Source organism: Argiope bruennichi, chromosome 10 (genome assembly GCF_947563725.1).
Source record: "Argiope bruennichi chromosome 10, qqArgBrue1.1, whole genome shotgun sequence".
NCBI classification, from domain to species: domain Eukaryota; kingdom Metazoa; phylum Arthropoda; class Arachnida; order Araneae; family Araneidae; genus Argiope; species Argiope bruennichi.
The window spans coordinates 72,092,761-72,164,849 of NC_079160.1; the positions used below are offsets into that span (position 1 = coordinate 72,092,761).

Sequence of the window (72,089 nt, forward strand, 5' to 3'; positions counted from 1 at the left end):
CATCTGCCAATCTGTAATTTCGCATTTGTGTAAACGCAAATACTCTGGATGAATGAAATTTGCCCAAAATTTTTAGCATCCAAAGCGTACGTTTGAATAAAATTCGACAAAAGTTTGGCCATTTGTTAATATCTAATGATTTTAAAAATCATTATTTAAAAGGTAAATTATTGCGTCTGTATGTTAAAATTTGTGTATGCAACGAAAAAAAAAAAGCGGAAGTAAAAATCTTGCTTTGGAATCAATATTATGCTACTTATATAATAATATTATCCTACTCTGGATATTTTCATTTCTGGTTTTTAAGATGTGACAGGACAAAGAATTTTGTTGGCATAGTTCCCAAAGTAGAATCATTTTGAATCTTCCCACTTCGTTTTTACGAGAGAATACGAGATACACAAAGAGAAAATATTGTAATCAACAAAAAATTCGAGATTTTGACAAATCAGTACATTTTAGACCAAATTTGTTAGTCCCAAAAAACATATTTTTGGAATTATGCCTATCTGTCAACACTATAACTGAAAAATACTTTGAGCTAAATGCATGAAGTTTGACATGTAGTCTTTATACTAAATATGTATAGATCTGTTAAATTCTAAATGAAATTCATTCTGAGGATGCCTGCTTGTCCAGCAATCTGAATACAAGAGAACCTGATAATTACAAAACATAAAATGCTGGTTAGATAAAATTTGGTACAGAGGTTTAATATTCAAGATGATTCTTCTGAAATTTGGAACCAAATCCATCAAGAGGTTAACTTTCTGTCGGTCATTACTTTCACAAGCCTATTAACTCGTTAAGTTAAAAACAGTCATTTAAATATATGTAAATTGATATGACACTTTTTGACAACAATTGTAATTCTGTGACAAATTTTTGTTCAAATAGTTCGCAAAAAAGGTACCCGACATACACATTCAATCTTCTGGTGTTTGTGTATTAACAAACCCCAGCAATTAATAGTAAAAAAGGGGGGGGGGCAAAAATTGCATCTTTCTAAATTATTGTTCGTCAATGACATGGGATTAATAATACACAAGCACATCCATTAAAGAATATGCTGGAAAGTTTTGGGGAGACCTTTTTAGCCGGTTTATGAATTGAAAGTAATAATGTAACGAAAGAATGAGTCGGAACACTGAATGCGTTAACAATTGAAAATATGGCAAAAATGTATAGGAATGTTATAACGGAAACAAATGTGCAAATATTTATAATGAAGAAATAATTCAAAATCATCTTAGATCAGCATGTAAATCCGAAGAAGAATCAAAAGCTAGGAACTTAGTCAAACTCGCAGAATTAACAAAGGAAAGAGTTTTGTAAGTGTTAAAATACAAAAAGTTTGAAGTAAATGAAATATTAATATAAAACTCATGATATTGACGTGGAAGAAAATCTTCTGAATAGGGCCAATGGAATTTTAAAATTAATATGGTAATATTATAAAAGAAATTGAAACTTATTTTATTTTATTCAATGTTAATAAATATTGATTAGCTTTAGTTATTGTAGTATTTTTATAACAAAGTCCTATTATATAAATGACGCATTATCAGGATATTCGAATGTCCAGAGTACCAATCTCACTGGTTAAATTCAAAAATGATGTAAGGGTGAAAAATAATACCATGTTCCGCCTGCTATTTACTTTCAATAAAGACACCATTTACTTTACCTACCTAATGGCGAATGTGCGACTTAAATACTTCGAGCTCCGCTTAACTTGCCACTCTGTTAGTATTTTACTGATCGCTTTCTTGCTCATGACACATTTTCTTATTAGATATATAGTCAGTTAGTTTTCCCTCTTTTATTTTATAACTACAATAAGAAATCAACTAATGATTTTTTTTCTGAAATAATTTATCAAAGAATGAATCATGAGCTTTTAAAACCAGTTTGACATTTAAAAATAATTTATATTCTCATCATATACGAACCAGCACATCCGGACTGTCTCGTGAAAAGGCTGGCAAAACCTTGGAAGAAATTCCGTTCAACAAAAGCTGTTTTTTTTTTTATTATTTTCTGAATCACACATACTGGCAGAAAAAGGTCTGCTTGTTTTATTTGTCTACAATGTTTTATAGTAAAATTGTTCATATCATCATATTTTATTTAATTTTTTTAAATTCGGATCAGATGGATAAGATGTGCAAAGAAGATCACGGAAATTGTTTAATTCTAATTCTCAAATAATTTATTTATTTTCAGTCTTGCAGATGCAATGGTAATTCTTAAGATCAATATAATTTTCAGTTCAAAGCTTAGATATAATTAATATAAATTATTTTTAAATAAATATGTAAAAAGTGTTATCATTTCAGGTATCATTTCAAATTTTGGATTTCATTAAATGAATCAATACGTTCAATATTGTCCTTGAAACTTTTTAAAGTCATTATTTACAGTCACTCTGCGAATATATTTCGAATTGCATTAAAAAAACATTATAGTTTCTCAAATTCATGTCGAATTTCGAATCTTTTCTTGAAAATATATAATGGCACTTTCCTTTATGACTAGATCCGTACCTTATCTCATCTTTCCTTACGACTATATCTGTATGGTAGGTATTATCAAATGTATTTAAACTCAAAGCATCCAACCTTCTTGGAGTGCTGGATGTGAAATGTACATACGCGAATCATGTGATAATATTCAAAAATTTGTATATTCGGATTAAGGTATTCGACTGTATAGGGAGACATTCTTTTAAATAAATTATATATATTTTTTAATGTTATTTTTTACTGCATATGTTTCAAAACTGCGAAAATATTGTAAAATTAAATTTTTAAATTATTATTTAAAACAATTCTGAGATTTGAAGAAAAATAACTAAAAAAATTAGTCTTTTTTTGTTAACAGCCATGGACAAAATTATATTTTAAATATACGTAAATTCTTAGAGGAGTACATTTTTATGACAGCTGTCTGTGTTATGCCCTAAAATATTTCATATAATTCAAAATAATTTTGAGATATGGTTGGGCAAAATTACTAAACTGGTAATTGTTCAAAAAAATTTGACCTTGTTAAAAAAGCATACATTGCATTACAACTTGCTTCTTCAAAAATATCTTTTCTCAGAAAATGCACTTTAAGTTTTAATACATAAAAAATAATGCTAATGACTTCGTAATAAAACAGCTGTCACTACATTTGTAATTCACATATAGTAAAAAGTAAAACAGTTTTACAAATATTATAAAATGAAATTAAATCACAAAAAAAAACACATTTCGATAATTTTATCAAAAACAACGATTTTAAACCAATCAGATACCTTAAAACAAAGAAAAGAAAATGAACACATTTTTCTTTTGCCGAATGAGCAATTATCAGGTCTTCAGAGACTGGTCGTTCGCACTTCCATATGTAAATGGTCTTATAATGCATATTGCCTTTTACATTTTGTGCTATTATTACTGCAAGATAATTCATGAATTTCATTTGAAAATGTAATTCTTTTTTTTAAAAATATGTGTATAAATCTGACAAAGTATTTTAGTTTTGGGTAATTCATTCTTAAGAAGAAAGTGTAATTTTTTTTAACGTGTTTGGAATGTAATAAATTTATGTGATATTTTTTCAAGCAATTCAAAATAAGAAATTATATATGTTATATATGCTTAATGCTTACAACATTCTTTTAAAGATACCTAATATTCCCTTTCCTATGCATGTCAAAGAAATCCCTATTAAAATCGCATAGTAAAATCATGAAAGGAAAAATTTCGGTCTCTTTTGCTTTTGTGTCGTGATGCAGAGAGAAGTCTTTTGATCATCGCTTCTTTCTTGTACTTAAATTATGCCTCCCCAGATGAAATAATCAAAGTTTCGATTTCCCAAAGTTTCTTCTTTTGGCCACGCAATTTCTATAATGTGTCCCCCTGCCAAACACACATATAAAACCAAAAAAGAAAAAAAAAATGTATATTTCGTCAAAAAAAATCTATAGTTTAAGAAACGTTGTGGGAAATAAATCATAAATCAATAGTAAAAATGGAAACAAAATGTAAAACAGCGCAGGCGCATTAATCGCTCATAAGAAGAAATAATTGCCGACAGAGAAATGAATTATAGCATTTTCTACAAGCAGTACCAACCAATTAAATGAAATTACTATAATTCCCTTTGCAATTCACATTAATTTCATCCCCTATTATACATTTACATTTTATTTTCACTTTTATTATTGATTTGTATATATAACATAATTTTACAGTTGCGTGGCAAAAGAGAAGGCACTTTTTGAATAAACTGCCATTTATTTTTTCACAGGAAAGCATAATTTGCACAAGGGGAGAAACAATGAAACGTGTCTATTTACATCGCGACACTAGAGGAAAGTGTGTGAAGTTTTGCTTTTAGCGATTTGACTAAGATATTCTGGAACGGATTTCTTTGATACGTGTCGATTTAGGAAAGGTAATCTTAGACATTTTTAAAAGGAATGTCTGGGGGACAGAAATTTTTATTCCTTCGTTCGGAGCTTGAGAAATTGCAATTTTTAAAACTGGGTGTTAGAAATAATTAAATAAAAATGTGGGATTTGGATACTAAAATAAGAGAACATTTTAGAATAAAGCAACATGGGCTAATTTAAGATAAAAATAAAAATGAATTACGGTATAAATTAAACTAAGATATATCATTACACATTATTACACACTCACTTATAATTTTTATTTATTCTCGCTTAAAAAAATAAATATTTTCTAATTATACGATCTCAAGCATCATTTTAACTTCTGAATTCTGCGCTCTGTTATTTCTGTATGCTGTCTCTGTGCTGAAACTAAAGTGATGCCTTAGCTAAATTCCGTTTTCCATTCTAAAGCCGAATAAGTTCACAATCTCTTTTGTATTGCTTTTTGACTGCCTTTTTTTTTTTTTTTTTTTTTTTTGCCTGGCTCTGACGAAAATTTTTTTAATAAATCCTAAAAGTTGACATTTTTAGATCATCTCGAAAGATAATTGTTTAAGCAACCCCACGTCTTTTTGTCTTCTAAGAAAATGCATTTCCTATATATTATGGTAAGGAGACTTTTTTTTTTTTTCATTTCGTCCTTTAAAAGGAAATCTTACCATTTAAAAAATAGAAAAATTTATATTTTCTCCAGGATCCATCTATATTTGTAAGTTCATGATTTTATATATATATATATATATATATATATATATATACATAAAGCCCAGAAATATTGTTTCAAATGTTAAAAAAAATTTAAAAATTTAAAACCATATCAATGGAATTTCGATGAAATTTTTCCAGAAGATACCTAAGATTTGCTACGAATTCCTTCAGAGTATTCCAACCTATGTTCTTGCAATTCACAGCTTAAAGAAGACCTAGTACTTTTTCGATTGCAAATCTACAAATTTTCCGCGAATTAGAAAATGCATTGACTCTTGATTAATAGACAAATTACATATCCATCTCAAGGAAGGTCCACCAATCAACATACAGCTCTTCTCTAAAACGGCTATATATATTATGGTTAAAATAAAATAATGAAATTTAAAACTTCATAACTCTGTCCGTTTTTAATTGCAAAAGAGTTAAATTTTTTTCCTCTTCTTTTGCAATTTATTATTTCATCCCCGTTCTGTTAAATAATTCTGAAAAAAAAAAAATGTTTCTGAGATTTAGAAGATCACAGAATGACTGTTAGGATATATATCTTCTAGGTCTTATTGTACACAATAAGATAAGCATTTAGAATTTTTCTGACTTAATTTATTCGGTGACTAAAATTATAACTGTGTGGTACTGTACTACTACTATATGATGCATTTAAGCAAAAAAGCAATTAAAAATTTCTTACTTTAAAAAAAAAAAAAAAAAAAAAATTAAAGATTCGAACTTCTAATCTGAAACACCGTAATATTATAAATTCTTTACGTTTGATTCTTTTATCTTTAATTTATTTTTAAAAATATCTTAATTATATTGCAGCGATCACAAATATTTGTAACAATTTATTAAACTTAGTGTAAAATTCTTCCAGAAATAAAACTGGTATAACTGTAAAGTTTATTTTTTGAATTGGAAAGTGGTATACAGATGGTTTTTGTTCAAAAATATGTTCTGAAGGAAGCACTGGAATTTTCGATTAATTGTTATTAAAAATCCTATTAAAGTTTTGAAAAATCATTCTTAGTGAGCACCTCCTATTAAAGAAGTAACTACGTGCTGACTTTGAAAGCTGTTGGTCTAATGGTTTCTCCCGAAGAACGTTTGGAACAATTTTTCTATCATGAATGAAACTGTTTTGTACATGACTGAAACTATCACTAAGCAATTTACAGATAGTTCTAACCTATAAATCTTATGACGATGAAAACATTCTAGTGAATTTATTTTGTCTGAATTTTTATTTCTGCTATCACAATATTTAAAAGTCTGAAGAAAAAAACGATAACTATTTGCTAATAATAATAATTTGGAGATCTTAAATGTTTTCGTGTTGCCTTCTGTTTACGTATTTAATAATATTAATAAACAAAAAAATTGATTAATAGTTATTGATAAAATCGGTAATTACCGTGACGAAATATTTACCACATATATTCTTGTAAAAGTTGAATAATTAAAAAAAAAAAATTTGTTGTGTGAAAAGTTAGTTGAACTTGTGTATGGTGGCTCGATTTATGAGTCATAAAACAGTATTTTACCTAATACTTAGATTTATTAAAGGTAATAAAAAAATTGTCTCTAAAGAATTCACACACCTAAAATGGTTAATTATTTATATTTGATGAGTAATGATCGGCATTTATGCATCTAAATTTTCAAACAGTTTCAGAAATTATTCACTTTTAGTATGAGAATTAATAAAATTATTAAGAATAATGTGCGATATTAAATTTTTAATAAATATTATTATTAAATTTAAATTACTTTCTTCTACAATTTCGCTTTTTCGTTTCTATTTGATGGAGAGTTATATACGACAGTAATTAAAATTCATTGAACAATTGTTTTAAATTGAAAATTATCTTAATAATAATTAATCAGTGCTTCATGTTTTTACTTTTTCTAGAAAGGGGTTTCACGAATTTTTCTTCTTCTTTTTCTCTATTAAAACAATTGCCAATTTTTTTCGAAAAAAAAAGGTTAATATTTGAAAAAAGTTTCACAAATTTTGCGCTGGAAAATATAATTTTAATTACATAAAAACGATTAATTTTTTGAAATTGATCAATGATTAAATTGACAACACTTTATCATATATTTGCACACATTCAAATTCGTTATTTACTATATTTTTAATTTTTTAACTGTTCATCTGTGAATATACAGACCCACTTCGAAACTGAAGAGTCGAGGTTTCAGTATCGCCTCGCAACAGAACAGCTTCCGGTCCGTAAACCGGAAGTAGGTGTCATCTCGGTATTCTAAGAGAAAAAAATGCGAAGTGATTAAACCAGTAAAAGTTTCGTAACAGCGCATGCCTTGGCTCTTCAAATTTACCGGCGAGAAAACGAAAAGAGATTAAATTAATTTGAATTAACTATTAATTATTGTAATTTTGATTTTATATGTTTCATCTTTTTCATAGAATGTACTTGGAAACATTTTGTGTAAATTAAAATAATGCAGAAGTTTATAATTTCAGTTAATTTAATTGTTTAAGTTTTAATGATAATATTCTTTGTGCTTTCAATAATGTACTAAACCATATTTACTCTATTAAATGCAATTATATTTGAAATCTTGTTTAACAAAATTTTTGTTTATTAAAAAAGTGATATTTACATTTTGTGTTGTAAAGTTGTGTATTAAAATAGTGCTAAATCGAATGTTAAATTGGTTCTGTTTTCACTTGAGAGTGCGCATGCGCAGCTTTTACTCGTCTAAATGACATGTATAAAGGCGGTCAATAAAAGGGTTAACGCAAATGATATCGATCTGCAGAAAAGCGCTGCGTCTGTGCATGGTCTGTGACATCATGCGCCATGCAACCCATGTGATCATATTTACAATCATGGCAGCCATGAGGTGAAGACACCAGTCATTAGGTAAACATGTCACTTTTCACTTCAATTTTCTATTTATAGCGCTATCAGCCAGTGGTTTCCACCATCGTTTTTCATCCCTACCTTCACCAAGAAGATACCCAATATAGTATTTCGATCCAAGGAAAATCAAAACGATTGTTGCTAACCGTGATGTAAGATGCATTGTAGACATGTCTGATTTTTCTTTTTTTTATTTTATGGGGGAAACCACTTCTAAATTATCGCGGACGCTTGTACTTGAATCGTTCATGTTTTGGTATGCGCGGATTATCTTTGGAATTCCTCCAATGTGAAGTGTGCAGAGAAAATATCAAAACGAGTTACTTTCAGTTATAAATTTTTATGAATCATTGTTGCTCCGATCTCACAAGTATAAATTGTTTACATTCCGATGGGTTAAGCATTTTAAAATGAATGTTTTTTTGCATTAATTTTTGCTTTTCTGGATGGATTGGTAAGTAAATTTGGCTGAAATAAAGTAATTTTTAATCATTTAATTTTCTAATTATAGCATTTGTTTATTTTCAATATCATATTAAACTGGTAAATATATTATTATTAGGTGTTGGTTTTTAAAATAGGTAAGGATCAGAAATCGAATTTTTAAAATCATGGTGGGCTTAAAAGTAATTTTTTATCATAAAATTCATAAAAAAGGTCTCTTATTTATATATTTTAAAAAATATTGTATATTAATTTGTTATGTTATCGTTCAATCTGATCTGTTTTCCACTTTTTTTTTTTGATTTTCCCCCCTTTTCGTAACAACCTTTTCAGGTTTAAAGTGTACATAGTTAAATTAAAATTGTTCCAACACAGTTATACAAATCCAGTCTGTAATATTTTAGTGAATTTTCAATTTTTAAAAGATCTATTATTGTTATTGCTAAAAGCTTCAATTCTGTAAAGAGCCAGCCTGATTTTAAGATTCAAAAAGCAGCATATCTAAATTCATACCTATGATAGAAATTTGTTCTTAAAAAAAATTTTAAGAAAATTTGTGCATGTTTATTTCTATGAATACAAATTATATCCAAAGTGCATGCAATGTTAAAATATGAGCATCAAATGGAAATCATCAGTTTTTCTTGTTGAGGAATATTAAACTTGTTATTTGATGTTCTTGCTTAATAGTTTGTTAAAAAAAAAAAAAAAAAAGCTCCTGATTTTTTTAAAAAAAAATTATCATATTATTATGGGAAGATCCAGATATTTGAAATATTTTATTTCTAATTCAAAAGAATTTATTAAATTCTCAACTATCCTTATTATCCTACTCTAAATTATCAACTTCTCATTTATCCTTTTAAAAATTTTATCATTTGTCTATATACAAATATACATTATATGACTGTAATATTCAATATCATATTTATAAATTGATTTATCAACTTACTATTTTTATACTTTATTAAAATATTTTATCTATACTAAGGCATATTATATAATCTAATTATAAATCTTAAGTTATCAGATTGGATATTGTAATTAAATATTGTTGATTCAGCAAATTATAAATTTGGAAAGATGAATTTATGGATAATTCATTTAAATAAATATAATGATTGTAGTAAATTTATAGTCATTAAATTGTGGAAATTTTCTTAAAATTTTGTTTTGGAAATATTTTAAAAGGCATTGTGATTAAACTCGTAACTGTTTTGTAATAAAACAATTGATCATTATTAAGAAATTAATATAAAATAATTAGTCAAATAGTTAATTAAACAAGTAAAAGCTAATTTGAAACTTTGTTCAAAGAAACAAATTTAAAGCTCGTAGAGACAAAAAGCTAATCATAAATAATTCAAGAATGAACGAATGTATTATAAATTTAACATTTAAATGTATGATAAATATTGCAATTGATATATATTGAGAGAGTGAAACTATAATTTGTTTGATTTTCTTCTTGTAGGAAGTATAAATATGGCATGTATAGGAATTAGCAAGATTCCACCTGTTTTCTTTTGAGTAATGTAAGTAATCATCTATTTTTTTCCCTTCCTTTTTATTAAAATTTTTATTTAATGAACTGTAAAAATAGAAATGTGAATTGCTAGAAATCTTTTTGTTTTGTAATAATACTTTTGTGAAAACAACTTTGACAATTTATCCAAATTTCTTCATACTTGCAAAAATGATTTAAATGTCACAGTTTTGAAAGGAAATAAAATATTTTCATTTAATATACAAAATGTAAATGATATGAAATTGTAATGTTTTTGAATAATTAATGCCTAGAATAAACGTATAAAAGATTGATAAATTTGAATATGTATTTGATAAGCCTATGTATAAAAATTTGATAAGTTTGTTGACCTTTATACAAATTTTGGTGTTCCGTGCCGAGTCTTTTGATTTATTTTTTATACATTTTATGTATATGACTATACTTATATGGCAAGAATAAGTGTATGTATCGAAAAAAAATTATTAATATTAACCTGTATATAAACTATTGATTTATAAATATACCTAATTACTCTGTATCATTGAAATAATTCCATTCCATAAAGTTATTTTTTTACTTTACTTTATTTTTTACTTTTTTTACTTTAAATTCTCCAAAACCATGTGCAAGTTATAGATGTATAATTATCAAGAATATCTGAAGTTACCTGAAATGCTATTTATAATTTAGATGTAAATAGAAAAAAATTCAATAAACTAATTGCATTTTATATTGGAGTTAAATTTTCTGTTTATTATCTTGGAAAGTAAGGAAATAATTAAAAAAGTGTTTAATGAAATGTTATATGTGCTGAAAAAACTGTTGTATTCCATATTCAATTTGTGGATTGCATGGAATTGTGTCATTTGCTTTTGTAATTTACTTTTTTTTTTTTTTTTTAAATTTCCATGCTGCTTAACTACATACATTAATAATTGTATTCTTATTACTAATGTTCTTATTTAGACTTATAGTTTATTGAAATTCCTTGTGAATACTTCAAAATATTTTATTATTCTCGGTGAACTTTAGTATTGATTTGAGAATACTTGAGGGAATTTCTGCTTTCAGACAAAGTGCTTAGTTTCAAATCTATATAGCTGTTTTCAGGGGTGTTTGTGCTCCGGGGAAACCCCGGAATTCCGGGGATTTTGAACTTCGATACCCGGAAATTCCGGGGATCGTCGTTCAAAAGGAAGTAGGAATAATAATGAATTATTTATTTTGATCTGGCTAATTTTGTTTGCTTTGAAAGCAGAAAACGCAAGGTCAGTGTGTGTGGTGAAAACTTTTCCTTTCTTTCTCCAAAGGCAGTGATAATGCGTGAAAAGGGGAAAAAAAACTTCTTTTTTGTTCTTTCCTTATTGCGAGTTATGACTCATTCCCCCGGTTCTTGGACATTCTCTTCTGGACATTCTTTTCGGCAAGTAGGCGCTGCAGAAAAAAAAGGGAGAGAATTCGTTCGACCAGATGTGCGATCACGTGACCTGTGTTCAAAGGTCTTAATTTTGCAAAATTAATGGTTATTAATTTTGCAAAAAAAGTAATTCATTGAACTTTTATAATTAGGTCATTCAATACTTCATAATCGTAATTTTTCATTTCTTCCCCCCCCCTTCTCGAAACTCCAAAGTGTCGGTAGTAAGTCCGTAAAAGTTTCAGGGGATTTTTTGGGGTCCCACAAACACCCCTGTGTTTTATTTTGCTACATCAGCCAAAAATGTACATGGAATGTTACAGATGTGTTGATATGGCATTGCATTATATGCATTATTTTCTATTCTTCAAATTGTAAGTTTATTATATTTGGTTTCTTGAGCACATTTGCCCATCGGTTATATTAACAGAATGATGATTTTGCATTCTATATGTACTGCTATGAAATATCATCGTAATTTTCAAAAAATTGATTTCATGAGAACTATTTCATTCATTGTATCTACAATGACTATTCATGTATTATAAATAGGAAAGTTTCTATTTTATATTCTATATAGTAGATGGTTTGTTTTCATATATTATTTGCAGTATTTTATCAGCTTTTGTTAATTTTTTAACTCATTATTTTGGGATAGGTAATATATATTGTTTAAAAAGACAAGTTGTACTGTCAAGGAAATGAAATATGTTTATTTTAACTATAGTTATTAATTTTACTTGTAACTATGCAGTTGTGATAAAGTAATTAAATGTTATTTTTGATTAAAAATTTATCTGATGTACTAATTTATTAAAATTATATCTGTATATTTATATCTAATACATTTTGGCAGGGTAATGCATTTCTTTAATTACTTGATCTTTGATATTCGAACCAAGCCCAAGAATGCTTCAAAAAGAAAAATAGATGGATGGAAAAAGCTTAGGTTTGTATTAAATATGCATTTAACTTTTTATTTGTTTCCACATTTTTCAGTTTTCTTGATTTTAAAAATTTAAATTGTAATTAATTTTAGTATAAATATACTAATATTTAAACTATCAAATTTTTGCATTTTTATGGTTTTTTTTCAAGAAACCATAAAAATACAAAATTTGTTTAATTTTTTGGTTTTGTATATTTTTAGAAAAATTTTGAGATCTGGTCTATAATATTATTATCAGTATAATTACATACATATATATGAACGAAAATAAAACAAGTTATTCTTCTGTTAAATTTTTTTTATTTCTAAAGAATTTTTCTTAAACACTTTGTTGTAGTATGGAATATGATTTGTTATATAATCTTTGAAATTCTCTTGAATGTATTTATTTTGGCTTAAGGCTAATTTCTTTCTGTATTTGTTGCAAATGCCAAGGCGATTTATTTAGTATTTTCTGTTCATGTTATTGATATCATATTATTTGAAATTATTAAATTTACTAATGCATATTGTGCTTGATTTTCAGCTGCTAACAATCTATAGGGTGATTTTTTTTAAAAAATCCTAAATTATAAGATTTTTGCAATGATTCAGGTTGTCTTGGCCTAGATTATATATAGTCGTATATTCTGTTGTATGTGATTTTTTAAGATTGTGAATTCCCAAGTTATTACACTAATTTCCCAAAATTTTATCAGTTAGAAAGTAGAAATTGTGACAAGATATATGGATTTAAGAAGAATTGAACATCTTTTTGGTCACATTTTTAAGTTGATTTGTTTACTAAAAAATGTTACCAACTTGATGATTATAAACTTTAAAATTAATGTGTTTTTTAGCAATTATTTGGTTTTTTTTTCTTTTTTTTTTCTAATTTTTATGGTGAATTGCAAATAATTTTTACGTGTGTTTGAATTTTAAAGAAAAATTACTTTTTTGTTTGGCCTTGAACATTTAAAAACAGATATCCACCTTTGGCAATCAATTCACCATATTAATTGTAATAATTTGATCATATCAGCTAACTAATGAATTATATCTTACCATATTAAAAGAAAGTAATATTTTTAATTCTTCTTCCAAAATAAACATGGAACATTCTGATTTATTAACTATGCTGGCAGTTGGTCCAACTTTTGAGGTTGAGATTCTATCAAAAGATTTATTTTGTGATATCTGTTAAAGATGAAAGGTAATGAGATGGATGATTATTGGTATTATTACAGGTATATATAGGGTGATAAACTTTCTTATGAAATAAAAATTGGTGAAATGAGTATTGTGATTGGAAAGACTGGTTATTTGGTTTTGCATATATAGATGATAATTCTTCTATACAATTTTTTACAATTGTGCATTACAAATTTACACCTATTGTTGCTAAAGTTTACAAATTAAAAAAAAAAGTTAAAAATTAAGGAAGTTTTTTTATAAATAAGAAAAAGCAATGAACTGTCACAATTTTTTTTGTTTATTTTAAGTTAAAACGATTATTTTATTTATTATTTTCTGTTCATGATTTTATTGTTTTTGTTACTTTTTGTGATTTTTTGATAGTTTATCATTGCACTTAATCATGTATAACATTCTTTAGAAAACGGCACATTACGGACAAGAGAAGGATTGTGCTGAGAATTATATAACCCAAATATAAAGATGTAAGTTTTTGCCAACACACTAGTTGCAGTAATAGCTTAGTACTTTTCTTTTTTTTCTCTTATGCATTTTCTTCTATTTTTCCTTTCTTTTCATTATTTTTATTTATAAATTATTTGGCTAAATACACTAATACATTAATAGCACATGGCTGATCAGACACTTTAATAAATATTCTGACATTTAAAACTGATGATGATTTATTTTGAGAAGTTAAGAATTGATTCCTATGAGCTCTTTTTTAATTATAGGCCTTTTAAGAGCCCAATTGATTTTTTTTTTATATTCCCCATGTTCAGTTTAGAAACAGATAATTCATGTTTATGTATGTATATTTTCTTAAAATTATTGGGATAAAGTTATCTGAAGAATTCAGTGATTTGCTTTTAAAAAAATGGTTATTTATTTTAAAATTTCAGATTTTGAATTTGAATTCTAAGATTAAAATAATGACAGAGGCTTAAAAATAAAAGCCAAAATGCATAATTTGTTTTATGATAAAAAAAATGCATATTATTGAATTTCATTGCAAAAAAAGACTGTCATTGTGAATCATTTAAATATTGCAATTGTATTTCAGTCTTTCCTTCCAGCATAGTCACTATTTTGCAATATATTTATTTTACGTTGAAGTTCAAAGAAAACAGGAAACATGCAACATTTGAAGTATAATTCTTGAAACAGAAATTAACAATTTGTTTCAGCGTTTCGGTATATTCATTATAAAGATGATTTTTGAAGTTTTTGAGTACAGATTGATGAACTGGTTTGTTATTATTTGTAGAGAATTGAAAAGTTTTCTTTATATGCATATAGTTTTTGAGTCAGAACTTTTTATACAAACTTTAGTTCCAAGACTAATGTTTTGTCATGTTGAAAGCATATAAAATGTAAAGAAATAAGGCAAATACAAGTACCTTTTTACTCCATTATTTGCTTGAAATTTGTGATAGATTTTTCTTCTGGCACATTCTCATTTTCTAGGGCCATCAAAAAAATTAAATTTTGTATTACATTGTGTAGTTAAATGATTATTCTTTTTAAGTTTGGGAGGAGCAATATCCATATAACATATCTGGTAGTTTATAGTTTTGATGCAATTTTTTTCCTTCTTTTCAAGATGGTGTAACTTTTTATTTTTTACTTCAGAGAGATGAAGAACTGGAAATAATTATTTCTTGATTAGTAATTAAAAAAACTTCTAAAAAGCATATTGTTAAATATCAATCATTTATCAAACTGATACAAAGTTTTGGCTGTTGAATAAAAAAAAAAATCCTATTTCATTATAGATGCATTGTATAATAAATGAATGACCATTGTAATTTTTGCCTTCAGTAATATTTGATGTTTTTAGTGTAAGCCTATATCTACAGAATTCTTATTTTATAATTGAAATTGTTTAAATGAATATAAAGATTAGCTCATTAATAGTTCAATTTTTTTTATGAATATTAAGATTAACTTACTTAATAGTCCAATTTTTTTATATCTCATTTTTTCTAAATAGCAACAATAAAATATAAGAAAGTAAAAAAATATTTGGAACATAATTAAAAAATAATTTGAATTAAAAATTTATTTTAAATTATTAATTTATTAAAAAAAACTAGTACAAAATTTATAGTTTTATTTATAATGTTTTATTAAAAAAATTTCCTAATTTATCTCAAGAATACAATAATTAAATGAAGTATTTTATATTAACTGAAAATTCTTCTTTTATATTAAGAATGTAGGGTTAATTATTAACATCATCCAAATTGTTTAAAACTCTTCTCTTAAATTCTTCATGATGGAAATCTGTGTATAGAAATTTAAATAATAATTTGAAATTGTTAGATATTGCATCTTGAGTACTTCTAGTTGAATTAGAAAAAATTATGCCAGGGAAATTGAATAGAATGCTCATATCACGAGTAGACAACCTCATAAATGAAATTAAATTCCTCAAAAATTCAATTGTGAATCATCAATTTGTCAGCATATTATCTAATGTTGAAAAATGTATGAAAATATTTTCATTTTTAGAATGATCCTATGAAAACATTTTGTAGGATAAACATTTTTAGGAATCAGTGACCAGTTTAAAGTTTACTAGTATTGATAAAGTATTTTTGGCTTCTATCTTCCATTCTTGCATGCAAGCCTTGAATTTTCTGTAAGATAAACTCTCTCAGTACTAACCTAGTTCAACCCAGCCATATAAGTACTATACCAATGGGGCAATTTTTAATTGTTTTTTTTATTGCAAATAAATGAATGTATTGTGAAACATCAGCAAAGATAGTTTTGTTTTAAATCCTGCACTTCTTGCTGGAAAAAATATCAGCCCACCAGTATAGAACTTACATGGAAAGATCAGTACCAAGAAGGTTAAAATATTTTATTTTTCAGTTTATGATGTTGAATAACATTTTGTTTTCGTAGATTTGCATTTTTCGAATTGTACAATCGCTAACATTTATTTCTTCTTTTTTAATTTATTTATATTCTTCAAATAATATATGCATATATCGCTTTTTTTTTTAATCTTCCTACAATTTTTTTTTTTTTTTTACTTTCTTGAATTAGCTTTATAAATTTATGTAATGCATTTTCCTATCAATGTAAAAATCATAATTATTAATTGAAGTTTACATTCTTATCAACTGCTAATCATATAGATACTGTTATTCTCTATTACTTTTTACTGTACTTTGTATAATGTATTATTTTAAGCTTTCATTACTTGATTTAGTAATATTTTCAGTATGAGCATCATGAGCTTTGAAAAATGAAATTTTCAACTTAGATTTGTGAATTTTATTAACTCTTCTAAAGTTTAAAGCTGTCATTATTTCTTCAGTGCATTGTTTATTAAAAAAAAAAATTAAGAATATTCAGTTGAACTGTAGAACAAGGAATATAAAATGCCATCACTTGTTTGTTATGGTATTTTTATAAATATTTTTCACACTATTTCATATTTAAATGCATTTTTATTTCAAATTTTAATGCTCTTTATAGTTTGGAAATGGGAAAATATTTTGATGAATGATTATTCTTATCCATAGCTCAAGTCTCTTTCTTTTGTTGTTAAATTTCACTAATTTGTAATGTTCTTGGATAATGTTGGGTTGGTAGTACTTAAAGTTTGTCAATAATGTCACTTATTTACCTGACTACATTAAGATAATTGAATTATAGATAAAAATGCGATTTTAAAATACTTGATACTTAACTGTTTACATAGCATTTTTTTAAAAATCCAGTTGTTCAAGAATTTTAAAATTTGTTCAATAACATTATGACAATTCCAGTCAGTGGACTTGTTAATGGGACTCGTGGCAGAGCTTAACTTAATGGGACTCATTGAATCAGATTTCCATTCTATCTTGCTTTGATTTTTTTAAATATTCATTATAATGAATGCAAATTTTCATCAGAATAAATTCATTTTGAAATATAATTTAAAAGTGCTGCCATTATCTTATTGATTCTGATTTTCTTTTTGTCAAAGGAATATCTTCCCATGGATGTATTTTTTATTTTTCTGTTTTATATTATGGTGGCTAAAATACCTGAAAAAGAAAGGGATGATGAAAAAGAGGAATAAAATAATTCATTAACAACTTTAAACAATTTATGTTTAGGGTCAAAACGGGGTACAATGCAGTTTCACGCCTGGCATCCGTGCTCGGTTTCTGTTGCAAGGATGCAAGGAACAGTATGAGTGAGAGCATCGAAGTGACTGTTCTGCCCGTCCCTGTTGAATCCATGCTGTATTACTACGGCAGCATCTCTCGTGAGACAGCTGAGTGGATCTTATGGGATAGAGGCTGTAAAGATGGCATGTATCTGTTGAGGGAGAGCAACTCTGACTATGTGCTATCACTTTGTTACCAAAAGAGGTAAGTGTTCTCGCAGGAATAGAAAAGAAAATTAAATGTATATAGGTAATGATGAATAAAAATTGATATGAAGCAACATGTGTTTCTAAATTGTGTTGTAAAACCTCTCGTTATGATAAAAAAGAAATATATAGAAAATAAAATATAATTTTTTCCCCTCTGCTATAAATAAACACAAATGTGTATTTATTGCTGCTATACTTTTCAAATTATTAGGCCTAAATTAGCTGACAAATTTGACACATATATAATTTGATGGATGAGAATATAGTTTTTAAAACAAATTATAGGTATTATTTTAAGTAACTAATTTAAAATAAAACTTTAGAAATTTTCATCCACAAAATTCTAGAATTGCTTATAAAAATAATTTTTGCACCATCTTAAAATTTAAAAAAAAAAAAAAAAATCCTTTTAACAATATCACTTTTGTTATTCAATTTTTCTCCCTAATTTCAATAAATTTTTTAACTTTTTTATGTATGTTTATATCCAAACTTTCATTGACTGTAATGAAATTTAAATTGTTTTCTTTATTTAAGTGAATATTTAATTATGTGTAATGTTGAAACCAAGCTCATATCGTGATGAATTTTTATTTAAAATTTCATTATTGTTTTTATAAAATCTTTAAACAAAACCCTTTAAGTAAAAATATTGGGAAATTTATCCAGTAAGCTTCAAGATTATGATTATTAACTTTTAATTTTTCTTATTACAAACTTTTTAGTTCAACTAATATGCTGCTAGATTTGAAACATGATTCTTCATTGTAGTGTAATGCTTTCCTCTAGAATGTTCATAGAGTTAAAGAACAGAATAGAAGGTTGTTAAAGAAATTGGATTTAAGTGGTTATAGCATTTGAAGTTTAAAATTGTTAAGAGAACTATGATTATCACATTATGCAAAATATATTGTACAAAATCAGTTTACTAACAAATAAACTAATCACTAAACATGGCTAATTTGTTTAATAAACTAGCAAATATGGGATGTGTTTATGTGATTTTTACCATTGGAATGTAATCATGGACAGTTATTTTAAAAAAAGATATTAAAAAATGTAATATATCTGAGATATTAAAAAAAAATCACTAGAAAATGTTTGAATTATTTTGGTCTTAATTTTTTTTTTTAATGCTAGGTATAAAGGTTTACTGACAAAGCTTACTGATATGTTTTGTAAAAAAAAATTGAAATGGAGAAATTTTTTTAAATAGGATTTGTATCTTATATTTAAATGCCTGCTGAAAACAAACAAAGAAAGAATATAAATATTAGCCAATAAGTTTCTGGTGGAGGATCATTTAAATTTGTATTAATTGTCTTTTTTAACACATATTTAAGATTGGTAGAAATGTATTAGTTTAAAACCTGCATAATACATTTAAAATGCAATTCATTGAGAGCAAATACTGTCTTTTCTTTTATTATGGTTATGTATATTTCTATATAAATTGCAGTTTGAAATTCCTTTTCATATTATTCATCCAATACATTTTTCAGATATATTGGTCAGTTAATGTTATATTATTTTCCTTGTAAGAAATAGCTAAGGTAAAAATTCTAAGATATCTTAAAAAGAAAAATCCAAATCAATTTGGCTGTTAACTTTCCATTTTCTGTTACTCAGTGTTCTTCACTACCGCATCAAGAAACTGAGCTCTGGAGAAGTGGGGTTATGTGGAGTACCTCGCCAAAAATTTGCTGGCCCCGTGGAGCTAGTTCAGGGTGTTGAGGGGCTGGCTTGCAAGCCTACATTACCCTGCAATAAATCATTAGACTCTGTCCTGCCTCTTACACATTGGGGAGTAACAGAAGAGACTATTAGGAAGGCCATTTTAAAAAAAGCAAAGGAATGGGGCATAGATGTGAGTATTGAACTTACTTTAAACAGAATTTAGTGATAAACTGACGATGGTAATATATTATTATTTATGATGTTCTGATAAAAGAATTCACCTATGTAAGAAATAAAATGTTTACAATCATAAAATAGAAATTAGAATTTTTTCTTGTTCCTTTAAGTTAGGTTAAGCATAATAAGATAATCAAAACATTAAGATCATATGAATTCATTACATTTTAATGAATTATTTTCTGATAGAATTAAAATTTTATTTTTGTTCACTTATGGTTTTAGATATAAATATGTATGAAATATAACTACTGTTTGTTTTTGGATTTGAAAAACCTTTGCACTTTTGTGCATATGTCGGGAAGCAGTTTAGTCCAAAAAGAAGTAAAAGAAAAGTTGAAAGGAGGAGATATTTACATTTAGCAATAAGGTGGATTTGGATTATTTGCAGAATTGGGAGACACAATAACTGCTCATCTTTCAATGCACTATCCCACCTTTAGTAAAGTACTATTGTTGAAAATTGTTAGTCTCAGGATCCTGAAATGAACAGTAAACAATTAAAATTGTAATTTTATTATCTGGTTGAATTATATGGGTCTTGATAATAACTACTATTTATCCATTTAATTTTATGTCATATAATTCTAGTGTAAGTTAAAGTTTTTAGGACTTTTTTTTTTTTTTGTCTTCTATATGATATAAATTAAAGATTGCATGACTTTCAAATTATTTACAAATATTAAATATCATAACTTGCAATTTCAGTTTCAGTATCAAGTTAGAATTGTTGATAAATAGTGAAAATATTCATTAAGACTATCATTTATAATTAACCGTATAGCCCATTGTAAACTTCACAAACTTTTTTAATAATTTTCTTTTGCCATTAATATCAAAACATTATTTTCTAATTTAAATTAATTATATTTACTTAAGAAAAAGTAATATGATTTGCAAATAATTTATATATTTTTTTTACACTTTTAATGTATGTAGGAAGATAAATTGGACACTAGCCTAACTGAAAATTATAGTGACATCAAATTACTTATTACCAAGACATTGCATGAGATTCAGCCGTGGTTTCATGGTCCATTGTCTCGAATTGAAGCAGAAAGGAGCATTGAAGAGAGTGGCCATAAAGATGGAAAGTTTTTGTAAGCCATATTCATCATTTCAAAAATCTAATAAATTGTTTTAATTTGAATTATTTTGTGTACTTTTGCAAATGTTTAATTTTTTTATTTGTATTTTTTTTATTGCAACTTGCAATTACAGTTACAAATATATATTTTTTAAAAAATTGATATTTTCTTAAAATATAGAGATAGAATAATTTTTTCTTTGAGAAAAAAATATTCTGTTATATTATTTCTTTATTATTAAAGTAACTTAACTTGATTAATGTTGCATTTGAAAAGTTGCATATGACTTCTAGGGGTGGGGAGGACTTTTTAAACCAAATGTAATCTGTTGTTTCTCTTTCATTTTGTCTAAGAAGTTATATATTACCTAACTTGTAAATACCTTTCAACTGGCATACACCACCCTTTATTTTAATTTTGCAGTGTTGTCATTTTGATTTTTTTTAAAAATTTTTTTTGAAACAATTTCAAAATTTATTGAAAGGAATTTGAAAGTAATATTTGTTTTTTTATAGTTTTTTTAAAGTTTTTAAAATGATTTTTTATTAGTTTCTCATTAATTAAAAATAATTTGTAATTTAATGTTATTTCTCAATTATCTTAATCTTGGTGTTCTTAACATATTAAAAAAAATATGAAATAATTTCATTTAATTAAGCTGAATATTAACACGTTACAGGTGTGCATGTGGGCTTTTTTTCAGTCCTTTTTTAACTCTGAATATCTTTTCATTTTGTTATTTTAAAGTTCATTGAAGAATAGTTAATGTAACAATTTTTTCATTCATAATGTGATGAAATAAAAATAATAAAAATGCAAATAAAATTTTATTTTTAATTACTGAATTACTAAATTAAAAAATTAAAATTGATTAATAACTGAATCATTGAATTTTACTACTAAATTAAAAAATTTAAAGATTTTTAAGTCATTCAATTTATTTTTAATTGAATAAAGATTATAGTAATTGATTATGCTTCAATTTGTTTAATGTCATGAGTTGTCACTTCATTTATATTGGCTTAAAAAAATAACACTATCAGGAATTATAATGCAAAATTAAGTAAACTTTCTGATTATTATAGTGTATATTCATTTATACTTCAGCATGACTTATACATGTGCATAAAAATTAATCTTTATGGCATTTAAATTCAATTTAAAGTTTTTTTCCCTTCATTTTCAGAGTTCGGGAGAGGGATGATAGCAGCTATGCTTTATGTTTAAGCCATTCTGGACGCATTAAACATTATAAGATTGATGTTCTGCCTTCTGGAGAGTTTGCCATTCAAGATGGACAACGCTTTCCTAGCATCATGGCTGTAATTAGATTCATTTTATTTCTGAGCTGCAAAATGTTTTTGTTTAAAATTTTTTACTTATATAACAGTTTTTAGATAATGGTAATTTTTTTAAAACATCGGAACGTGATCTGCAGAACTGAGAAAAATAATGTATTTCCTTGAGAGGCATTGTGAATCAGAATAACTTATTTACATTTAGTTATTTAAATTAATAAAACTTTTTTTCAATAGTTATATGGACATTAAATAAAAAAAAAAGGTCATTTTTGATGAAAATGAATCAAGCAAGATACGTTTAATTTTAAATGATTTTAAACATGCTGATTAATAATATAATTAAGTTTTATGTTTATTTTTGATTAATTTTATCTCAACTATTTTGCAGAATTTTTCTTGTTACTAAATAGGAAAATAATATTCATTACTGAATGCATTTCAACCCAGCATTGTAAAATATTAATGTCCTGCTGAAAATATGTAAATCTTTATAAATGAGAAATAGGAATGTAGGAAGAATTCTTTTACTTTAATTTCAATGTTACTTTAATTAAATGTTACTTTTTATGTTAAATATTCTTTTACTTTAATTGAATGTTATATAATTTTAATAAAATAATGCACATCTAAATTATTTATTTTTGTTTTTTGATATGTCAGAAATTAATATTGATTGATATTTAATTTTCTAATCAAAATGTAGAAAAGAGCTTGGCGATTTGATTCCTATTAATTTTTCATTTTTTTTAGCTTGTGAGTCATTATACATTATTCAGTGATGGCTTATGGTGTTCCTTACAAGATCCTTGTGTAGTCCCTCCTCGCCGATCGAGTGAAACCAGTGCTTCTCGATCTAGAACCTCTGATAGTTCATCCAATAACAGGACTAGTAGTTCTAATCACCATCAGAGCTCTAGTAGTGGAACTCTGGAACGTAACAAATCCTCTTCTTTGCGGCAAGGTTCTGCAAATGCGGATTCTGGCTCGCCTCCTTCAAAGGCTAGCCGTTTCCTCAACAGTCTCAACCAGAGAAAATTGTTCTCCAAAATATTTTCCACTGTTGCACCTCAGTTCTCACAAACTCTCCCACAGAACTCAAGTCTCTCGAATCCATCCACTTCCAATAGACGGACTAGCCTGTACCCGTCGCTGAGCGACGATAACCTTGAGGGTGGTGATCTTACTCGATCTGTGCGTTCTCGATTGTCACCTGAGTTGATTGGCAATCATCCCTCAACCCCTCCCACTTGTTCTCGAAAGAGTTCCTTAGTGAATAATGTTCCATTTAAGGAGGGGAAGAAGGGGAACATTCAGAAAGCGTCAAGCTTTGACTTCTTACCAGCATTCTTATCCCTTTTTATATATGGGGATGGAACAGCTACTTCTGAACGTAAAAGTAAGAAAGGTACACCAGAGACTTGTCATCGCAAGACAAAAATAGAGAGAGATAAACATAGTGACTGTCAGACCAACTGTAATGGTCACAGCCTCTCAAGGACTATTTTGGAAGATAGTAATGGCTCTCGAAAGTCGGTACCTGTTCCAGCACCACGTCTATCATTGGCTAAAAAACCTTGTAAGTGGAATGGACCTGTTTATGCAAACAGAGAAGCTTTGGCGACAACTGGTCGATCCATCAGTCTAGGTGAGGATGCCTCAATGGAGGAGGCTGTTTCTGACAGACCTGCTATGAATGGTCTACCTATTCCTCAGCCATTCATTCGAAGTGCCTCTTCGCCATCTGTTGTATCCCATGCGAGGATACGGAATCAACTTTCTTCTATACCAATGCGATTGTCCTCATCGGAAGGAGGTAGTTGTGAGCCAGTTCTCACAGTGGTTAGAACTTCCTCATTGAATGAACAGCTGGATGCTCATCCTGTTCCAAAGCCCAGGAAAAAATTGCCAGTTGCAGAAAACCGAACAGAGACCAGCTGTGATTCGTGTGCCTCGGTAGACAGTAGCACTTCTCCTACACTGACAGAAATTTCAGAAGTAAGTTTTCATTTGTTTTAAAGAAATATACATCATAGAATATAAAAATTTCAACTTCATTTCAATTCATTGCAGATTCTGGATCGTTGTACAAATAATGAATGATGCTTTTATAATTGTGGACATACTGCATTTTATATATATTTATATCTGAAAATTCAAATTCTTTTTGCTTTTTTATATGGATTTTGAAAAATTCTTAGTGAATTGTTGTTATTAAATGAAAGTTAGTAAAGTGGGTAGAGGAGGGGATTTAATTCATATCTTTTTCTCTCCATATTGTGCAATATGCTCCAATAAAATAAATGTATGTATTTTTAGAGCTCTTAACAGAAATATATATTAAATGGGTTTTCAACTTTATGGTTGAAATATCATTCCTAAAATGCACATTAATTTTTTTTTTTGTCTGCATATAGTTTAAAAATATTTTGAATCATGTTGTTAATTTAGTGTTGTTTTGTAATAATGTTCTTAAAAAAAAGTATTGATTCTTCTAAATTAAACACCATTTTATATTGGAAGTAGTTCAAGTAGTCTAGTTATTGTTCATTCTTGTGTTCTGCTGTGTTACTACTTTACCTTTTTACAATTGCAATGAAGGGGGAATGAGAAATATAAAATTTTAATGTTGGACCCCAATTGAAAACTGGAGTGAGGCAAGCAGAACAAATGCTCTGGATATCATTGCCAGTGTGTGGAAAGTCGAGAAACTTTTGTTGTTTTACATTTAAGAGAAAAATACTTTTTTTAAATCCCTACTCTTGTTCTTCAGATACTTACTAAAGTGATTCCAGTTAAATGAGGGAGAACATAAACAATGCATTGCTTTTTGTAACCTTAGAATGAGCTGAAGTGAAGTTTTTCAAAGTAAAATGAAGGATAGGAATTTTTAAGAAACCTGTTAACCAGAACACTGTCTTTCAAGTGCCAAGTTCAAAGATATAGGTTTCAGTGTGAGAATGTATACTTGACCATCATAAGATTTTTTTAGAAAAGGTAGTCCCCAGGGTTTCTTACCGTGTATATAGCAATAAAGTATTATAGCGTCCAAATTCATCAATGGGCAGATTGATGACAAATTATTCTTACTTTCAAAGATTAAGGGGAAAAAAAATCTATTGGTTATTTGGTAAAGTGTAAAAGAAGTCAATCTCAAGTTATCAATACTTAAAATCTATATGGATAATGAAAATAATGTAAGATTTTTTTTTCTTTATTATCATTATATTTGTTGTTTTTTAAAACTTTATTAAATATATTATGTGCATTATATCTAAGTTTTTTATATATGAGAACAATGAAATTATATTTGTTTTACATTTCTCTTTTCGAGTATGAAAAATATTGAATTGTCTGAATAAAATTTTTTTAAAAATAGGTCCAAATCTTTGCTTATAATAAAGATGATTCCATGTCTTTATTAGACCTCAATAAGTTAGACTGTTTGACCTAGAACTACTAAACTTGATACATACATAATTTAGAGTGTGGCTATGTGCTTCTCAGAGCATTTTTGTTATTGAAATTTTAATTAGAATTTAAATTTAAAAAATAAGCAAAACTTTATTGTTTTTCTTCGATTTTTGAAAATATTACAGTACAAAAATGATTTTTACACCATCTTTAAATTCTAAATTTTCAGTGATATACATTGTTTGCTATAGGATTTTTTTTTCTCTATATTTAGTCAATTTTTAAAAATATTTGAAGCACATTTTTACAACAAGATTTATTAGAATTTTAAATGAATATTAAGTATATCATGAATAATGGTATAGAAAAATAAATATTCAACAAGTACACAGTTTTTGATAAATGTCAATATTAAAGTTTCAGATTTTTTTCTTGTTTTTGTTTTATAATTTGCAGTCTTTAGCATAAATCATTATTGACAAAGCAGATTTCAGGAAAGAAAGTGATATATTTATTTAATTCTGGGAAGAAAGTATAAAAGATTTAAATTTATATTTAAAATACCGTTAACATGAAGAAAAAAAGCCAGATTTTACATTGTTTTAGGTTAGAAATTTAAGCTGTTAAGGGACTAGAAATAGAAATGAGTATTATTATTATTATTATTTAACTTTAGAGAAGTTTACAAAAAATAAAGAAAATGCATTGAATGGTGTAAGGTTTATGAAATAGCATGGATTATATATTTATCAAAATTTAAAGATTAAAAAATATTTTGCATCAATATTTATTAATATAAAATATTTTACTGAAAATTTATTTTGCATTATTAGGTGCCTTTGGTGACCAGCTGGTCACCAAAAGCAGCTAATAATTCAAAATAAATTAAATGAAATTTTGTGCTTTAGCAATAAATATTGTTCCAAGTTCATTTTTACATTAAGAAATCATAAGGATACACTAAATCTATTTTTTATATGAAGTAACTCATAAATATCTGATTTTATGAAACAAAATTAAACAGCTTATTCTAACTCATTTATACATTGTATTAACGTGAATTTCTGTATTTTTTAGTTTGGAATGGAGTCTTTTAGTGAAGATATATTCCCAAGTGATATTGCTGCAGATGAGAAAGACTTATTGCAAGATAGTGGTTCTATATTGAAATCTGAAACTAGCACTTCAATCTCTGCTTCTGTGAATAATGATGAGATGCCTGTCACTGTCATCTCTGATTTGTACAAAGACTTTGTTCACAGTGATCTCAGTAGCAGTGATTCTAACAATAGAACAGACTCTCAACAGATTGTGAATGGGACAATAGATGATGCATCTTCGGTATATGCCACTTTGAGTGGCAGCAGTGATGTTATATGTTTGCTTAGCAATGATGTTCCGTCTCCACCGTCTTCCACATCTGCAAATCAAGGGACAAATTGTCCTGAGGGAATTTTAGTTGACATAGGTAAGACATTTAAAACTAGCCTTTTTGTTAAAACCTTATTAATTTTGAATATATTTAAATTCACTTCCATTCTTCAGATTTGTTAGAATCAAGTAATTAAGGAATCCATGAAGGGATTTTAAAACATGTTCACGAGTTTAAAGGAATTTTTTAAGAATTTTGGGAGGAGGTGGGTGAATGAAAGCAAGTATTTTAAAATGAGATACATAGAAGATACATAAAAGCAAATATTTTATTATATTGTATGATTATAGAACTAATTTGTATTGCATGCCACTTTTTTGTCACCAATGAAATATGAAACCAACATAAAGAATGATGAACTTTTAATCCTCTACGTTATTATTTTTTTGTATTCTTTTCTAAAGCAGATTTATTTTTATTTCATTTTATATGTTTGTTAAATTCTATGGTTAAAATATTTTTGAAATATTTCTTCAGTTGCTTGTAAAGGTGGGTTTGGGGGGGGGGCCTTAAAAGTTAATTTCTAAAAGCATAAAGCAATTCAATATATATCTTTAATGCTAAAAGTCTAAATACATTTTAGCTTATCTTTTACTAATTTGATTATGAAAATGGTTTATTCTGTTAGTTATTTTTAATATTTCAGAAAAGTCTTTTTTTTTTTTTTTTTAAATAAATGTATTTTGTGTTAATGGAATTTTTATTATTAGGATAAAGTATCATAAATCATTTGTTTTCAGATATTAGTGATACAACCACTTTGTCCAGGGAGGAATCTGATTTGGCTTATCTCACCTTGAGGCAATGCCGAAGAGGCCCTCTGAACTTGGACCAAAAGGCAATAGATTTGAAGGAGAAGATAGGTAAGACTTTTTTTTTTTGTTTATTTTAGGAATATTTATGTTTTTGGTGGTAACTTGTGAATAACTCGAAAAGGCAATTTAAATGAAATGCTTTACACAGTTGTTGCTAAACTTCTGAATGGAATTCTCTCAAAGTACTTATACCGTTTTTATAATGGAAATAATTTAAAATTTTTATTCTTTTGGTATCAAGGTAGGAGAGGCAGAATCTTTCTGTTACTGAAAATAATTCAAGGATAACTTTTACTTTGATAAATATTGCTTTATTTATTTTACTTGCTTTTTTTTTTAATTCATGTAAGTTACAATTAGAGTTTGAGGATTTTGATAGTCATATAATTCGCTTATAATATTATAAATACCTTCAGTCATAACATAATATGTATCTCTCTAATTTTCTGTTAGTTCCCGTAGAATTTATACTATAAATTAAAGTGGAAAGGATTAATCTGCAATTAATATAATAATATTTTTTACTGAAACAAAGTATTTTTTTGTAATATGATTACTGAAAACAGTCACTGAGCGTTTAAACTTTATGGGCACTAAAGAATATCTTTCCTAATTTATGTAATATTTCAAGAATTTGTCAACAAAATATTCTCAGATTCATTATGACCAGAACGATTAATTAACAATGTTTAATTTTAAATGCATCAAACACTAAGAAAATAAAACGAATCGTTTAAAATAATCGGTTGAAAACAGGTTAAAAAAAAACTAAAAAAACGATGTACTTAAAACTATAAGCATATACAAAAAATATATAACTAACATAAATACAATTTAATTACAAAAACATGCAACTGACCTGAAAATAATTTAAATCATCCGTTGATAATGGTTGTCATGTCAACAATCAGAACACAATGCACATGCGTGAATTTTCAATGCCAGTTACGGTAACGCAAATGCGCGAGTTTTTCTACGCCAGTTGGGGTAACGCTATGCAGATTAGAAATTTTTAATTTCCTTTATTCTGTTTTACTTTAATTCAAAAGTACTTAAGAATGATCTGAAAGATCGATTAATTAACAATGTTCAATTTTAAATGCATCAAACATTAAGAAACTAAATAGAATCGTTTCAAATAATCAGCCGAAAAATCTTAAGCCTAGCCTCATGACTGTTGGGGAAAAAAACTGAAGCCGTACTCATTTGGCGGTGGGGAAAATGAAAAGATTTTTTTGGCGGGAAAGTTAGTTTTTTAATTAATAATTAAAATTCTAATTAAAAATACAAAAAAAGGGCTATCCTATCTTTTAAGTTAGATCAAACTGCACACGGTGTGCAAATTTGATTTAAAATCGTTTAAGTAGTTTAGGAGTCCATCGCGGACAAACAACGTGACACATAATTTATATATATGAAAATTTTCATTTAGAGTAAAATTTTAATTTTTTAAAATTTTATTTTAAATGTTTCTATAAAAAAGTAATTTAAAAAAAAAGAAGTTATTCAATTCAAATGTTGCTCAAAAAATGAATACATGAGGAAACCTATATTTTAGATGACATATTATTACTTTGGTCTCTAACTTGGGATACTCCAATTTAATATTTTGATATCAAACTTTGCTGTCAGCTGAAGTTTTTCATATTTTTTAAATAATATTTTCTTTAAAGCTTGAAAAACTTTCTTTGCATGTAACATTACTGTTGTCTGAAACTTCTAATACCAAATTTACTAACATTTCATTTTTTAAAACAATTCTTTATTGCTTTTTCTAAAACATATAAAACTTGGTAATATTTTAGAGTTATCTTTTAAGCTTGCAGCTGTACTTTAATGTTTAGTTAACTGTCTCCTTTGTTTCATTCTAGGTTCTGGAATTTTTTGTGATGTGTTCAAGGGGGTATTTTCCTCTGGACCAGTTGAAGTGCAATTTGCAATAAAAATGTTGAAGAGCAGCAGTGTGCCTAATCCCAAAGTATGATGCTTTACTATTCCTCCTTTTGTTTTGTAGCTTCCACAAAGATATTTTTCTTATTGTACTAAATCTTTTAATTAATATTTTTGTCACATTTTATATGACCATTTTCTTACTGAATGAAATATATATACACAAAACATGATTAATATTTTTTGCTTTATTGATCTAGAGAATGATACTGTTGTAAATTAAGACTTTTTTTTCTGCATTAATAGTTTTCTGTGTTAGATTATTATTAGGATACATTTTGCCCTCTCCAGTATGTTATTTATGTTTTCATATTTATCAATTATTTATTATCATAATAATTGATAAATACGAAATTTTATTTTTTTTGTAATTGTTTGGTCATGTTTAATAAAATATTCTTGGCTCACTAAAATTAAAAAAAAAAAAAAAAAAAAAGCCTGAATATTCTACAACCTAATTTAACTAAGTTATGAAGCTTTAAATATCATTAATTTAGATCAATTAATAGTTGCCTCAGGGGAAACAATTTTGTTTGTTTGTTTGTTTTCATTATTTTTCTTAAAGCAGTTATTGAATTGGTTTGGTTGTAGAAGACTACAACTTCTTTGCTTAAAATGTTAATGTGCGAAGAATATTTTACCAAGTATTGCAATAACCAGAACCAATTTTTACCAGAAATTGTGTTAAGTCCTAGATTTTGTAATTTTTTCAGTAGTGCATTTATTGACTAAAACAAAATAAAATATATTCATGTACTTTATTTAAAGCATTTTCTTGTAAGGTAATATCTATCTATCTTTTTACTGTTGAAAATTAGCTGTAGAGCCATAATTAAAGTTGAAACTCTTTCTATTTTAAAATAATTGAATTAAATATTTATTATGTTGAGAACTGTTTCTATATTTATCCTTTCTAATTAATTTTATTTTATTTCTAGAGTGAAATTTTGAAGGAAGCTCAAACAATGATTGCTCTTGATCATCCACATATAGTGAGATTAATTGGTATGTATATATCAAGATGCTTAAGGCATGAATAAATATGCATTAAAAAAATTTGTTATTCACACATCAAATTTGTGAATAAAGTAAAATGTACATGAAAATAAGAAAGCCAACCACAAGTAAATGTTGAAAGATATGAAGATATCATATTTTTTTAGTTTTGATAGGCTATATCCTTCATTTTACTAATAATCCTAAAATAACTAAATATTTTATTGATTAATTGTTAATAATTAAACTTTAATTAACCAATTGTTATTAATTAACAATTAATGATAATCCTTGTATTCACAATATGGTTAATTCAATTTTTTCCCTTTTTCCTTTATATTGATTTCAATAAAATAATTGTAAATAATGAGCAGAAAGTTATCTTTTAAAAATTTTATTTATTTATTTCTGTCTTGAGAATATTCCGGATCCTGTGTCAGCAAATTTTCTACCAAAACTATTTTATTGCTTGATATTGTAATTCATAACATTAAAAAAAAAAAACTTTGCATTAAGGCAGATAGTTTATTTTGCATTATTTACTGTTTGATTGGAAAATTAATATAATATGTTTAAAGGAAATTATATGGTTATTTTGCTAGGTGCAGTGAATAAATGAATATATATTGTTAGAAAAAGAAATATACACTGGTGCAATCATTTATTGGCTTTGATTAAATATTTATTACCATGACATTTTTGTTAACCTCTTTATTTATATTTTTCTGCTATATTCTAAGTATTAAATTTTTGTAAATACTTCTTGTCTAAAAAAAGTAATAATTTTATTCTTTTAGGTGTCTCTGATAGTAATGCTTTTATGTTAGTCATGGAACTGGCTCCATTGGGTCCTCTTAGCAAATATTTGAGAGTTCACAGGTTTGTGTGAATTTAGTTTTGAATGTTATTTTTGGTTAACAGTGGGTAAAATTTTCTATCCATGTTGATTTGTCCTGCTTTGATGTATTCTTATGATTCTTCTCAAAAACAATTTCATATTTTTCTATTAAACATATTTTTGATTTCCATTTTAAATTTTAAAACACTTCCCATGGCTTTCCAATTTTTATTATTTTAGTGTTATTAGAATTATCAGGTTTGTTAATTTTTTTTTTTTTCTTTTTCCTTGAGTCTCTAATAAATTCCAAAATTTCTTGTGCAACAGAAAAACTCTTAAGTAACACATTTTTTTTCTGAGAGTGTTTTAAGAAATAATTCTGCTAGAATCTTTATCTCTGTGATGTTTGAAAAAAACATGAATGAATGTTGAAGTGAAATCATGATATTTGTTATGACACCACATTTGACCATGATTGTTTTGAAACTGTTTTCAGTGTTGTATCTAATAAATAATTTTTTTGATAAAAAGAGGCTGGATATAAATAATTAAAAATTCTGTCTATAAATGAATTTTAAAAGTTGTTTTTCTATAACAAACTTCTAATGGTGTTTATAATATTTTGTAGCACATTTTATGAGTGTAGTATGAAATAAAAATTATGAAGGGCAAAAATTGTATTCATATGATGATAAATTTAATAAACTATTCTTTCTGTAAATTCATAATACAAAGCATGATATCTTAGATATTGTTGCTATTTCATGTAGTATTTATTTTTTGTGTATATTTTGCCATATTAGTAATATATAGTATTAAAGAAAGAATATTTAAAGTTTGTTCAGTAATTTATTGACATTTTTTTTTTTCATTTTTATTTCTGTACATTGTTGGTTATATGAGTAATAACAATAAATTATAAAAAAAAATCTTTGAGATTTTGTTTTAGTAAACAAACCAATAAGATCAAATGATAATAAAGTTCCAGATGGATAATTATGTTAGTGCCAAAAAGTTTCATATCAATTAAAGAATGGCAATGAAAATCAAAACTGCTGTTTCTTTTTCTGTTTATATATTCTGAATACTGTTATGTAATTTATATTACCTATAAATTATATTTTCCTCTTATTTTCTTTTCAGTGAGGTCGGTACTTGTGAAATTCTTGTGCTCATGTTGCAAGTGGCTTCTGCAATGGAATATTTGGAGAGCAAGCAATTTGTTCATAGAGATCTTGCTGCTCGAAATGTGCTTCTGGTTAATGAAAGTTTTGTAAAAATTAGTGACTTTGGGATGTCTAGAGCTTTGGGCTTGGGAAAAGAATACTACAGAGTAAGTCCAAGTTATTTCCTGAAGCATAACAATGTGCTTACACCAGTTTAATTTAAGCATGTGTTTAAATAAATTTCCTTTAAAATTATATAAAAACACTAGAAGATAATTATGAAATAAAATTAAATAAAAGAATTTCAAAAAGACAACTTTGAACTCGCATTTAAGCTAATAGATAGTAAATGTCTGTTGAAAATTATTTAAGAGTCTGGGAATATATGTTGACTTTTTAAACATTGGAACATGTTTGACTTTTCAATTTTGCAGTATTGTTTCTTTTTACATTGCTTCTTTGTCTGAATAAGAGAAATTTATGCAAAGATGTGGTGTAAGCATGTGATGTTTCATCTTATTTTGGTCATAATAGATAAAATTAAATATTTCTTTTAAAGCATTCATGCAGTTTACTTTGTTTGGAGTTTTTTAAAATTAAAATATACTAAACAAGTTTTTTTTTTTTGTTACATATTAATATTCTTGACATGTCACTTTCATTTAAGAATGATTAGAGTGTCTAAATAATTTTGTAATTATATGGATTTTCTATGTATTGCATAGTAATCTAGGAATAATGATTTAATTCTAGAATGATTAAAGAATTAATACTCTAATGGTGATTTAAATAGTAAATTCTGTAGGGTAATCTTTAAAAAATGCCAATGTTTTTTAATTAATAATTACCAATATGAATTGTTTTCAAACAACATATTTTACAATTTTTTATGCTTTAAAAATTCAGATTTTTTTTTTAAAAAAATCTTATTTTTCTATGAATAATTTTTAATATTACCAGTGATGCTGTTTAATTCATGTCTGAAATAAATCAAACAAATAATATACAATGAAATGTTAAAAATCATAGTTTCTTTTCTTGGATGTGCAGCCTCCTTCAGTTTAATCTAAGGCAGCTTTTTCTCATACTATTAATGCAACTAGTTAGTGTAAGATAGATGTTTAACTGGGCTGCATTAATAACCTTAAGCATGGATTTTTCAATCATATGCCAGATATGCTCCACACCATTCATATTTTGCAATCTGTGTTATATAAGATCAGAATTGTTGTTCAGAAAGATCATAAATCCATTTGCAAAAGAACAGAGGCGCAGTGATGTGGAATATTATCATTCTGCTTTTTGGGTCGATGAAATCCATAAAGGGCTATAGAAGCCCATGTTCGTATGTATGGGTAATTTATTTAGACAAAGATCCAATGCACAACAAGAAAATACACCTGGAACTTTAATTAAACCATCCTATATGTTGTACAATGCTTTGTTGACAAATATTAATCCATATCTTCATGGAATTTGCTCTGTACAAAACCTTGATCATCAACTGTTAGAAATGTGATTCACTTGACCATGCTGCTGCATCCAGTCATCTAGAATCTAGTGTTTATGATCGATTGTGTTGATGTTAACAAACTGCTCAGATTGAAAGCACTGAAATGGATTTATGGCTACCAAATTTCATTAATAGTAAATTCTGTGTATGGAACTGGTTTTTAAGTACTGCTGTAATGCCTTTTGTCTGTCCATATTGTCAGTTCTGTTCAGTTAATAGTTTTACTTTTTCAATAAATGTTAACAATGCTTAAACATCTTCCTATTAATACACTTAACAATAAATAAGAAACAATCTTAAATTTTGCTTGTTAACTGTAGAACCCTATTGATCACTTCATATTGAAATTTGTTTAATTCTCACTGAATATTCATTTTATGAGAAATTCAAGATTTCAGCAGGAGCATCTGCTTCTATACTAATTTTAATGAGATACAAGCACCTCATGTTAGTTTGTATATTTATGTAATTATATAAAAAAGAGATGCAAATTTTGACAGTCTTTTATTATTATTGCTTTTAAAGATTTTGCTTGGAATAATGTATTTGAAATGCTGGACATTTTTTATTCCTAAATCTACTTTTGAATATATAAGCGCATTTCTGACACAAAAGTATATTCTGTAACATTTAATTGATATTTCAAGATATGTGGTGCTTTAGGTAATGTTTTGCATTTAATAATGATGAATGGATGCTTTCAGGCTGAAACAGCAGGAAAATGGCCCTTAAAATGGTATGCTCCTGAATGCATTTATTATTTCAAATTCAGTAGCAAATCTGATGTCTGGAGCTTTGGTGTTACTCTTTGGGAAGCTTTGTCCTATGGAGAGAAACCTTATCAAGTGAGTGTAAAATATGACATTGCTTTTAAAATCTTCTCAAGTAGCATTTCATTTGTTATGTAATTTTTATAGTATAATATAATTAACTACATGATATTTCTGAAAGGAAGTAGGGAATGTAGTGTATCATCATTGAATACTTTATTTTAATTGGAAAATAATTTATTGCTGAATCAGGATTTTACTTATTCTAATCATTTTTTAAGAAATTAAAATTTAATTTCTCTTTTCTTTCCCTCATTTCTGTAGCAGAGTGCAGTAAATGGTCACTTATTTCTTAAAACATTTACATTAATAAACAATTATATTTATTTTCAAGTGTTGCATGTAAATGGACATTGAAAATTGTTTGATTCAGGAAAAAGCTTAAAAAAAGTGTAAGCAACAGTTAGTCTCCCTGGAAAAACTTTTTGGGAGAGTGAAAAAGCAGACAGTGTGAATGTCATGTTAATAGTATTGCACCTCTCTCCAAAAAAGGAAAGGACCAAAAAGAATTGAAATTTGGCATGCAGGAAATAAGCAATATTTAATTTTAAATCATTTAACAAAAAATTAAAAAAAGTGCTTCCTGTAATCCTTATTTAAGAGCAATTCAGATGCTCTATTGGTAAATTTTAGTTTTACTTGTGAACTAGTACATCTGTATCAGTAAATGATTAGGATTTTACTACCCTGCCATTTATGCATCTAATCATCTGTTATATAGTCATGAAGAAATCTGAATAATACACAAGAGATATGCAAATACCTTGTATGTAGTATCATTCCATCTTTTTATATAATGACATGATTGATGGATAGGTTTATTGTTGACGAAACTAGACAATAATTGATAGCATTACAATTCTTATTTTCTAATGATTTGAAAAGAGAGAAGATATTCTTCTGTTTTCTTTTTCGGGGAAAGAAATCTTTTGGTTTTACTTCAAAATAATCTGAAAGTGAGCAATAAAAGTTGATATCCACAATATTGGGGGAGGGGGAGCTTTAGTATTGATATATTTATTTGCAAATTAATGTTCTATATTTTATTTTATATCAGTGTAAAAAAAATACAATGATTGGAATAAAAGTAAATTATTGAATTATTTTTATAAATTGATTATAAAAATTAATTCAGAGATATTTATTTTAATAATAAGAACTGTACATAAAAAAAGGTAAAATTTACTATATTTCTACGTATTGTATTGTTTTATGTGCTACTCCATTTTATTAATCAACATATTTTCAGTTACTTTAATATTTTTATGTGTCTTTTAAGGGAATGATTGGGAGAGATATTTTGAGAATGTTTGAGCGTAATGAACGGTTGTCAAAACCGGAAGCCTGTCCAGATAATGTGTATAGTGTCATGAGGAAGTGTTGGCTATACAAGTAAGTCAATACTTTTTTAAAAATGTTTATTACTATGAGTATGTCACTTATTTTATTACTGTTATCTGAAAGTTTTTGTTATAAATAAATTTTTTAGCAAAATATTTCTATCTGAAATTTAGATATTTAGTTTTACATTGCAACATTTGTTATCACCTTTATATTAATTACCTATTTCATTTTTAAAACAGATTATTAAAATGGAAAATTTTTCTGTAAGTTTTGAATTTATTCTAGAATTCCTGAAGATTTTTAATGAATGCTCATAATATGGAAAATGCAAATGCAACAATACAATTGAGCTGACATTTGTATATTGTTAAATAATATTCTTTTGTGAGATCAAAGGGACAATGAATTAGTTTGATCATTTGCAATACATATATTTAGTGATTATATTTCTAAGCTTATGTCTTAAAATTTATAAATTCAAAGATACTTAATTTTGGTACAAAAATTATTGTGAAATACATAAATATCTCAAGTATTGTGTGGAATCTTGGATCAAAATGGAAATATATCTTATTAGAATGTAGTGAAAACCGAGTATTCAAGTAATTAAGTATAAAAATATTTGTTGGTATTTTAAAAATTTATATACTTTATTTATACATTTAAAGCATTTTTTTAAACATGATTTTTTTTTTTTTTTTTACTGTTTAGAGCGGAAGACCGGCCATCTTTTTCCGAGATTTATGAAATGCTGAGGAATTGCATTGGACCCAACTCATAAAGTGCACTTGCATGGTCGATTCATCTCATCTTGAAATGCAGAATGGATTTCATCATCTTTCATGTCCAGTGACAGAAGACATAAAAATCAATTTTCTATATCTTGCTCTCAGGAAAAATCATTCTCATTCCATTATGGACAACTGTTCTTTCTGTGGACATTCCAGTGGATGCTGCATTCATTTTACTACACTTGTGCAATGTCACCGTAGTCCTAACACTATTTTTGTGGTTTGTACAGTTTTACATTCTGCGTGGACTGAAATTTGTAAACAAACAAAAAAATGTCATTTGTTACAATGATTGTACAGATAAATGAATTAATGTCTGGGACATGTCTGCCCATTGCTGCTTTGAGTAATGCCATTGGAACGCATTGATGCTCTAGTCATTTTAGGAACAGCCATTTTTTACCTTCTGTGTCTGTTCTTGGACAACAACAACAAAAATATGGTGTTAATTCTAAAAAAAAATATTTTCAATTATTTCATTATATACATCTGTGTTTTTTTATTCAAGGAATAAAAGTGACCAAACGCTTTATATTTGGTTTTGTTTTTGTTGCTTATTTGTAGTGATTCTTCATTTTAACTCATAAAATAGGATTTTTTTTTTCGTCATACTGTATGAATGGAGGAAAATTGAATGATTATTTGAAATTTTGAAAAAAAAATTCATGGATATACAACTGGATATTGTTAAATTATTTCTTAATTTGATCATTATTAAAGTTTATTGCGAAAATCAGGTTAAATCACTTTTTAAATTATATGTGCCTGAAAACTGATATTTAATGTATTAATTAAATGATGACTTATTATGAACTGATTGTATTATTTTTTGCCAAATAATTATATTTATACTACATAGCATTATTTTTTTATTATAATTATATATGAAAACTATTGATATACAATTATTATAAGTCATTTAATTTATCATCAAAATATTCAAAATAATGAAGTATTAAAAAAATCCACATTTATTAATATTGCTTTATTGCATGTTTTATCTAACTTTTTCTCTGACAAAAATTTATTATTTTTTTCATACAGAAAAAAAATAACAGGACGATCATAATTAAAGTATTGTATTTAGGTGATTACAAAGAAATTGCTGCCGTCTTATATATACAATACTTAAGTAATTGTTACTGCTATAAAAAAAATCATTGCTGCAGATTGAATTGGAACATATAATGGTTATAAAATTAAACAAAGGAGTGCTTTATGTAAATGACCAAAATTTAATGAACATTTTAATATAAAAATAAATGTTGATAACTTACATTTCATTGACATTCACTAACATTTTATTGAATTTTTAGACATTTGAAATTCATTTACTGATTTTGTAGTTCATAGCTAATTTTTTTGCTGCTTTGCATTTTAATATACAGAATTATGTTTTTTTTTTTTTCTTCTAGATTACTCTAAATATGCTGTACATGACATTATAGATTACAGAATGCTTATACCTCTTATCTGTCTGATTTGTAACATTATACAATTCTTTACCTTGGCTAAATTATTCACATATATAGAGTACATAAAACATTTTAAATGACTGAGTGATCCAAACCCACAAGAGTCAAGAGCAAACAAGCAAAGCATAATTTATATTCTTACTTATTTCATAATTTACATTCATACATTTTTGTTGCAACAAACAATTTATTAATTGCAACAAAGATTTAAAAAGTTAAAAGAAATGTTTCATGCAATTAATATTTAATAATTTTGTACTGCCCTGAGTCATTTTGCAGTGTCGCTTTTACCCTATTAGTTGTAGATGACCAACTCGTCTTGTTGGATGACAGGAGGCTACAAGCAGACCATTTAAAAAATGTTTTATATTAAATGCCAAATAAATTTATAAAAATACATATATTATTAAAATCAATACTGAATGCATTATAATTGATTTCTTATTTACTATAAATTGTAATATTTATTTTTAAATTGTTATATTTCATGTGACTTTTCCTGTAAAATAACAGTTTTAAATATTTTTGTTAGAAATATTATATCTTTTTTTTAAATATTAATTAATATTTTTTTAAAATTTATCTTTTTTTAAATCCATCATAATGATTAAATGTTCTTAGTAGTAAGAAAGGAAATCATTAACTAATCATTTTGACTAATTTTGTGAAAGTTTTACTACTTTAAACATTTTTCCATATTGTACAGATTAAAAATTAGATTTATTAAAATAAGTATATTTTTTACATAATACTAAAATAAAAAGAAATAAAGCTTAAATAAATCATTATTATATTGAGTTAATAATTTTTAACATGTAAATCTGAATTGACTAATTATTAGCAGAAAGATCTCGTAATGCACCGTGCATGGAGATACAAAATACCTAAAATAATTTTTTCTGAATAATTTTATTTTCCAAGATTTAAAAATCATGTATATATCAATTGTGATGTGATTAACTCAGGCTTCCCTTGTGACTGAAAATAATAATGTAATTCTAAGAGCCTATACTTTCAATATATTGTATATAAACTTTCTTTGAAAAAGTTTGGACACTTTAATGTGATATTTTCCCATTGTAGAAAAGAACTAATTTTTTGCCAGTTAAGTTGCATTGTTAACCATCACACATGTATTCTTTTTGACTAATTACAAATTTTGTGTTAATCAACTATTTTGTCTTTTAAATTCAATTGAAGGATTATCTAATTGAAACACTTGTTTATATCTTGGGCATATTAGAGGATGAGATCCTTGCAATGTTAGTATTTTAACTCTCAAATTGTGTATTAAAAATGTGTCCATTTTATTTTATTATACAAATAATTTCAGAATCAATTCTACAAATTTAGAACAAATTATCTTAACAACTTCATATATTTTATTCCCCGAATTTATGAATTTGTTGTTAAAACATTCACTGCCATCACTCATGAGCATCACCCTTGGCTCGCACCTGCTTTCTAATTTTACCGAACCATCTTATTAGATGTATTATAGATAGAAAAATAAATCAAATTAGCACTTCATTAAGCTTTTGTATTTAAAGTTTTTCTATAACTGCAATATCTTGGAAGTTAGGGGCTGAAAAGTGATTTTCAAACCCTAATTTTGATTGTCTCTAACATCAACAATTTATGTTGCCAGATAGTAACTCAGATGTAAAGGAATCTACTTATGCCTTCCAGCTTACTGAACGATTTTTTTTTTTTTTTTTTACTGTCTTTTATACAAAGAGAAACCACTGCAATTTTTAAAAAATGCGAACGCGAGATTTTGCGAGATCAGTTCGTTTCACGTGTCTTTGGGGAAAAAAAAAAAAAAAAAAAAAAAACTTATTTTTGGAATTATGTTTGTTGGTCTGTCTGGGAATACGATAAATCGGAAGCGTTTTGAGCTAGACACACGAAATTTGATTTGTGATCTTTACACCATATTTGTAGATTTCTATCAAGTTTTAAATAAAATCCATTCTAAAAAAGTCTATCACAAGTTAACACGATAATTACAAAACGAAGAGATTTAGATGGATAAAATTTGGTGTACAGATTTAGCCTCTAAGGAATAGATATATGTTAAATTTGGAACCAAGTTCTTCAAGGAGTTGATCGTCTTTTGGTCTGCGCTATTACAAGCAGATAAAAATGCAATTTCGTATGTTGTATTTCTGTGACAAATTGTGCATTCAATCGGCCGGGGAAATGCTGTTCAAAATGCATATTTGGTTTTCTGGTATTTGTGTATTAATCGCATCCCAGCGATTAAATGTCAAAAAAATCGTCGAAGATCGAACGTTAATAAAATATTTCGTTGCTACATTTCGCCAATAACATATGATTAATTATGCAAGAAAGTTTCGGGAAGACCACCACCGATGTTTATATATCATGTTCGCAAACAGATAATCGGTATAATTTCAAACATTTGTTTTTTTCACTCAGAGACGTTTAATTTTGGAAATGCATCAAAATCTCGAAATTGAATTTTTTGGCGTTTGCAATGCCCTTATTTTTATTTTTATTTTGTCAAAGAAATAATAATAAAAAAAATGAAATGTGGAAAGAAAAAGAATTTCTCCCTATGTTAATGTATGAATTTAAAGAAAATTAGCTGGAAAAATTATTTCTTCTTAATTGATCAATCAGTCTCGGAGATTAATGGTCAATATACAAAATAAAATTATTATAGTTTGTGGGATAATGTTATGTACACAAAAGATATTTTTATTTAACATGAAAAAAAAAATCGATTTTTCTGAACAGTTTGCATTTTTTCAATTTCTTTTAAATCATTTTGATTTTATTCGTTGTTGGCAGTTTCTTTTAAATTTAATACCGAACAAATGAAAGATTAACTGATTTTTTTTATGCCGATCTTGCTAACGGCAAAATTTTCTAACCAGAGCAGATCTTAAAAGGATTAAGCAAGAACAATACATCCCATTAAGATTTGTCACGTCTTCAGTTGTTCGAAAGAGTTGCTTTCATCTATCTTTTTTTTATTTACTTTTGAAATTTCTTATTTTAATGCCATTTTTATGAACCATTTAATATTAGGTTAAGTAGTTATTATTTAGTTTTAAAAACCTTAATATACTAATGTCTATTGACATTTTTCTTTGCCAACATTGATTTAAAAAATATAAATAATTCCATATCCCACGATTTTCCTGTTTCTTTTTTTGAATGCGTAATATTTCTGTAAATTTTCTACCTTTTAACAGATTCTGCCAGAGTACTTAAAACACTTATCTTATTATTATTAAGGTTATCATTCTCTTTTAATTTCTCTGTCCTTATTTTTACTAATAATAAAAGAGAATATGTGTGTATAGCGCTCTAAAGATAGACCGTTTGGCCTTGAGATATCGATTTGACATATATACTTTGGAGGATGGAAATGTACAACTCGAAATGATTTCTGAATTTTTAATTTGAATTTTACTTTTCTACGATAACTCTCAAGTATATTACTGCGAAAAACCTATTCATGCATCATTTAAAAATGTTGTTTATTGATTCAATTAAAGTGTAATTTTTTCCTGAATTTTGACCATTTTTTAAAAAATATTTTTCCATAATTTTAAACAATGAATTTTCTATTTTTAATGGAATTAAATAATTTTCATTGCTTTAGTTAGTATTTTAATTGCATGATTTTCTTCCTTTGTTCAAGTTATGAAAAATGAGAAATTGAAATTACTTTCCTGAAAAATGATAACATACAATGTGAGATAGTACCAAGACACTTAAGTTTTTAATGGTACCATAAAGTGTGTCATGAGATGTGAGCGAAATGGTCCTTGAGTACATGAAACGAAACAGGTGTAAGGCTTTTAAAATAACATGGCCTTAATGTCTATCACAATTTGAAGCTTAAAAATACTGTGTAGACTGAATTATGAAAATCAAGCTAAGAGCAAAACATTTAATGGGATTAAACGGAACCTGTATTCTCGGCGAAGCAACTGGTCGCCAAAAGCGGTTAATAAAAAAAGAGAATCTTTAAATGTCTGTGTGTTATCACTCTACAGAGCAGATGGTTTGATTTAAAAGCATCAAAATGTGGCATGTATATGTTACTTGCAAGTATGCGTATGTGAACGGTTTTTATAATTTTAAATTGAATTTTGATTAATTTAAAATTGAGGTTATTTTTCAACTCTAACTTCCAAAAATATTATTATGTAAAAAATAATATTCACACCGTTTTAAAATTTGAAAAAATTTCCTTTTAATAAGGCCAATTTAAGCGAATAAATAACTAAATGATTTTTTTTTCTGAACTTGGCAGGGAAATTAAAACTGTTCTCAGTGTTTTAACTAATATTAATAGCATGATTTTCTTCCATTGGAATAAACTAAGGAAGAAAGATTCTTCTTTGTATCTATGTATTTTAAGAAATAAGAAAATGATGTGCAATAGAAATAATTTTTGATGCATTATGATGCTTTACGACACCACTTCATCAAGAAGTCTCTTCTGCACAATCAACAAAACACGCATGAGACTTAAAAAGATACTGCTGTGTTAGACATCTGACAACCAGCTGTGTCGCTCGCTATATCAATTATATTTAATTCAGGAAAAACCATTTTGATATAACTTCATATCCGTAACTCCACTAATTGTTAAACATTAAAGCAGTGTTATTTTAATCATTTTTCTTATTTTCTGTCTATTGTGTTAATAAAACTTTCTAATGGAAATCAGTCTCATTATATCATATTGCTATTTAAAACATAAACGTTCTTTTTAAAATGGTTCATCTATCTTCATTTGAGGTATTATAATTATGTTTATCGTTTTGTAAACTTTTTTGATATTAATCAGAATCTTTCCTTTGCTTTCAACAATGGGAAAAAGTCATGCGATTAAATATTTAACGAAACAGTGAAAATGATTTGAATTTTAGGGTAATAATGTAATCTATTGTTGGAAGTATAGCAAAAAAACTTTTTTTTTAAAAAATTGACAAAATCTAGGAAAAGTTTGCAAGCATATTAAATTGTTATTATTAGAAAGAAGTTTTTTAAATATTGAAGAAGCTTGAAATTCGTTTTTATGAAATGATATTTTCGGGAGTTATAATATTTATAACTCTCGTTATAATATATATATTATTTAATGTAATTAATAATAGTTATAACATTTAATGTAATTATTTTATTAGTTATTATTATATTTTTTAATTATTTATTTTTTAGAGTTTAATTTAATTTTACTTTGGTTTAGTTTACAAGCTCTAGTTTTTTCGTTCAATTACTTTTTCAAATTATAATCAGCTGTCATTTAAATTCGAAGCATTCTTTTTTTTTTTATGTTTACAAATTCGCTTGCAAGTAAATGCAGTCCAGATTGTTTTGTATTTGAATGTCTGATTTACATGTCAACAGCCGTGACAAGCTTTGATTGAAAATATTTATACTATATATTATATATTTAAAGATTTGTAAATTTTTCTTACTATTTTTCTTAAAATCATTTTTAAATTAATTTTTTTTCCACATATGAGATAAATGACACCAATTCTGTTGAAAGTTAAACGTTATGAATTTGTAATAATATTAGTTACTTGAAAAACGTTTATACAGGGTGTCTCAAAAACCTTGACCGCGGCTTTTATTCCTTAAATATTGATCACAGACATATACTGTAAATTACAAAGTTTCGTAACAAAAAAAGGTGCAAAATTTTATGAAATCGATTAAAATTTTCAGGGGATTAAACTTTAAAAAATACAAAAGTTAAATTTTTATTCGGACCCCGTACAAAAAAATTTCCAGTGAGTAAAATTTACCCCATCCTCTAATAAGGTTATACAAAATTTCAGAATTTTATCATGAAAACTCTCAAAGATATATTAAAACAAAGTTGGTGAAGGGTCAATCACAAATTAAAATGCAAATGTTTACAGTTTCAGCGCAGACGACGCGACGCAGGAATGCATTATAAGGAAATAAAATATGCTTTATATCTTTAGTTTTAAATACAAATTTTAAAAACTATGCTTCCTGAAAAATACTTTAAAATTTTATATCATGAATTACAGAATATAGCTTAAAAATAGCACAGTCAATGAACTTGTCAAGAAAACTTATGTAATCTTACCTTTAAGTAATTTTTTCTTATGAAATCTTTCCTTTAAGTTATTATTTCTACAGATTTTTAGTACTTTTGAACCAATAAATAACAAAATTATTATTTATTTATTCAATCATTACTTTCTTTGTTAATTTGTGTACGACCCCTAAAACACAAATATCCGACATGATTTTTCCTCTTTGCGAACTCATATCCAGGCATCGAAAAGTGGTTTAAGTCAGCATTTATGTAGTTTCATATCTCTGAGACTTTTTGTGATAAATTGCTGAAATTTTGTACATGACATTATAAGAGGATGGGGCACATTTCACTCACTGGGATTTTTTTTGTACGGGTTCCGTGTAAAAATTTAAATTTTGTACTTTTTTAAGTTTAATCCCCTGAAAATTTTTATCGATTTCATAATGTTTTACACCTTTTTTTACACAACTTTGTAAGTTACAGTATATGTCTATGATCAATATTTAAGGAATAAAAGCCGCGGGCAAGGTTTTTGAGACACCCTGTATGGAGATGAAATAAAAACCAATAAAAACACACACACACACCTAGTTTTGAAAGTTGAGGAGAGAGGAGCGGACCTTGAATATTTCTTTGCTCGTAAATTCCAACAAGAATTAATTGGCAATGTTTTTGGGTTATTGTTAGTAATGTTAATATAGAGAATGATAAAACATTTTTTAATTACAAATGCTTAAAAATTCTAATTTAAAGCAAATTTTGTTGAAATAATTTTTTAACACGATAATATCTATAAATTGGCATAATATTGTTAGATTGCAACATGCTCTTCTGAATAAATTGCGATACCTAGAGTTCCTAAAATTGACGGCCAGTTTCTCCTCTAATTAGTATGCGCTCACTAAGAAAAGATTTTTTTAAACTGTAATTAGATTTTTTAAATTAAGATTAATCGAAGTTTTCTAATTCTTTCTCAATAATTTGAAACTTATTATCAAAGAAAAATTATTTTATTTCCCTTTAAAACTTAAAATATACACATACACACATACGCGCGAGCACATACACAGACACAACTTTTCAGAGTGTAGATTTTATTCCACTGCAGTTTCTTCTCTAATTTAAGTAAGACTCTAAAAACATTTTCATGCATAATTTAACATTTATTAGTTTGATTATTCCATCTCAAGACTCATCCATTGCTACGATGTTAAATACATATTTTACGATCTCGTTATCGTTACTATACAGTTAAGAGTAAATTTTAAAAATAAAATTAAGATCGATGAATAAAGCTTAAAATATTATCATGCTACAATGTTCAAATTTCATAACTTTTTTTAATTACATGTGTATTAGAAAAGTTTTGTGCCGGATGCGTTGCCTTATACAAATTAATATTTCTAATAAATTAATGATATTTTTTTCAAATTAAATTATTTAAAGATAAAATTTACTGAAACCCTTTACATTCATTTTGGTTTGAAATTTCTTACCCATTCGATTGCTGCCATCATTTTTTTTTAAAGTTCATTTAAAAATATTCTTGCAAAAATATCTTAATGCTTGCCATAGTTTTTTTTCCTTCAAATAATAAAAAAAAGAACTTTATTATTTATAGATATGCATTTTTTTCCGTTACAATTCATACATAAAAAAGAATATTAAAGATGAATATCCAGGTGAATTTACTTTGTAGGATGTTATTATTCTTATTACAGAATTTTCCATTATATGAGGCCTGGATTAATCTTGGCATCCGAAACTATCGTCTGCCCGAGAAAAATTATCGTCTGTTTTATGTCGCAATTTATTGCTTGTTGTTCTTTTATATTTTATAGAATGGCAACAGTCATAATTTTCCCTACTTTTCAAAAGCTTTTCTTTTTTTCCGAATACGAATACGGAAGAAAATATAAAAATATGTTTATTTACTAATCTATTTAATGAAAATATATTAATGCAGAATAGAAAATATGAATCAAAGCTATTTTAAATGCTTAAATGCTTTTCAAATATTGGTAAGCATATTTTTTCATCCTAATGTTATTAGAATGTTCTACTTTACTTTTGTAAAGGGTAAAATTGCTTTTACCAATGTTCAAAAAAAAAAAAAAATTTTAAAAATGGTAAATTCCAGAAAATGTTTTGTATTTAAAATGGGTTAAAAAACTGATTCCTTTAATTTTATGTTGATCATCCGTATAAAATTTTATTTAAATTGTTTGTCTCAAAATATGAAATGAGTAAATTTTAAAAGTAGTTTATGAATGGATTTCAACAATTTCTTTCATAGTTTAATTCAATTTCAATCTTTCATGTATAATTTTCTTTATTCACTTTATTCCATTGTTCTTTAAATATGGGGAATTGTAGTCTCAATTGATAGTCAGAATTTTTGATTTTTTTTTTCTTTCTTTTTCGAATTTATAATTTCCGTACTGTAAAGTATTGGCATCTTTGCCAAAATTTTTAAGAAAAAAAATATATAATTACGAGATTTACTATGGCATTTAGTATAGTTAACTATGTAGAGCATTCTTGAGCATTGATAGTATAGACACTTGCATATTGTGAAATTTTCTTTTTCTGAATGAAGCAAAAATATGGGCAAAAGTTTTTTTAGTCGGTATTGAATAACTTAACACCGTATGAATTCTTTTTACTTCCACCAACCATCTATTTCCTGTTAACTGTTCCTTATCTCCATCATCTGTTTGTGCTTAAACTTCAAGTTATAATCTAATATTCGAATGATTAAGAGAAAACTCACTATTTACGTCAAAATGTCTTATTTATTTTGTTGAATTTTTAAATGTAAAGAAAAATAATCAATAGAAAAGAAAGGTATAAATGCAAGGACTTAGAATCTATCCAGAAATAAGAGAAAAGGATATTTTTTAAGTATTGAGAAATTAAATTACTTTTTAAATTTTCGGCAAATTAAAACAGTATTAAGTAACATTATGAATTAATGTAGTTTTATTTATATGTAATGTTTTCAAAAATGTATATCCTTTTCAACAATGCAATCATTTGAAAATATATGTGCATATTATCACATTAAAATTCTAAATTATTTAAAATGCTGAATGAATTTTTTTTCTGCAGTAATTTTTAGGAATTTTGAAATGTTGTCGCAATTATATGTCAAATCGAAAAGCTTTCATGCGCAATTCTATTTGTGATAAATTATTATTTACTTTAAAAAATGATTATATCAATAATGAAGAACTGGTTGGTTTATATTTATAGTTGATATTTGAATAAAATTGCTATTTATATCAATTATAGTTTTTCAGAATTCTAATGTTATTATGTTAAAAACAAAAGGAAGGGAAAAGAAGACAATAAATTAAAAGAATTACTTAATTTTTTGATAATTATTTGTTTCTCATATCAATTTTATCCGACTACAACCTATTTACTATTTGTTCAATATGAATTTACATGAATGTAAATAATTCATTTATTTGTCAAATTACATTTAAGTTAAACTGTACTTATTTTATGCATCTGTTGCGGAATTTTCATTGCCAGATTAACACAATTCTTCTGTTACTAAAGTTTAGTTATAATGTAATGTTTAGCAATATTTCTACGAAAAAAGAGTTGGTCAGAATACATTTCTTAAGCTCTGTACTTTAGTAATATAGTTTTCAGAATGCTTGATAGTTTTCTAGAAACTTTTAATTTATCTAGAATTAAGTAAAAAATTGTTTTAATCTTGAAATCTTGCTTAAATGAAAAAATAGTTATGTACTGCGGAAATATTTTCTTTCATTTGGAAATTTTACTATAAGGAACTTAAAACATTTATTATTTGTCAACATTTACTAGGTCTGGGTGAATTGTAAAATTATTTCAAGTTGTTCTTTTATGCTCAGAATGTATAGTGAAAATGTTAAAATAATATTTTCATTGCACCATAAATGCTCAAAATACCAAGAAATTGAAATGTTTTAAATAGTTGCAAATAATTTAACTTGTATTCTCTGTACTACGGTGTTAAGGGATTCCTTAACATATAGACGTAGGTGATGATACATTTAATACAAAATCAATAGTAAGCAAGTTCAACAAGCATAGTGTGGTTTATTTAAGATTATGAATAATCGTATCATCTAGCTCATTTAATATCGCCAAAATGTCAAAAGCTTTATTTTTATTATCTTGATACAAATGTATCAAACATCTTAATCCAAAACTAGTAGGCTATAATATAATGTATATATTTAATATGCATTAGTGATTACTATTATTATTTTAAGATAGCTAAAACTGGATTGGCGATGTTGAATAAATAAAATTTAGTGCCTCTTATTTGCATCATTTTTTCCATATCAATAAGAGGCTAACACAGCATCAATTTTATTATTTATTTTTTAAATAGGTGCACACAAAACAACAGAGTGAAGAAACATAAATAAATAAATAAACATTTTTTTTTTTTGAAATTCACATTAAAATGCTCCTTACAAATCAGACATTTTATATTCATAAAAGTACATTATAGATGAGTATTTTTTTCTAAACAACTAACAAAAAAATGTAAAGCTTTGCCGTCTAAATAGAAAGGCAAAGCATTGCATTCTTATTGAACAAATAATTTATATTTTTCGTAATCGAATATATTAAGTTGAGAAATATATACATTCTTATTTCAAAATTGAGCATATACTGCTTGTACTTGCCTTTTAAACATACCAATAAAAGACATCAAAAATAAATAATGTCTAAAATTGTTATATGCCTAAAGGAAGTGGTAAATTTTGTTCTTTTCTTAGAAAAGAAACCTTTTGTTGATGCAGTAAATGAAAAAAATGTACATTCTTTCTACTTCTGCTCAAGAAAAGGTACTAAAAATGTCAGTCCAGCTGACAATTATACTACCAGTAACCGAACTACAGAAAAGTAATTCTATTTTAAATAGGCTGTTCCCTAATCACAGTGTAGGGTCTTAACAAAAAGCTTTTTTACCAACACATAAAAAGATGACGTAGGATTGTTTTAGAGTGGGTTATTTTTTTCCATGTCAGCAATTTGAGCTTTATCTGATCATGGAAACAACCCAAAGTCTGCTCACATGAGCTTTTGGAAATTGCAAAGTCCATCAGGATGTCTAAGAACTTTTCTCCTGAAATCCTTGAGCATTTCCAGATTCAGATGAGTAGGCTACTGGCTGGAAACCAGCACTTTCAAAAGCTGCGCTGTAAGATTTACCTTGTGCAGGCTGGAAAGACACCGAATAGGAGGTTTCTGTGTTTCTGGATGAATCTGCATTATAATTGCTATGTTCTTTTGAGGATTTTGAAGCGGGATAAGATTCGGAACTTCTGTCATCTGAAGACATGTAAAGAGCACTGTTGCTGGCTCCATAAGATGGTTGCTTGTTGTTTGAATTTCCATAATTTCTGCCATTATTACCTGATGGGCTGTATACTGCGGCCGATGGACTGGCGCCACTAGCATAGAGATCGCCATAGTTTCCTCCATTGGATCCGCTATTTAAAGATGCCAGAAGGCTACTTGCTGCAGCGCTAGATCCATATCCTTCTGCTCCACCATTGGCACCAAAGTATGAGCTGCTGCCTTCAGATCCATACATTCCACTGTTACTATTGCCATCTAAAGAAAAAACTGGTCCACTTGTACCACCGTTGGATCCATGATAGAGTCCACTGCTAGGACTCCCACTGGAGCCGTAAAGTCCGCCACTCGAAAGACCGGAACCAGAGTACATCCCACCATTGGATCCATCGCTGCCAGAGAATAATCCGCTCGATCCTCCTGAAGAGCTAAAAAGGCCACTACTGACTCCACTTCCTGAGGAGAACAATCCTCCTGAAGGACTGTTTCCTGAGGAAAAGATACCGCTGCTTGCAGGTCCGCCTGCTCCATACAGTGCGCTGGCCGCATCAGCAGAAGAACCATATAGTCCACTAGTACCTCCAGTGAAGTGTCCTGCGCTGGCACTTTCGCTAGCATACAGTCCATTATTGGAACCTACTCCACCAGCATTGGGACTGTAACTCATAAAGGAACCTGCTGCACCCGGAGAAGATCCTCCTGCAGACTGCAAGTATTGTGGGCTTCCAGCTTCAGAATTTCCGTAGTACGGTTTGTAGTATTTCTGAAGTTGTCGCAGAGGCACAGAGATAGCCTTGTAACCGTTAGCACCACCGAACATAGGCTTGGCACCGTATTCACCAGCAGCATATGATAGACCTCCAGTTGGATTGTAGTAAGGTTTTACATATTGTCTTCTGTTCATAAAAGACTTAACCCAGTGCTTAACTTTGTCGGTCAGTCCGAAAGAAGGTGGCCTGTATAAGTTTCTTAGCATGTTGACATATCCTCCCCCGTTAGCTCCAGAACCGGCACCCATCATTTGGTATCCGCCAGTGTTTCCCCCATAGATATTGCCCATAGACATAGCAGGATAACTAGACATGAGTTGTTGAGCTATTCCACCTTGTCTGAATTCTGCGTCATCTGAATCTGTCTCTGTCAGATTTTCGGCCACTTCTGAAGAGTGAGATGTCGTTAATACGATCGCCCATATAAAAAGGCTGAACAAAACCTATAAAAAATAAAGAAGATGAATATTAAGCTACATTTTAAATAAAAGCATTAAGTATTTTTTAATTCTCCAATAGGATGTCGTAATATATACCTTAATTCATAAAATTATAGATTATTGTTAATCTATGCTTCGATTTCATAAAGACACATTTTAAAATTCGATTTATATATATATATATATATATATATATATATATATATATATATATATATATATATATATATATATATATATATATATATATATATATATATATATATATATATATATATATGTTTTTCAAAGAATATTATAATCTAATGCATGATAATGAAATTGTGAAATATTTTACAAATTCTTCTTGTTCCTTTTTTTTTTCAACATTTATTGTCAAAAAAAAAAACCCTCAACGACTTTCTTTTTGTCATATTAGGTAATTATCTGCTGTATTATTTAAGATATTTTTAAAATCTAAATTTCTTATTTTGAATTAAATGAAGCCCGATGTTCTAAGTATTATTATCTTCTCCCACGGGGGTGGAGCACCTCAAAACTGAGGATGAAAAGCTTTCGACATGAAGGTTGATTCTTACAGCCCTTCTGGGAACAGAAATAATGTGGAGTTGATTTGATGATGAGACGTGCCTCATACAGGAAGGGTTGTACCGTGGCCAGTGATGGTCATTAGGACTCAACCGTTGTTCTTGCCAATGATGTCACAGTGTTTCGGTCATTCAGTTTTTTCCCCCCAAATGTTTTCGAGTCGGGTTGGAGTAGCCTTTCTGCTTTTATTATTAATTTCATGTTTAATCCTATTAAAAAGAGAAATTCGCAAACTCCCGTTCAATAAAACTACGGCGGCCATACGAGTAGCCGGGATGTCATTGTAAATCCATTCCTCTTTCGTTGTGATTTGTTAAATATTCCTTACGCGTGCTTTCCAAATGCTCGTCCAGAAAGATTTGAGGAAGAGGGAGGTTTTCTGAAATCTTTCGAAAGATGTTCAAGCATACATTTACTTAATAGATAAGGGGAACCTCTTTTATATATCTACCTTTAAAAAACATGGGATTTTATTGTGGTTTTTGAGGAGGGAAACAAGGAATTTTTCTTATTTTTGTAAGAGAAACCCAGCTTTCCAGTATTCTGAGGTACTTGCTCTAAAATGATCTTTGGAACGAGAGGGTTAAAGGAGGAAACATTAAAGGTATCAATAAAAATATGATAAATGTCATGCAATCATCGATTGAATAAGAATATTCGATAGTTAGCTTGAAAAGGATCAGATTTAAGTTTTAAATATTTTGTATATTCAAAAACAAAATTTGTGAATATTGCTAATAGCATGAACAGTTATTAACTAATAAATGTTTGCTTTTGCAGTTCTACAGAGGTGAATAGAGTAGCTAAAAAGTTTTCTTTCATGAAGTATTAGTTGTTTTCGAAGATCACCTAGCATTAAAAAAAGGAAATAATTGAGGAGGAAATGAAATTGTTCGAAATACATTGATTCAAATGTTTTTTTTTTTTTTTTTCAATTTTCAAAACTTTTAAAAGGTGTATATTTTAAATTTTTAAAAATTTTAATTCAATGCATCAATTGATTTTTTAGTTTTTGCTGGATCTGATTCATCTTGCAGAAAGGTGGGGGGGGGAGGTTTTGTTTTTTTAATCAGGAGATTTTTTTTTCTTTTTGGAGAGCAATTCAAGTTTTTTCATAAACTGTTATTTTTAGATAACATTTACGAGGCAAAACGCACCGATTTCATAAAGTTGTTTTCGATAATTTTTTTTTAATTTGTAGAAAAAAATTGATGTATAAAAAAGAGAGTATTCGATTTTTGATATTAGAATTTTTTTTTTTTTATCTCTTTGCATGTGCCCTTCTATTCCTCACCTTTTGCACCTAAGCATTCTAAGATTGCGAGCTAGTCTCAACCATAATCATAAGATATAATTTTAAAGCCCATTACTATCCTCTTTTTCCGTGGGATAATTCAAAGATCGAACGTTACGTGATGTAATTATTAAGGAATGCGTTCTTGATTGCGATCTTCTCAAGCAGTAGAATACTAAAACAGCGGAAGTCGGAGGCAACAGTTTTAACCTCGTTTTTTATTCTAAAAAAAAGAAGGACCCACGAAATTCTTCTCAATCGGCGGGTCAAGGTCGACCCCAAAAAATAGTATGTCGGCCCTCTCGTTAACCGGAACCATGGCAGGGGTGAATGATCTACCTTGTCCTTCCGTTTCTCTGGGTTATGGTGTCACTGGGACAGCATTCCAATCCAGGTCTCCTCGAGGGAGGAAGGGGATCAGACGGTATTTTACACGCTTGGGTAAATTTCGAATCTTACGACTACCGTTTTCACGGTCGGCATATCTGTCTTCTTTATTTTGTACGCTGAAGCTCACCAGTTTCCTTCTTTTAGAAACAAAGAAAAAAAAATCTCTGCCATTGGAGGCTTATGCAGATGATTTTTTGGCAGCTATTTAGATATATATATATATTGAATGAACTATGAAATGATAGGATTTTAATATTCATATCCTACAGTGACATACGATTTTATAATTATTTTTCTGATAATTTATTTCTTGTCATGAATAAAATAAGATATAAAAGATTCTGAAGATTAGAACCTAAACTGAATATTTAAAAAAAATTCAATTAGGATACTTACTATGTGGTGATGTGAAATAGTTGCAACTATTTTTGAAAGATGAAGAACCAAAATTTATGATAAACAAGGACAGAATTAATTTAGCTTGTGCATGCATATTTATTAAAAATAAATTTATCCAATAACTATTATTAACAGTTTTACTCATGAAAAGAAACAAGTATAAATTGATAAGTTTTATATATTTAAATTAAACTTACTATAAATTTGTAAGTAAAATTGTTAATTTTTCATAACCGAGACGTATTTTACATTCAGAAGATATATGCAACTCGACTCGAGAACAATCTTTAAGAACAGAAATTATTCTTGCCTTTATAAAGATCTTTTAACTTTACCTTCAGTTTTAAAATATTAGCTTTTTTTAAATAAAATGTTAAAATTCTTGCTTTAATTAAAAAATTTTTTAATTTTTATTGATATATGATACACTTGCATTTGAATTCATCTTCAGTTCAAATCGAATGAAACCTAATCAAACATATGAGTTTCATATATAAAATTTTTTCTTTACTGTATATTATATTTTTATATATGCAAAACATGTTTTTTTACTTTTGTATATTTAAATACTTTGCAGGAGTTGTAGTTTGAAAAAGAAAGGAAAAGATAGAAGAAATGGTTTTATTTTCTAAATATTGAGAATAGAAAATTTGGTTTCATTTCCTAGAATTGTTGATGTATTTAAACTTCGTTTTTCACACATGCCCCTAAATCATCATTAACAACAATTAATTCTTAATTCATCTAGATTGAAAATTAATTCTAAAATGCCAATTTTGATGACGTTTCATCATTCTAAAGTGAATTATAATGTAAGTTAAATTTGGTTGAACTAAATGAAAAGCTTTACATTCTAATTACTTTATTCGTTGTCTTTGATTAACCTAATACTGCCTAAAATTATAAAATTAAATCCTTATTTTCTCAGTATTTATGATTTTTCCTTCATTAATTCAATATTTCCTATGCTCTTTTATAAAAATAAAATGCACAAGATTTTTATAAAGATTTGATAACTTACTTCACTGAAAATATTGAAAGAATATTAATGCATTAGATTATGCATTAATATTCTTTACGTATATTTCTTTTAATCTTCGAGTTATATATCTTTTGAACTGTTATATATTTTTCTCATATAAATGATATGTGCGATAAGTGAAATATGATTTTGTTTATTAAAATATTTGATTTGCGCTAAATTTGAATAACAGATAGGAACCATGTTAATTGATAATGGATTCACAAATTCTTTAAACTGCAGAAAATTTATTCAGCTATGAATAAATAAAAGAATAGAAAAAGCATCACATCCTACAGACACCTAAATAAAGATGACCTCAATCTGACGGAAATGAAAAGCATCTTTTCAATGTAAATTATATTGCCTTCTAATTTTAGAGTAGCTTTTGTTTTGATTAGAATTATTCCTATAATTCTGCCTTTTTTTTCTTCTTATTTATTGAGAAAATAAATTATATTTGACAACAGATTTTCAATATAAGGTTCAACACTACAATATTTTACATCATGTTCAACAAGTTTTAGTATTTTTTTTTTACTCCTTAGAAAGACTACCTGATTAATTAAAAAAATATAAAGTTTTATATTTTTTTATTATATTTAAAACAAGATACAAGAAGTGGTTTAAAGATCTTGTTTATTTTGTAAGAGTTTTAGTTTTCCTTAATCTGCAATTGCAAATATCTTAGAAAGAATTAGTTGTGTAAATTTTCTAAGATTTATTATGAAAGAAATGACATCACTTTCAATGAGTCTCTTAATCTATTTTGTAATATGCATTTGTTTCTTCTATAAATCAATTTCTGTATAATTTCGGAGGAATGAAAAAAATACTTCGTCTACCGTCTTCAATTTAAAATGTAAAACGTTTTTAGTATAAACTTTCAATAACAGCAGAAAAGTTATTTTATAATCATATTCTAAGATGCGAAGCTGTTTTTTTTGTTAAATAATAAACTCCAAAGAGCTGGCTGAATTGATAAATTAAAAAAAGTAATGTGCTATATTTTATTTGAATATCTTATCCCAAATTAATTCAGTATGTTCACTTTTTTGTCTTTAGCGTTGTAAATTATATATCGCTATATATTTAGAAAAAACTTTCGAGGTCTTAATAAGGTAGTTTGGTAACATGAGAGGAAACATTCTTTTTTATGCAGCATCTATTCAATATTTTCCATTGGAAAAATTAAAATAAAGTTATTATTATTTATGTAGCTCCTTTCAATATAATCAAGTAATATTCACCCATTCATTAACTCTAATAAATGTCATTTTTATATAAATGCCCTTTGATCTGCATAAAGTCTCTTTAATGATATTCTGATTAACACCTTTGTAAGAATTATAATTGCTTCATTTTAAACCACTTTTAGCTCTACTTGCGCTTTAGATAATCAAATGCTTTTGAATGAGGTATAAAATCCACATATTAAAGAATCAGGTATAGACTTATTAATAGTAAATAAAATTCGTTAGTAGATAATCCTGTCAATTATCCTTGCGTTTAAAATTAAGGCTCATGTTAAGAATTAGCACTTAAAATTATTTAATTACATTGATATAGAATCTAATAATTAGAATCTACTAACCCAATAAAAATAAATCAATATTCTTTATCTCTAATAAATTTTAACCAGAAGGAGCAAATATGTGTTTAACAAAATCTAACCTATATCTTTTTAAGCATTCTTTTTCAAATTAAAAAAAAGTATCCACTCATAGATCCTTTTTTTTTTTTGCCTTATTTCCAATAAAATAAGATTTATTATCTTCTTAAAAAAATATTTTAAAATCAGGATCTTATCCAAGAATTTTTTTAAAATATAATATATAATGTATTAATTGTTTACTAAGGAAGACATATTTTATTCTTAAGGTGCACTTAAGCGATAGTCCTAAGAGGTTCAGTTTATCTTTAATCTCTATAAGATTAATAAAGATAAATGTGTATTGTTGCGTGATGCGATAAATGTGTTGCGTTGCGTGTATTGCGCGTAAAGATAAATGTGAATGTGTGGAGGTCAGACCATTTGACCTACGGTTATTAAATTTGGCACATATATATACTGGAGGATGGGAATGTACACCTTTGAAAGATTTTTAAAATATTAATTGATTAAAAATTAAGTTGAATTTTGGCGTTTTTTTGCGATAATTTCTGAAAATATTATTGCACAATAATGAATTTTACGCTTTAAAATTAATTTTTTTTAAATATCAGTTGAATAGGCGCGAAAAATATTCCTAGACTTAGGCAATTTTTTAGAAAGATTTTTTGCCTTATTTTCAACAATAGACAACAACCCTATTGCTCAGAAATTTCAACCGTTTTCATTGGTTCATAAAATATTTAGTCGCGTAATTTTCTTCCATTATTGAAAGCTTAAGAAGGAGGATTCTGTTTAATAGTTGTATAGGTTATAACACGTGTAAAAAAGTAGAATTATAATACCACGAAATTTCAAGCATAAATAAACTGGACATTTACGCTTAACAGCGTTATAATGTCATAAGACTGGTTTCCATTAGAAAGGTTCATGTACACGATGAACTGACATATGTAAGATAATTAAAACAATACCACTTTAATCTCTGACAATTTAACGGAATAATAGGCAAAGGAGTTACAACTAAACTATTTAACTGAAATTAACCAATATCTTCGACGAACCAATAGGTCGCCCAGGGCGACAACTTTATTACTATGAATAAAGTTATATAATAAAATAAATCATAATTTACAATACATTGGTATATATTCTAACATATTGATTTTAAATAAATTTCGCATCTACGATTTAAAATGGTAAAAGCAATGAAAGCCACTCTTGAGTTGCAAATACTATAGATTATTGAATTCATAGCAAACCATAAATGCTTCAATGATACAAAAATTTATAATATAAGCCACGTTTTTTAAAAATAAAACGACACAAATTGTTCTAACATTTGCGTTCTCTTTTGCAGTTAGCAGTTAATAGCTCATTGTAGCTCAATCAAAACTAATCCAACGTGAAATCTGCATTCATATGTTTCCATAGAAACTGACACTAACTCATTTTTCTTGAAGAAGTTCACCCGATTATTATCAACGTATTATTTAGAGATAAAAATATCCCCCCCCCTTATAATCCAGTTTCAAATTTCACTAAATAAATCACATCTTCCATCACTAAATAAAATGTTTCATTTTTTTTGTTGGTTCAATTGATTTGCAGACAGTAGAAGAGTTGACTTATCTTTTTTAATCATATAAATTCTCAGCAAAATTTAGTCAGTTATTTAGTGAATAGTTAATTAGTTCAACTCCTTGAACTTGATGAAATTATTCACAATGAAAGTTATATTATATAAACAAAACTATAAATCAGTTGTTTTTAGTTACAAATCATTTAAAAAAATAATACACATTGTACAACAAATACAGACATATTTAATTTAAAATACTTACAAGAAAATACGAATCACTAAAGGAATAAGAAAATTTTTCAGGAAATAAAAATAGGAACAAAAAGTATTATAAAACAAATTCTAATTATTATAAAAAGAAACAAAATTTGAACATTTAAATTTAATTTTAAATCCAGCATAATTTACTATAATGTATTTATTTGCAGTTATTTTATCAATCTACAGTTTTTTTTTTAAATGTGCTAAAAAATTTGGTTTCCTATTACTTTATTACTCGAATCTTGGAGTAATAAAGTAACCTTTCCTGTTCTTTTCAACTTTGCTGTAAATTCAATTCAAAATCACGACATAACGGTTTATGGAGTGGTACGTTTTAGAGTTAACTATAAAGAATTTATATTTAATATAATTTCTTCACTTTGAAATGATAAATAATAAAATCCTTCCTAATAAATACCAGTGCTAGCTTCCTGCAATTTTAATAAAAACAAAGTGAATATAAAAGATCGCCTTTATAATTTTTTAAAATAATCATTAATATATTTCAGCAATACTCCAAAATAAACGAATATTTCTCATTTCATTCATATTAAGTGATGGAAGAATCCTGTAAAGGATTTTCTATTTATTGCAATATCCAATAGAAAATTCTGAATTATTTCTAAAAATATTCGCAATCTCCACATTTTTTTATCCTCTATAGACATTTTTTTCATCCTCTATAGACATTTTTTCATTTCTTTATAAATATATTTTAATTTAATTTCTCATCATGATCTAATTAAATTTTTTTCTGTAATCATATTGTTACTTTTTCATGACTTCAAGAAAACGGATAACTACGTATCAAATGAGGAAAAAAAAATGCAAATATATATTATCGAATTTCTTAAAAATCTTTTGAAATTCCTTATCAATCGGATTTAAAAGTATGCTTTTATTACCTTCGAAAATTCTTAGAAAAGAATTAAATATTTTTAATGAATTTGATTCCTTAAATTTAAAAAAATGATTCTAACTTAAATAATTATCTATAATATCGACCAACTATCATTAACAATTGCAAAGTCTTCCTTGATGAAGGAAGCAAGGAAAACGTTGAGGCTTACCTTGAGCGATACTCGGGACATGTTTCTACTCGGGTTTCTCGTCGTGGACTGGCAACAGACGATGCTCTCAGTAGCATTCAAGTTCAATGTCGATTCTTGTTTTGTTCTGCGAGTGGCAAGGAAGGTTGTTTTTGAAGCTCTGAACCGGGTCGAGAGAAAGGAGGTCAAAGTCAGGGCTCCCGGATCGAACTGCGGTAATGGAGGTCTTTAACGAAGCGGATTTTAGGAGTCAAAGGTAGACAATAGTGATCTGGAAAAAAATAAATAACTGGGTGGCATTTTCCTTTCCATGGGGTGGAATGATGAAAAGAAAGAAAGGGATTTCGGAATCACTCCGTGGTGCCAACTTTTGCAAATGCAGTTGAACTAAATACTCCAATTAGCAAATCCACAGGGAAGAACAGGATTATAGTTGTTTGTAGAACGAGAATTTTTTTGGTTCTTTCTGTAACGTTCATTGAGACTAAGCAAATTTACATTATTTAGAAGCGGTAATATGATTTAAAGGGTTTTTGTACGACGACCCAAGCGGCTTCTCTTTTTGACTATATATGGAATAGAACACTATCGTTGAAAGCAATTAGAACATCTTAAAAATGAAGCATCTACTGAAATGACGAAAATAAATAACAATGAGCAGAAAGCATTAAATCAATTTAAAATGTTTTAACTGGTAAATAAGAGAAAAGTTGGAATAATCCGGGATAAAATGTTGGAACCATTATCCTTTTTCGTAAATATAACGGAATTTATAGGTTTTATAAAATATTGCAGTAACAATCGAATTATATATAATAGCATAAGACATGAAACTTAAGGATAAGAGTGGATCCATTTACGAAGTAAGGAATCAATTCAAAAGATACATTTTAATCGAAGTTATTTTCTTCAAACAATGTATAAGAAGGACCAAAACTATATTTTCTGAAACTCTTTAATTCATGCAAGAAATTATTTTTCGTGCTGCCGATTACAGTTGGCTCGATTTCGGACGATAAACAACTGAAACAATTTTCAATAATGTATATGAAATCCATGAAATGTAATTAATTCCTAATTATATAATAACTAACTTTTATCTTGTATATTTTTATTAAGATGGTAATTCGTATAAAGTTTACATTGCTATCAAATAATTTTTCAAATTTGAAAATATAACTCACTTATTCATATTGCATCAGTACTAGTATTGTAGCCATTTTTCTATTAACTCTAAAATAGCATAAAGAAAAATATCATTAGTGCCATAAATACACAATAATTCATTTGAGTTTAGATATGAAAACGAAACTGTTAATTAAAACTGTTCTTACAATATTTTTATAAGAATTAAATATCGAGATATATAATAATTAGATTTAAATATTAGAACATTTTCTTCAAAATAAACGACTAGTGTTCTCTGAAATAATCTTCAACAGATGAAACATGCATATTTATTAAAATAGGAACCTATGCCACGAAGAAATGCCATACGAATCAAATTCGAAATTTTGTCAAAATCATGAATGAGTTTGGACCGAAAACTGTGAAATGACGTTGAAGCAAATAAAAGAAATTCTTATATCCTCATACGATATTATCCACTTGGATTATATTAAATTTTCAGCAGTGACCTTGGTTGTATTTATGAAATAAGGAATAAATTACAGTTATTCGATAAATTTCGGTTTCACTGTTCTAAAACGTACTTAAGTGAGTAGGTAGTATCCTGTATAGAATCATATGTAATTCGTCTTACATCTTATAATACAAAAATCAATTATGAAAAAAATAACAGCAACAGGTTTTTATTTTATAATGTTTTATGAAATTAACTATATCGCGAATATAATTTTGGAATTAATTTTGCATATTTCCGTCCTGTTTTAGCGCCCAAAACTATTTGCATTCTGGATCTTTCATACAGAATTTAACTCAAACAACTATTACCAATATTTTATAGTTTCCGATTTCTTTTTGGATTCAATTTAATGTAATCGTGTTCATTTTTGACATATTCTATTAAAATACTTTTCTGTGTATGATTTAATTTCTGTCGTGAAGTTCGATTGGGAAAAATTTCTTATTGAGTTGTCCAAAAATATATACATTTGTAGAACTATATATCTTGAAACTTCTCAGATTTGAATTTTATTTCTCTTTTCAGATTTTAGGTAAAGTAACTATGTTATAGATTTATTCACTGCTAAGAATTGAATTTCACTAATGCGAAAAATAATGATAAGAAAATAAGTATAATTTTATTCAGTTTTAAAAAACATGTATCACGTGCAGAATTAAGATGTACGGAAAAATAAAACATATGGGTAAAACAATCATTAATAATCTCTACTAATACTAAAGAAGAACGTATGTATGTTGACGCTCTGCAGGCCAGACCGTTCGACATAAAGATGTCAAATTTGGCTTATATATTTCTTAAAAAATGGAAATGTGCACCTCAGAGTTATTTTTTTTTTGTTGTTGAAATATTAACTAGAATTTTAGTTAGTTAAAAATTATGTTGACTTTCGGCATTTTTTTCCCGATAAATTCCGAAAATAAATTTCGCACAAAAATAAAGTTTATGCAGTTTCAAAATGAAGAAAAATAACGTTTTAATGATATTTAAATTTAGTCAAGCAAAATTTTCCTAAATTTGGTAATTTTTTTTCAAAAGTGTTTTTTTTTTTCCTTCCCTATTTTCGAAAAATGCATTACATCTTTTTATCAAATATTTTCTCCCTTGATAGTTTTTCATTATTGAGAACTAAGAAAAAGGGATGATATTTAATATCGAATAGTTTACAAAACAAACTAGAGGATATGATTTCCCCAAACTTTTCTCGCATTCTTTAATAAAAATGTCATCCCCCCCAAGCATAAAATTGTGGATCTTGTGTAAGGCTGCGAATGGTTTGCATGGCAATTGCGAACAATAGTTATGAATAATGATATTTGGCGTGAGTTTAGCATTTTTTACTAAATATTTCTGATCCTTGGCGATTAATCCCTGGCATTTAATGATAGGTGACCTAAAATTAAATTTGTGTTTTAGACGCGTGGTTTCAAACCGATTGAAACCACATATCAAATTTCATATATTTAAAAAATTATGTTTTTGAGTTATCACGTTTATATGCTTGTGAAAGAGACTGACAGAAAGTCGACCCTTTGATGAATTTAATTTTAAATTTGATACATATTTCAATTACTAAACAGTTTAAATTCTGAATTCGTGTATCAAATTTTATCCATTTGGCTAACTCTCTTCATTTTGTAGTTAACGGACAGGGCGGGCAGACAAGACTACCCCTTAAAGGATTTTTTTCAAGATTTGGCAGAAATTTTTGGTTTAAAGACCATGTGCCAAATTTCATCTCTCTAGTTCGCTAGTATATGCCAAATTTCATCGTCATTGACATCTTTCGCAGACAAACAGGCAGCCATAATGCCATAAAATCTAAAAGTGGGGGGGGGGAATCGGAGAACTTTAAAACATGAACATTCATCAAAATCTAGAATTAAAAATTTTTGACGACTACCAAACTTCCTCTACACTTCGTAAATGCGAAAGAAGAAAGAAAGTGAAGTTACAATATCGCGAAATTTAGAAAAATTTAGAAGTAGATGAACAGAATATTTGCTTTTTAATAATGCTATGATGTTATAATATTGCCTCCATTAGAAGGGTCCATATACACGATAAACAGAACTTGAGTTAGACAATTAAAATAGCATGGCTTAAAAAGTCAAACAGGTTTCCGGAATCATGAACATGAAGTTATATCTAAACAATTTATCTAAAATCATATAAAATGAATCCAGTAAACCAACTGGTCTTCTGAGGCGATTAGAAATTAAAATAAATTTGAGAATTCCTGGACATAATTATGTAATTGAATAAATTTCAAGCAAATATTACAATAAATTATTTTTCAAAAAAGTTGAAAGTTTGCAGTGCTAGAATCAGTTTTATTTCCTTATTTAAGCATTAAAAATTTTCCAATTTGTTAAAAGTTGATTATAATGGAAATCTTTTGAATTTTCACGCAAAATTCTAATATCTAATGAAGGCATTGGAAAACTAGTGATAAAATCCGAGAGTGAATTTGTATTTTGCAAGTTACAAAAAATAAAGACAAATCTTATTGCATTTTCTAATGTGGAATTGTATTATTCATAGATACCTTAAATCTGTACAATATGATTACAAATCCCTGTGATAAATTGAAATTAAGATATTATTAAATTATTCAAGAACTAAGTTAGAATTCAGAAACAATTTAATCACAAAAATTCCTTTGTACTTTTTCTTTTAAATATAAAAAAAAGAAATTAAATCTTAAAATCATTAAAAACTTTTAATTTTTGGATTTTAATAATGGAAAATTATTTGTTATAACTGAGCAAAGCCGCACTTGTATCAAAAATTATATAAAGCAGCTAAATACTAGCCGCCTTATTTATTAAATACTAGCCGCCTTTGGCGACCAGCCGGTTCGCCAATCTTAATGCTCGTTAAAATTTTAATAATTAAATATTTTATGTAATTCCTACTTTAATAGCTTCTTCATCAAATATTTTTAAGCTTCAAATTTTGATAGTCATGTAATTCCATCATAATAATATAAAGTCCTTCAGCCATAACATAATATGTATCTCTCTAATTTTCTGTTAGTTCCGGTAGAATTTATGCTTAAAATTAAAATGGAAATGACTAAACTGCAATTAATATAATAATATTTTTTACTGAAACAAAGCATTTTTTTAATAATATGATTACTGATAATAGAGTCACTGAGCGTTTAAACTTTATGGGCACTAAAGAATATCTTTCTTAAGTTATGTAATATCTCAAGAATTTGTCAACAAAATTTTCTCAGATTCATGATCGATGAACAGATCGATTAATTAACAATGTTTAATTTTAAATGCATCAAACACTAAGAAAATAAAATGAATTGTTTAAAATAATCGGTCGAAAACAGGTTTAAAAAACTACTTAAAAAACGATGTACTTAAAACTATAAGCATATACAAAAAATATATAACTAACATAAATACAATTTACTTACAAAAGCATGCAACTAACCTAAAAATAATTTAAATCATCCCTTGATAACGGTTGTCATGGCAACAATCAGAATGCGCATGCGTGAATTTTCTTCGCCAGCTCCGGTAACGCAAATGCGTGGATTTTTCTACACCAGTTGGGGTAATGCTATGCATATTATACATTTTTAATTTCCTTTATTCTATGTTATTTTAATTCAAAAGTACTTCAGAATGAATCTGAAACATGGATTAATTAACAATGTTTAATTTTAAATGCATAAAACATTAAGAAAATAAACAGAATCGTTTGAAATAATCCGCCGAAAAATGTTAACCCTATCCTCATTACTGTTGGGAGAAAAAAACAACTGAAGCCTTATTCATTTGGTGGTGGGGAAAATGGAAGATTTTTTTGGCGGAAAAGTTGGCGGTGGGGAAAATGAAAGATTTTTTTGCGGGGAAGTTAGTTTTTAATTAATAATTAAAATTTCAAAAAAAGGGACCCCAGGTGCACATTCCCGACCTCTAAGGTATACATGTACCAAATTCGATGGCTGTATGTCAAATGACCTGGCCTGTAGAGCGCCAACACACACACACACACACACACACACACATTGAGCTTTATTATAAGTATAGATATCAGCTAACGCTCTCAATATTAATAATAGAAAAGAAAATACAGGAAGCAGGTGTTAAGCTATTAAATGCATAGACAAGACGGTCCAAAATTTTGAAGGTATGATACGATATGCTTGGTACGCTGCCCAAATATTTTTTAAAAAGTAAATAAATATTATTTTCCCATCATGTATAATCATTATTTATCATTTGTGCAAGATGTCAAAATGTATCTTGTTTCCAATGTTTTTAGGATAATTTCTAGTTAATATATGCAGTATAAAACTTATGAAGTAGGTAATAATAATTAATATTTATCATCTTTTAAGTTGTGTTTGTAATTATTTTTTCTGCTTAAAAATGAAACTGCAATTCAAGTATTAGGTGAACGGACCTTTATTTTTGCATTATAAAGGATATGTATTAATTGAAACTTTCTGTAAACTGTTTTATTTAAATGATTTTTATAACTCAAGAAAGATGAATCCATATTTTTAATTATTCTACTTCTAAAAATTAAATTATAATTTTAGTATTAAGAGACAGAATTAACAGAAATTAGTAAATATTAATTAAAACCATCTTTAATTTGTTGATTTAAGTAATTCTGAATTTTGTTTTTAAAAAGCACATATAAATTATTTTTTCTTCTAAAAATTAAATTATATCTCAAGTATTAGGAGAATAAACATTAATTTTTGCATAAAAATGAAAAATATAATTAAAAAATTATTTGTAAATTATTAAATTAAATTGAAATAATTTTGAAAGAAAGAAAGCAAACAAACAAACAACAACAACAAAAAAACACTAACTCAAGACCTATTTCAGGTCATGTGAGTGAAATTCCATTACCTAACCGAGAGTGCTGTTCTGACACTCACCGTCGGCAGCACATTATTAATGTATAAGCTATGTTGAAAGTTCGAGGGGAATTTTCTCGTAACTGGCTGCCTATTGCGTTTTAAAATTTTTATGAATGGGCATTCTTAAAGCATATTATCGGCATACAAAATCTCCTCCCGAACTCTTTCCAACCCGTGCCCTCTCCTTATTAAACAAACTTGTCAATATTCACCATATTCTCTTGCTCCGATTCTGCTGTATTACTTTGTATGTCTCTACTCATATTAAGCCGAATTTTTGACTACTATACAAATTAACTTAAATCTATCATAAAAGTAAGTTAGTTTTCTTCGAATAACCTTCCTGTTCACCATATTATATAGCATATCAAATGTAATAAAAGTACTGTTATATACTTTTATTTATAATGGCAATGTTTAAGCAATAGCTATATAAAATGGAAAAAAAAAATATATGATTTTCTTAAATAATAAGTTTGTTAAACAAGGAATGTTTATTACATTAGCTTTCTGAAATAAAAGAGACTGCTCTCACTCTACTTCTATATTCCCATCGAAGGATGTCACTTAAAACGTGTTTAAAAATAGACTTCATTCTTCGAGAAATGCAATTACTAATAATACTCTAAAAACAGTAGCAACTTATACTGATATGACATGAGTGATCAAATGACAGATGAATAACATCACGTGTGTTTTTATACCAACTAGAAGTAGAAAAAAAATTCATGAAATTAATCAATTTTTCATCTTTACTTATCTTGTCTATTAAAAAAAAGAATGAAAGGGTGTGATGAAAACAAATGAAAATGTATGGGTGTGATGGTGAATGGATGTAAAAGATGAATGGGTGTGTTGGCACTCTATAAATCAGACCGTTTGACCAAAATCTAATTTTTTACGAATTTTTTAAGATTTTAATTATAATTTTAGTTAATTTAAAATTAAGAGACATTTTGACATATTTCTATCATAACTTCCGAAAATATTACAGCACAAAAAATATTTTTACATCATCTTAAAACTAAAAAGAAATGTCTTTTTAACTATATTAATTTGATAATCGTGCAAATTTTTCTAGAATTTTGGAAATTTTTTTTGTTGAATTGTTATTCTGAAATTCAAATCGGTTTCATTGTTTCATCAAATATTGAATTGCATGGTTTTCTTCCATTGTGAGAATTTAAAGAAGGATTCTGTTAATTATCTGCGCAGTTTACAAGATGAAGAAAAAAAGTTACGGAAGTGACAATAATGTGAAAGTTAGATCATAGGTGAACCGGACATTTACGTTTTTAATTAACTATGGCGACATAATTGGTCTGCATTAGACAGATTAATTTTTTCAACGAACAGAGCATATGTAGGACTATTGAAAAAACATGGCTTTAATGCCTGACAATTTGGCGGAGTCATAGACAGGAAAATGCATCTAAACGATTTAACGGAATTCAAGATAACCAATAACCTTGGCAACTAGCGATAATAATGAATACGCACGTGTTGGTGCTCTGTAGGCAGGACCATTTGATTTAAAAATATTAAGTTCACCTCAGATAGACTTTTAAGGATAAACATGCGAAGCTCAGAGAAATTAAAAAAAAAAATGTAATTAACGAAAAAGTAAGCTATAATTTGATGTTTTTTTTTTTTTTTTTTTTTTTTTTACGATTACAAAAATATTCCCGCATAAAGATGATTTTTGCGTCGTTTTAAAGCCCCAAACATTATCTTTTCAATGATGCCAACTTAGATGCTGTAAAATTATTTAAATCTAGATTTATTCAACTTTTAAAAATATTTTTAAGCATATTTCACAATGTTTTCAACGTTGTGAATGAAACAGAAATCGTTTTCATCGTTTCATCAAATATTTGACAGTGTAACTTTTTCCATTGTTGAAAGTTAAATAATTCTATTTAATATCTTTGTAATTTACAGGACGAATAAAAAAATGAAGTTATCATACAATGTCCTTAGATTTAGAAAATAGATAAACCGAACATAATAGTGGTATGATATCATTGTATTAATGATTCTCCATTAGAAAAGTTCATGTCCACAATAACGGAACATATGCCAGACTATTAAAATAATTAAATTTTTAAAGTCTAACAATTTGACGGAGCACAGGCATGAAGTTTTATCTAAACGATTTATCGGAAACTGCATGTGACCAATATGTCTAGTTAAACAATTAAATTCAATCGATAGGACTATCAATGCTTAGTATTCAAAAATCAAATTTTGTGCAAACATATCAATTATTTTTAAATACATTTGATTCATATTTAATAGCAATTGTTGAGAAAAATACTGCCAAATCGCCAAATTGAATTGTCACTGGCTATAAAAGTATACAAAATTACTTCTGGTTTACCATTGCTTTTTGAATTTAGAATTTCTGGCATTTTTCAAACTTTAATTTTTAAACTCTCTTGTCTCCAATAAAAAAATTCGTTTCACGCATCTTAAAATTTATAAATTATCTTCTTTCAGGAAATCAGTTTAATTGTCAATTTATTTTTTCATTGAATTTCACTATTTCTTCAAAATTTACTTTTAATCACAGCCATAAAAAATTATGCACAAATAATTGTATCTAATACTTTCATTGGATGACGAAGCAGTATGAATGTAATAATAATAATAAGTAAAACTATGTAACAATATTGGTATTCAACATGTCATTAATATTCTTAAAAAATATTTCCTCTGAACTGTAATTTCAAAGTACAGATAAGAATACCATATTTGGATTTAGAGAAGTTCCTTTTCTGTTTGACGAATTTATTCCATAGAAGACTATATCCGAAATTTCATCAGTCTAGCAACACTTCCTTTGAATTATAGTATTCACATAACGACTGATAGATATACAAATATTTTTACCGAATAAAGATGATCTAAACATTGAAATTCATTAGAATTTGGTGTGGAAGTTATTATTATTACACTATTTTTTATGTATACTTCATAAACATGAATGATATAAAAATTAAAATCACTAATTGTAAATTTTTTAATGCTTACCTACTATTTTGTTTCAGTTTAAAAACAAAAATTATTATAAGTTGTGGTAAAAGGATTTGAAAAAAAATTCTGTTTGAACAAAACTTTGAACTTTTAAGAAATTGGCGAAAAAATTGCACAGTGGGACCTTCTTCCAGATTTCAAGGTAAATATTACATATTGCTAATTTTAGATTTTCTCATGCTGTTGTTTCAGTTGATAAATGAGGAGAAAATTAATACGTCCTATTCAAGACAGTATTTGGATCGACAAAAAAAGAATGAACCAATTCAATATTTGTTTTCTAAATTGGATCAAGATATATGATCTAAGTACTTTTTTTTGCAGATAAATTTATAAGTAAGTAATAGCAGAAATCAAACAAATTACCTTCTCTTCTGTTCATTTTTCTTTTAAAAACAGTAAGATTTTATGTATATCACTATGAAAGAGGCTACCAGGTTAAAAAAATATGAACAATTCCTTAAAATATCGAATTTAGCAAATTTAGAAATAAATTAAGGTCATATTTCGAAACTTCTTCCTTTCGTTTCACTTAGTTTTTAACCGAAAAAATTGCCATAGAGATCCAGGACTTGACCAGGATATTGGAAACTATACAAATCTTAACTTTCTGTTAATCGAAAAGTGCCTTAATTCCCAAGATTTACTTTTAGAACGTGATGTCCTGGGGTTGAATAGTTTCTCAAGGACCCTACAGATGAAGAAAACTTCTTCTTAAAATAGAAATCTTAGAATGACCGTAATACTTGGGGCATAGTGTTGAAATGTGACCCATTTAATACCGAAATTTTTTCACTCACATCTACAGCAAACTTCGAATTTTCCCAGTCTCTTAAAATGAGGTTAGACTTCTATTTTCCAATGAACTTTTCTTCGTCATGAAACCGTAACATTAACTATTTGAATTTGCATCGAAACGAATTTGTTTCAAATATGCATTTTATCTATTTTCAGTTGCCATTTCTTTTATTTCTGTTTTAAATCATTGTTGATAAGTTATAACGTTTTTACAGAGATCTTAAAAGAAAACTTTCAACCAATGCTTGATACCGATTGAGATTTGGGTGTGACTAATGTATGTCTTCGATTACTTTACACCAGCATTCCAGCTCATTAAGATTATAAATTATTCCCATGAAAGTTAAATTTTATGAAGTTGGACATCTTATCCTCTTGAATGTGTTATTGGTTAGGACTGCAAAATAGTCTACAATAGTCCATTACCATTAACGAGTTTAGGATACTTGTAGATAATTTACTATTTTCGATAACCGCCTTACGGTGGCAGAAACTACCATCAGAGAAGGAACCGTTCATTTTTCTAAGTTTTTGTATTAGGTCGATAAGTATTAAGTCTTTTATATTTCGATGATAAGTATTTGTATAATTTTTCAAATGAGTTTGAATCGAAAATAAGCCTATTAACTTCTAAAATTCTTTTTTAATCTAATGTACAGTAGTTGAAAGAATGAAACTCATAAATTATTATTCAATCTTCAGCATATTAATCAGCTTTACGGTCGCTTTATTCAGTTTTGATGTATTTCCTAAAGCCATGAATTAAATTAATAATTCATACTTTTTCATCTTCAAATAGATGTACAGAGCATCAGTGGCGCGACAGCCCATGTGGGCCAGGGTGCAGTGACCGAGGGCCCTGGGGTGCAAGTCATACGTCGCGGTTAAGTGGTCAGCCTAACGTGGAATACCCCCGTGTTTAGTTCCCAAGCATGCTTCGTCCTCAGTTTTTCGACCCACCGAAGGCCAGAAAGGCTGAGTCGACGTTGTCCAGGCCGAGGATCGAACCTCGGACCTATTCGTTGGGAGCTCGAAGACACAGTATTTAAAGCAGTAAAATGTCGCGAAACGAATCGGAGCAAATTTGCGCGATTTTGTGATTTCTCATAAAATGTGAGAATTGAAGAACTGTAATCATGACGAGTTGTAGAAAAGTTCTTGTTAATATTTTTGTGAGGGAGGGAAAAAAAAAAAAAAAAAAAAACGTCTCTTGAATGAGTTTGACTCTCAGATGTGAGATTAACAACGAGTTTTGAATTTCGAACTCTTCTTCATCATTAGTTGATGTTCCGACAGTAAGTTAAAGCTCTTTCAAAATGCAATGATTTATTTTTTAAAATGTTGATATAGCATCTGCTAACTTGTTACTCCCTTTTAAATCCACACATGTTATTCGACAAAATTTATCTTTTGTTTTTTACGACATCCATAAATTTTCTTTGATTTATTTAGTTTTGAATTTAGTCTTTTAAAGCTATTCTATTTACAATATTTACATGTTGATTGAAAATGCGAGGGATATCTTAAAAACGCTAAAGTTATACATTTAAATAATTTTACTATTAACATTTTTATAATTATAAATTATTGATTTACTTTATTCACACTTGCGATTAATATATATATATATATATATATATATATATATATATATATATATATATATATATATATATATATATATATATATATATATATAAATTTTTTTTATTTCAAAATCATTCATATACATCACAGCTCTATTTCTGACTTCTTTATTTAATATATATATTTTTTTAAATAATCGCAAAGATTGCGTTTAGTACCTACTTTTGTATGCCGCTACACGTTATCCCTTTTAAAGCTTAAAAGTCAAAAAATATATATTCATTAAAAAAATGAGAATTATCAAGTGAAATATAAATTTTCAATTCAATGAGTTTGAGCTGAAAGACAGATGACTAAAATTTAAATGTGCAATTTAATTAAGGAAACTAGGAAAAACCAATAGTTTTTATATATACATATTACACTATCAACTTGAGCCGTTGTCTCTGTTTTTTGGTCAAGTGTCGTCCGTCATCTGGCGATATTCAAAATTACA

General features: G+C 27.3%; 2 protein-coding genes across 5 annotated transcripts; one reads left to right on the forward strand and one right to left on the reverse strand.

Moving 5' to 3' along the window:
* Positions 1-7,911: 7,911 nt before the first annotated feature.
* On the forward strand, positions 7,912-37,836 carry LOC129988531 (tyrosine-protein kinase SYK-like). 4 transcript variants are annotated; one of them, XM_056096778.1, is made up of 18 exons: positions 7,912-8,043; positions 9,962-10,022; positions 12,271-12,363; positions 13,958-14,021; positions 17,655-17,912; positions 19,547-19,784; positions 20,771-20,931; positions 22,106-22,241; positions 22,971-24,215; positions 26,709-27,099; positions 27,804-27,926; positions 29,750-29,856; positions 30,767-30,833; positions 31,622-31,703; positions 32,806-32,995; positions 35,046-35,186; positions 36,451-36,563; positions 37,227-37,836. In XM_056096778.1, coding segments are annotated over exons 4-18 (3,324 nt in total). In that variant the 5' UTR covers positions 7,912-8,043; positions 9,962-10,022; positions 12,271-12,363; positions 13,958-14,019; the 3' UTR covers positions 37,297-37,836. The 4 variants fall into 4 exon arrangements, with proteins under 4 accessions (XP_055952753.1, XP_055952750.1, XP_055952752.1 ...); XM_056096775.1 differs by lacking the exon at positions 13,958-14,021; XM_056096776.1 differs by lacking the exons at positions 7,912-8,043; positions 13,958-14,021 and adding an exon at positions 8,073-8,497.
* An 11,406-nt stretch (positions 37,837-49,242) lies between these two features.
* On the reverse strand, positions 49,243-59,776 carry LOC129987801 (uncharacterized transmembrane protein DDB_G0289901-like). The gene is made up of 2 exons (XM_056095741.1): positions 59,646-59,776; positions 49,243-51,431 (listed from the first exon to the last, which is right to left on the reverse strand). The coding sequence occupies exons 1-2, from the start codon at positions 59,664-59,666 to the stop codon at positions 49,971-49,973; spliced, it is 1,482 nt and encodes a 493-aa protein (XP_055951716.1). The 5' UTR covers positions 59,667-59,776; the 3' UTR covers positions 49,243-49,970.
* Between the last annotated feature and the right edge of the window lie 12,313 nt (positions 59,777-72,089).

Coding starts and splice junctions, on each gene's coding strand:
- LOC129988531 (XM_056096775.1), top strand. Junction 31,704..32,805: donor AAATATTTGAGAGTTCACAG/GTTTGTGTGAAT, acceptor TTTTCTTTTCAG/TGAGGTCGGTACTTGTGAAA. Junction 32,996..35,045: donor TGGGAAAAGAATACTACAGA/GTAAGTCCAAGT, acceptor GGATGCTTTCAG/GCTGAAACAGCAGGAAAATG.
- LOC129987801 (XM_056095741.1), bottom strand. CDS start 59,666: ATGTCCCGAGTATCGCTCAAG. Junction 51,432..59,645: donor TGTCCCGAGTATCGCTCAAG/GTAAGCCTCAAC, acceptor TATTTTTTATAG/GTTTTGTTCAGCCTTTTTAT.